This window comes from Hydra vulgaris, chromosome 06, assembly GCF_038396675.1.
Source record: "Hydra vulgaris chromosome 06, alternate assembly HydraT2T_AEP".
Classification (NCBI taxonomy): domain Eukaryota; kingdom Metazoa; phylum Cnidaria; class Hydrozoa; order Anthoathecata; family Hydridae; genus Hydra; species Hydra vulgaris.
Window position 1 is genome coordinate 18,502,752 of NC_088925.1, and position 72,089 is coordinate 18,574,840.

Below are 72,089 nucleotides of genomic sequence, written 5' to 3' on the forward strand. Positions count from 1 at the left end.
CCTGAAATTTAATATATTTGATTATAAGTTATATTGTGTTAGCGTAAGTGTCTGGTAATGACATATGCCATTTGCCTAGAGTGTACTGATTTATTGTAACTAAACACTAACATCTCTCAATCCATGCAAGCAAAAGTTTGTCTGTCTGGGTAGAAACAATGTATAGCCATCATTATGATTAACATTAATTGTCATTAGCCAGGCAGTTTGCTTATGTCAAATAGTAAATGAACTTTGGTTTCCCATAGCTCGTTGCAACCAGGCCAACCCTGGTTGTTGGATATCGGTAACTAACCGACAACCTAAAATTACATTTCTATATACATATATGTATACATAAAAACAAATTAAATAATTATAAATCTTTTCATTATCTTAAAAAAAGGGGAGGGTAGAGAATATGATATACATTAGGCACTGTTAAATTTATTATAAAAAATAAAAATTATCCTACTATCTGTAAATAATATTTATTAATGCATGTTTATAAGACATACTATTATTTAAAATAACATATTCCTTATTACACATTTCTATTATGTTATCACCATATCACAACTTATTATTTATGCAGAAAGTTGATATTTGCTCACTTCATACTCAACGCCATCATCATCTTCATTCTTTTTTGGTTTCCAATAAGAAACTATATATACATTACTTTTCTTCTTTTTAATGCCAACAATTCTGCCGTAATATATATCCTGGGTGTTAGTGGCATTATCAAACCACATGTGGCAAATACTTCTTCCAATAGAAGCTCCAATAAGAATTTCATCAATATCTGAGGCTTCATTATTTTCTAAGTCAGGAAACATTTCTTTTACCTGATCAGGAATGCAAGTTTATATTATTTTTTCTACATTTCTGCGTTCTTTGTTTTTATTTTCCTGAATTTTATCTGCCATTTGTTTTATCAATTCTAACTTCAGGTCATTATAACATTGCATATTTGTAAACCGCTTTTTTCTGGTATTAGAGATAGCCCATAATATCAACTTATTTTTAATATCATTTGGCTTTTTGCATAGCAGAGCAGTGGTTTTATTTTTGCAAGCACAACGTTTTAAAGAAAGAAAACAAAGAGTGGCATTTGGAGCTTTGTGCTTTGCAGCGCTAAACATACCCATAAGTTTCTCTGAATCAATGTTGTGAAGCCTAGCTGACTTAGTCTGGTCTTTAAGGTGATCATTAGAACTCATTTCAAATTGCCGTTTGTACTGCCTGTCAATGACACTAACAACAGCTTTCAGACATTGAGCTAATGTTTTACTCATTTCATCGGTTACTGAGCAAAAGCTAATTATTGAATCAAAAATAGGATCTTTAATAACATTTCCGAAAAAATCATCTTTTTCTTTAATTAGATTTAGAGGATCCTTGCTGCTTTCATTAAGAGTGTTCCGAACATTTTTGACTACCTGAATGCCAGATATTTAGCCAAGTCCCGTACCTGGTGCAATATAAAATTTTGTCATCCAAGGACCAGAAAGTAGCTTTCCAATTAAAGCTTAAACACACAACTCACGGATACCTAAGGTAAAAAAGTTTATTAGTAACAAAGAATAATCTTTGTTTATAATAGTCTTTACTCCCCGTTAATCTTGCAAGTGTCATTACTATTTGTATTTGTAACTATATTTGTAACTAATTCTATAGCCTATAATATTGGGTAGCACTTTATCAAATGAACTGAACAGGTATAAAAAAGCAAAAAGATACCTGTTTTAGATGTAAAGTCTTGAAATAAACTATTTCGCAGACCTCCGCATAATGCCAAACCAGAACATAGAAATATCCCCCAAATGGCATATTGATGGATCAAAATACCACATGTGTAAAAAAGCATATGGTAGCAATTCTCTGGACAACTCGTGTTGGTCCAAAAAGGTTACAAAACCTTTTGGATCACCTATGAATATCATAAAAAAGCTCATTTTGGCAATTGCAAGAAGAATGTGAAATAAAAACATGCACTAATTATAATAGTTCATTTTAACTCGAAATTTTATTTAGAAAACTAAATATATTCAAATAAAAGAATGGTTTAGATTAGTTAGAGTACCTTTTGCATCCTTGTAGCGAAGTTTGTTCAGCTGTACAACAATGTTTGCTGCAATGCAGTCTCTTCGAAAAAGTTTCCCTTTTGAAGTCTCTAATGTTTTAAGTGAAGACTTACAAGAGCTGGTCATTGTGTCTAATTTTTTTACCGCTTTTTTTCTTTTTTCAAATTAATTTTTCAAATTAATAACTTTTTTCAAATTAATAAACATTTTTTTCTTTTTTCAAATTAATTTTTCTAGAGAGTAAGTTAAAATTTATTTTTTTCAAATCTTTTGGCTTCAGTTTTTATATCGGTTTATTTTAGAAATTGTTTTTCTTAAACATGATTTTCACGGCTGATTCTTTGAGACCCACAGCTACCATATGGTGTAAAAATGTCTGCGTGGCTATGTTGGTTTCAATTGTTACGGCTTCTTAAAGCTCCTATTTTTTTACAGTTATTGAACTTTTAGACTATGATTTCTAGACAGTGAATAACTTTTTATTTTTTGTTTTTCAAGTAAAAGTTGTAGCTGGCTGTTATAAATAAGTTGACAAAGCATTTTAAAATAAAAAATGCTCAGCAAACATATCAGTGTTGAATCAACGTTTAAAACCGGTCGCAGCGTAGAATTCAACGTTAAATCAATTTCTGTTTTTGTATACTAAATTGCGGTAAATTGAAACGTTGAATAAACGTTGAAATTTACGATAAAAACCACTTTAAAAACGTTTCGAAATTTATGCTTTAGCGACGTTAAAAAGAAACCGCTTTTTAAACGTTACATTTTCAACATTAAATAAGCGTTTAAATTTAAATGTATCTTATCTTCTAAAAAAATTGCGTTTATTCCACGCATGGCCTACTTTAAGTATACAGCCTTACATTCCGCCTATTTGGCGAAAAAATAAAAGGCCATTAAAAAAGAATTACTGTGCTATGAAAAGCAAAGCAAATAAACGAACAAAATGCAACTATTCTTCAAAATACTTTCTATTCAACAACAACAAAATTTCATTTTAAGAGTTTTTTTTAATTTCTTACATTTTTCTAGAAGAAAAAAAAAAGAAATGTCGTTGATAAAAAACTTGTTAATTTTATTTATTTATGTTTAATTTTGCTTTTTTCGTTGCCTTTTTTAAAAGTAACTATGTTGTCCATAATATTTCCATCAGTAATTATTTTTCTTTTATTATTGAAGAATATATTACTGATTGTTTTGTTTATGAAATTTATCCCAAGTTTTTTGTCATCAGAACAAGCGATATTTTCTCTGAATAAAAATGTTTTTAAAATAAACTGAGTAGTTGTTTTTAATGGCAAATCGGTGTTGTTCATCGCATCAAAAGTAAAGTCTAAAATTGCAAAAGCATCACAAGTATAATTACCCAGACTGGTAGATGGTATAGTCAATCCTTCCCTTGATAAAATTTTAATATATTGTTTATCTGGAGAATCATATTCATCTACTCCAATCATTACTTCATTACATCATTTACCAATTCTTTTTAAAATTTTCTTTGCAATATAACCTGCAATAAGAAAGGCAACTTCTTGGCTAACTTTTGACAAAGACAATTTGTTTAAAGAAGTGCACTGAAGTTTTTCCAAAAAATTGTTTAAATAATTTTTTGATCGTTAGTCTTTTTGAAATCACTATTGCGGATGTCAATGCCTTCTTTAACTGAATTTTTAAATTTTATAATTCGCTCCGAACACAAAACATCTTTTAAGCTCACTAAAAACCTGCCACCACTCATTTGTCTGTACTGTCCAATCCTTCTCTCTATTGGATCACTGTGAAATCTTGCAGTCATGACAAATTTATAACCATCGTTTAAAAAATCTTCAATTAAAGAAGCATGCCAATTAAGTGTTTGTTTAAATGCTGAATTAGTTTGAGTAGACATAACAAATTTCTCACAGTTCAAGATTTTCTAATTTACCCAATTATCAATCCATGATGCCAATTCTCGTAAAAATTCTGGTTTTTTATCATGCAAGATAGCAGCATTTCCTAAATAGTTATTGAAACAAAACTGGTTTTTACTATTAGCAATAATTCATCATTTATTAAACATTCGTAAAAAGCCAACAGCATCCTCACGTAAAGGAAAGTATGATTTCAAACCAGCTATTGTACTTTCATTAAACAACTCAAGAGCTACTTGAACATTTTGTTTATATTTTCCTGGATGTAGCATTTTATTTGTTAGTTTTGGAGCTTTACATAAATCTGCATCTAAAACAATATCTTTTTCCTGGACGTCGTTAAACAGTTTCCAAGATACTTCTCCACCTTTAACTGTAATATCATCTTTAAACCCAATAAACTCAAAAGGGGGAAACAAAAACCTCTTTCGATATAACAAGTTTTTTCTTGCATTTTTAATTAAATGTACTGTACCATATAATAAATGAACTTTTTTGCAGTTATATAAAATTGAGAAGCTATCAAAGCCATTTTTGCATTCTGATAACAATTTATTAAATGCAGAAACATTGCTTGCATGATTATCGTACTCATAATCTTAATTTTAATCAATCGCTATAAATTTCTACATCTGGAATAGCTTTTATAATGTATAGGATGTTTTCCTTAAAATTGTTTATCATAAAACAAACAACACTTTTGTGGAGTTCGCCAACATTGTTTACGCCTGTTATAGTTCCACTAGAGTATTCGGCACATTTTTGTAAATACATTCCATCAAATATTTTAAAGACATCTTATGACATTTTGCCATCTTCAAGTAATAATTTTGCAGCTTTTAGTGCATCGATGTTACCAGAACAAATTTTATTTAATAAAGAAAGCGATGGTAATCGGAATTCTTCCAAAAGTACTTTGTAGGATTGCATAGATGTATAGTGCAATAATAATCCATATCGAATTAGGTTACCAGAGTGCATTGGTTTTTTTAGATATTTTATTTTTTCAAGTTCTTCGAAAACTGAGAAATTTTTTTCTGCTTGACTTTTAAAGAGGCAGGAAAGTTTTCAAACATACTTTTACGAGTTAATGTTCAATTATGACCATTACGAAACCACTTTGGTAATGGTACTAAACTCTTATGAAATAGTTATACGTGTAAACTCTCGTCAACTTGTATACCCTCAATAACTTCTGGAATAGAAAGCTCGTTAAACATTATTTTGTAAAATACAATATATTCATTATATTTTAGCATTTAGTAGCCACTTGGGCATGGAATATCAGCAATCCAATTTAAATTTTTTACTAAATCATTTTTAAAAAATTCGCTGCTTTGATCATTCTGGTAAATACGTTTTGTTGGAGATTTTCTTTCTAAATTTATTGTCGGTATAGATGATTTTGTTATAACATTTGGATGTATAGTTGGTGTTGGTTTTAACTTCTTTATTAAACGAAATCTTTTTTCTTGTTTTCCATGTTTTAAATATATTTTCTGAAAATGTTTTGAACAAATAACTGATGACTTAGTTGGTATCCAGTTTAGTCTATTTACAAATTTTATCCATTTCGTTTACAATTTTTTTTAATTTCGTTTAAATTTTATCTATATTCATTTACAGGAAATGAAAATACTGGCACCACATCATGTCTGAAATAATTAGAAAAACAGCCAACAACACAACATTTGCTAACCATTCTTTATTTTCAATATTTCAATTTTAAATTTATGTAGATTCGCTACACTTTTATTCAGAACCACGTACTAAACTGGCCTTCTATTTTTCCGGCAATTATGCGGAATATTAGGCCGTATACTTTAAGTAGGCCATGTTAAACGTTAACTAAAAGAACGCAAACAATCACTGTAAAAACATCGCAAAGTTAAAAGTTTATCAACGTTAGGCATTAGCTGCTTTTTCAACGTATTTATGCTATTTATAAAATAACGTTTATTCAACGTTACATATACCAACCTTGAAAACATATACCAACCTTGAAAATGTGGCAATTAAAAAACGTTAAGAAAGTGTTACTTTGCCAACTTTAAATAAAATGTTGTTTTGAAAACGTTGAGAAAGTAGTACATTGTCTCATTAACTATTCATTACAAAAATAGTTTGCCGTAATGGAAAGGCAATGAAAACTTAATAAAATGCATTTTTTTGCGGCTAATTTAAAACTTTTAGATTTTATATCAAATTGTGTATAATTTTGTATAATAATAATTGTGTACATAAATCTCAGGGTAAATTCGATTTATTCAGGTTATTTTTGTCGATTTTTATTTATTTTTTAAGTTGACCATTGTAATAAAATCCTCAAGTTTTTTCAATTTGTTATTTCTTATTTAGAAATAATACTTAAATTTAATAAGGTTCAGATGCTTAAAGTAATATGAAAATTAATAAAATATAACAAGTCAGACTAAATTCAATCTGTTAACAGACTAAATTTTTTAATTGCTTTGAAAAACTTTGAAAACCTTACCCTATTTATCAAAAAAGTAAAGGGTGTTTTTTTAAGCCCGATACTTTAAATAGTAAATTTTAATATAAAAAATTAAATTTCTATAAATATTTTTACTTTATTTATTTCAGTATATCTAGCAAATTATCGTGATTAGACTCATGCTTAAACTACGCTACTAAATTATTGAAATTTACTTTGAAAATAAGTCGTCAACTCGGGCAACTTATGGACAGCTTCGTGATTTTTATGAAGCATAATATCATCCATCTAAGCAAGCAATCCGTCGAACTGTAGATAGATTTTGTACTGCGTTCTCTCTAGAGAATTCAATAATATCAACTCATTGAAGGAATCCCAGCAAACATTGAATCAACGTTAAGCGGAATTGAATCAACGTTAAAAACCAGTCGCAGCATAGAAAAAGCGTTACAGTCACATAAACAACGTGCTTTCAACGTTGAATCAATGTCTGTTTTTGAATACTAAATCGTGGTAAATAGAACGTTGCATAAGCGTTGAAATTGTAACGTAATTAACCTTCTCAAAATAAAAAGTTTATTCAACATGGAATCAACTTACGCAAAAAGCCACTTTAACACATTATAAAACTTATGCTTTTTCAATGTTAAAAATAAACCGCTTTTTAAACGTTGCATTTTCAACGTTGAATATTCGTAATAATTAAACGCATCTTATCTTCTCAAAAAATTGCGTTTATTTAACGTTGAATAAGAGTACCCAAATAATCACTGTAAAAACATCGCTAAGTTTAAGTTTTATCAACGTTAGACATAAGCCGACTAAAAAAAATGAACAGTTGCTTTTACTCAGTAATTAGTTAGCAATACGTAAACAAAATCTTCAGCAGTTTTGCTCAAACTTTTCTTCAAGTAAAGTTAAGCAATTCACTCAGTAATTACTCAGCTTTACGTGAATAAAAATTTAAGCTAAATTAGCTGCTTTTTCAAAGTATTTAAGCTATTTATAAAACAACGTTTATTCAATGTTACATATACCAACGTTGAAAATGTGGTAATTAAAAAATGTTACTATGCCAACGTTAATAAAACGTTGCTTTAACAAGGTTGAGGAAGTGGCACATTGACAATTATTGTCTCATTAACTAGCCATTACAAAAATAATTTGCCGTAATGGAATGGCTAGGAAAACGTATTAGAATGCATGCAGATGGTATAAAAAATATTTTGTATATATAATAGGGTGTCCCACTTTTAAACTGACCAAATTATTTTCATTAGCACTCATTCTTAATCATCACATTAGGCCCCAGGACCCACCAAAAAAATTTTCAGACTCCTAAGTACATGGGTTCAGGTAGAAGCAGGTTTCATATGAGAGGTTGCGTGATTATTGAAAAAAAAATCGCAAACATCTTCATTTTTCAATCATTTTTGATCTAAAAAAAATATTTTCTTAATTTTTAGCTTTTTAAAAAATCACAAATGAGTATTTATCACAAAATAGCAACAATAAAAAGGTCAAAATCTTTAAAAAATCACATAAAATCAGTTTTTTTCATATCTTTTCCAACTTCTTTTCTGTTTTTAGTTACAACTTGCATTGTGTCTTGTAGTAATCCTTCATCATGGGTTTGAGCCACAAAATCTTGAACAAGTCGAATGTGGCGCTCAGCCCTATCATTGACCACTGCCAGGTTTGCTACTTGATTTTGAAAATTTGTATATGAAACATTTGAAACATTAAAGTTATCATCTATCCATGTTTTTATCATTTCTCTAGAAATACCTAAGTAAGTAAATATTAGCCAGGACTCCTCTGTAACAAAATCAGACAAAACTGACATGGGAAGTATATGTGTTGGTGTTGGTTGTTCTGTACTGAACTCATCAAGTGATGGAGGATCAAAGCTTATCAGCTTTAGAGCTATTTCAGCTCTTTCCTTTGAATCTAGATCACCATTTGCTATTGAAAGAATAACCAACTGAGAGGTCAGGTACCAACTATGACGAACCAGGCTTGAATGGAGCTTTTTTGCTAGGGGACCATACTTGGATTTATATAGCTCACTTGACATCATTTCTAAAGACAGTTTGAAAGCATCCTAATCATTTGATGGTGCCTGGGCTGCAATAGGAGACTTCAGGAAGTATGATCCATAAAATGTGACAATAAAGTCAGTTGACATTTGCAACATATCTTTCTCACTTTTATTCAATTTTGAATTTATCTTCGAAGTCAGCTGCATAGTCAGCAAGTATAGGCAGTCAGCAATAAATCTGGCATGATGATGTGCACCTGGTTGCTTGAATTGGAAACCAGGTACATGGTCCCCAAGGTAAATGACCAGTAGTTCACATGAGCTTTATAGTCTCCTCTTTGAAAACAATCTCTTTTCAAGGCTGTTTCACAAAAATTCTTAGTATCTATTACTCTTGTATGAAAAGTAGTACCTACTTTAAACTCATCTCTGTCATTAAAAAAAAGCAATTGATCCATATTTTTAGCTCATTCTTGTATTTCTCGCCAGTTATTTTGGAAATCTTTATATATTGCTCTTGATGGCGATTTTGTTGATCCTTGAATATAATCCATTGCATGTGATATGTGCCTTTTAGATATGTGGTGCCTGAAAAAATTTAAATATGAAAAACTGTACACTACACAATGTAAATGTATGTGACCAAATAAATGATTTTTATAAAAATTTTAGTACCTACAGAGGAGCCAAGGCACTGGTCGTTGAAGCACATGATCCACCAGGAACTTTATAGCCCCATTGTACTTTCCAGTATTAGAGGCAGTTGTATCTGCAGTACAATCAATGATTTAGTCAGTGAGCTCATAGTATTCTAAAATGTTCTGAATAGCAATAGCTTGATCCTGTCCTTTAGATGACTCAATTTCTAAAACTCCGAGCAAGAAATCTAGGGGTTCATTGACCTGGGGTGATGAAAGACTGAGAGCTAGCCTTTCTGCAGTTTCAGACATTTTTTTTCAGTTCTATAATGCTTGACAAGTTTTGTATCAAAGTGAAGGACAACCTTTAAATCTCGTACTTTGTCTAGACTTTCTTCTCTGACCATTTCTGCTTCATTTTCAATAACAATCTTTCTGTTTCTATGCAGACCACTCTTTTATACAGGAACTGTATTGAGATCAACACCAGCGATACTGAAAAGTGAGGCCAGGAGTGAGGTTTCTGCTCTAACGCTTACCTTATACCTGGTCAAGAATGGAACCCATTTGTCAAGAATGTCATTCATTGAAAGCTGCAGGCAAACTCTATCTTCACTAATCTTCTGTTTTTTTGGTGAAGGCTCAAAATCACTATCATTATCAGTTGCACTTGTTCCACTTGATGAAAATGATACTTCCATCTCAAAATTTATCGTTCTTTCCTTTTCCTCTATTGTTTTCTTCTTTGACCTTTCATATCTCTCTTTTTCCCGTTCATCTTTTCTATGCATTCTCTCTATCATATCAAACATTCTTTTTTCTCCATCTTTAATTCTGTCATGATAAGATTTGTCTTTACTGTTGTCAAACTTTACCATTTCACCTCTAAATGCTTTCTTCAGGAACTCAATGTCCTCTCTTTTTGCATCTTGGTCTCTATTTTCATCATTTTTGATCAGATTTAAGATATCTGTTTTATAAACTTGAAATGTACAGTTTGCTTCATATACAAAATCCTGTTTTCTTTTATTTAATTGCTCCTGTTTCTCTCTATTTTCATAAGGGGTTCTAACTTTGCATAGTTTCTGGTAGCGATCATAGGATTGTACAAGCTTTTCCTTGACTACTTGCTCTGTTAACCGAAATTTTGAATCAAAACCACCCCTGTCTCAAAGATTTAACAGTTCTCTGAGTATACATACACTAATGAATTCCCCTCTGTTTTTAATTTCACACTCCCCTTCACTGCAAACCATAAATCTTGACCTTGACATTTGTGTACAGGATAAGTTTTGTTTATTGTTCTTTGATCTTAGCGAATATATTCGGAACAAACTTCTCCCATTGTGGGTAGTCTAAAAAAATTGAAAGTAGGTTTACATTGTTTTTCTACATACAACTATTTTTGATAAACAATTTTACTCAGCTTTTTCTAATACTTTTTAAAAGTAAATAAAAAATATAACCTGTTTGGTGCAAACATATAAAGGGAATGCTGAAGCAAGTAGAGTGTTCTTCTACTCCTGTTGGTTCGCTGAGGAGCTGGACTTCTGCTTTGGGATGTACATGAGGATCCTGGCTGATGGTCCTTGCTAGTTCTAGGAGAGGTATTTCTCAAAGAAGAATGACTTTGGCATAAGGAAGGCTCTTTGGAACTCTCCTCAGTTCTCTCTCTTGCTGCACTCTGACTTTTTTTGGTCCTAGAGGATCTGCGGAGGGTTCCATCATCATAACTATCCGTTATATATTTTTTTAATTTAGATATTTCTGAAAAATCAAATGTAATAGAAATCAATCAAGTCACATCAAATAAAAAAGAAAATAAAAAATAGCGTATGAATTAGTAAAATTGCAGATGTTTTAATATTTAATATGATAGGATACAATTTTATAATGAGTATTGGTATTTTTTTGTTTTCAGCAGGCCTAAAAATTAAAATTTTATTAAAAAAAAACATGTTTAAAGTCATTTAAATGCATTAAAATTACATTATAGTTTAGAACATAATATTATTTTCTCCATTTGATGTTTTGAAATATTTTTTTAGACCAAAAATGTCTAAAAATCTAAAAAATTCTATAAAATTTATGAATAATCACGCAACCTCTCATATGAAACCTGCTTCTACCTGCCAGAACTAATGTATTTAGAAGTCTAAAAATTTTTTTGGTGGGTCCTGGGAGACCTAATGATGATGATTAAGAATGACTGCTAACAAAAATATTTTGGTCAGTTTAAAAGTGGGACACTCTAATATATAAAAGAGACATATTTTGTGTGTATAATATATTCATACTTTTTCAAAAATTTCAAAGTATCGTCCTGTCTAGTCATTTTTACTTAAAAATATAAAAATTAGCATGATGGTTTGGAAATTTCATTTGGGAATTATTATCGAGATTTATTAAGAGTTTAATATGTATTAAGAAACTTAATATTTATATAGCTTAACATTTATCTAACGTTTTTAAGGAGAATAATAACTGTACACAAATCTGTCAAGTCTCTCCTATTTGGCGGAAACTTTCTGAATTTTGAAGAGAAGTTTATCTCCAACCCATATTCAAAAAATATTTGAAAAACTTTCTCTTCCTCATTATTGCAGCATGCTTTTAGTTTTTTCGATTGTTTTTATTTTATAAGTTATGAAAAATGGTTAAAGATTGTTAGAAATTGTTCAATGGCCAACGCCTTAAGTTACTCTCAACAAAATACTCTAGAAATCTTAGTTGATTTTTTTAATAGCGATGATTTTGAAGAAGAAATTAAAATAGAAATAGAAGACACAGGTTCAGAGGTAAAAATCATATAACAAAAATAAATTTAAATCTTGTTTTTTTACAGTTTTAAACTAATCAAGTGTGTTAAAATTACATATGTTAAATTACTTTCTTATGTAATGAGTATTATGTTACTTTTCTTTATAATCTTTAATTTCTTTTCTGATTTAATTTCTGCCCAATTAAATCAGCTTTGTCTTCAATGTTCAAAGTCATATAAAACTAAAGGAGGTCTCAAAAGACACATACGATCAAAACATATGACCAATGAAGATGAAATTTCTTGTATCAGTATTGAAGATATTGATTCATTAATTGCACATGCCAAAAAAAAGATATTAAATATATCCTATCATCTTAATGATTTAACGGAACCTATTAAAAAAATTTAATTTTGTTGTAACTGATCAGAAACTAAAAATATTTTAAAGAACTTTGTAAGTCTGGTGATGTAGAAAGATATTTTTCTAAAATATATGCAGACTTTGTTCTTAATGCAGAATCCTACTTTTCTGGATTGCAAAAGCCTTATTGCATTCTTTTTGCAACCAAATATGTGGATAAACTAATATCACATTCAAAAAAAGTAAAAGAATACTTTAAAAACTATCAATCTCTTATCTTGTTACTAGAAAGTATTGTTAAAAGAAAAGTTAGTTGATGTACAAAACAGAGGAGGATTATCAGCTGTTAACCATAACATGCAGTATTTATTTATTAAAGTCGAGGAATGTTTTCGAATAAAAACTGGTTTTTATAGCATTAAAAAAATTGACATTCCGAAAATTACAAATGAATTATTAAGGAGTGAAGAAATATTATGCTATTATAATAGTCATTGCGATGCTTCAGGAATAGTTATGGAGAAAGAATTAAATAAGAATTTATCAGAAAATATGATACAATTATATTATAGAGTGCGCTCCTTTTCATTAGCAAAGGACATAACAGAAAAGCATAAAAAGTATTTAATAGTTGAAAAGTCTAAGGGACTTAGAAAAAGTATAAAAAAGGCGACAGAAACTTATAATATATATTAAATTAAGGTATTTTAATAAGAAATGTAGAATAAAAAATATACCAGATAAATAAATATGTAATTAAATATTTTATGACATACAACTCATTAAATAATTTTTCTTCCAAAATGTATGGTTATTTTTAATTTTGGGTAAATATATATATATATATATATATATATATATATATATATATATATATATATATATATATATATATATATATATATATATATATATATATATATATATAAAACGCTTGCTCCCTGCCCAAACATGAAGGCACTTTTATAATTTTCAACTTTTTATCTTAAACTAAATTTAAATTTATTGGTAGATTTTAAATTTCTAAAAATTGAAAATTATAAAAGTTATGACCATGCATATTTTCAGACCCCCTTAAAACAAAGGGGGGTGTAAACTTTGCATGGCCATCACTTTTGTAATTTCAGGATGTCCACTCTGCTGGAAAAACTGGAAAAATTGTATAGGGCTACTTTTGAGAAACATGATGGAAAAACTAGAAAGTCTATTTTGCACGTTGAATCATTAATGCACAAAAATAAATTTTCCAATTTCTTTAGCATGTTTTTTAAAAACAGTCCTTTCTAGATTTTTTAGTTTTTCGAGCAGAGTGGACCCTGAATTTTTAATTTTTTTTTAAGAAAGACCAACCGAAAACAATGCATGAATAATCTAAACTTGTGTCAACAAACATTTCAAACTTTGATATTAATGATAATAAACTTTGATAAATAACTTTAATAATAAACTTTGATAATAATTTGATAATTCTTTTTATTATACTTTAATGCATATTCAATATTTCTATTTCCTTATAAAATACTATGCTTAAAAAATTCTGGTACATAACAAAACTCTCCTAGGACTTCTCCTTCTTTGACTTTTATAGATAAATATATAGTAAAATATATATCTATATATAGTAAAATATATATATAGATTATACTTTTTTATATTACTGTATTTAATATTATTATTACTATTTATTACTATTATTTTTATTATTACTTATTATTATTATCATTATTATTATTATGCTATAACTTATACCATCATAGGTCTTTACACGTCATCAGTCTATAACTGTTTGTAAATGTACGCACGATTGTATATATATGCAGTTATTATTAAAGTGAAAATATATTGATTTGATTTGATTTGATTAATAAAAACTGATTTTCCATGTGCTTAAACAGAATTGTTTCATCAAAAATACTAATTTCCCTTTCATTCAACTTTAACTTTCGAATATGCATTTTAAATTCTTCAAAAGTATTGTATACAGGCTTGTTGGCATTTTTATTTATTGTTGTTATGTCTTTAACTATATTTAAGTACCTTCTTTCAGTTGGTTTAGTAGTTGGACGTGATTTAACAAGTAAATTTAAGGTAGGAACCACACCAAGTCCTAATGTTTTTCTTTCAGTCTCTAAAAAGAGACAACAGTACAGTTAAGTTTTTTTACACAAGTAATTTTAACTCAATGGTGTAAATGACTATTTGTCATTAACACAATTGAGTTAAAAATAATTATATATATATTATATATATATAATTATTTTTAACTCAATGGTGTAAAAACATATATATATATATATATATATATATATATATATATATATATATATATATATATATATATATATATATATATATATATATATATATATATATATTTATATATATATGTATATATATATATATATATATATATACACATATACATATATACATATATATATATGTAGTTGTACTAACTAGTTGCAAGTTGTTTCATGTATCTATTTAATACCAAAATGAATACAAAAGGTTGCCTTGGCTATTTGGTTTATAAATTAGACATAAGACTTGTCTAAATTATTTAACGAAGTGCACCAACGAGAAGGTAAGACATAGGACTTTGCACTCCATTTCTAAAATGATATACATTTTAACTATAATGATCATTATAATTACAATGCAATACATCATATTACTCATGCATATACATCATATTACTCATCATATTACTCATGCATAATAATATAAAATAGTCCAATATCCTTGCGTTTATTTGTATCTGAGACTGTGCAGTGTGGATGACAGCAATTTCTACCTGGCATTGCTTTTTTTTTTTTACAAGTACGATTTAGTTCAAATGTAGTTCTAAAAAGGACTGTTTAATTAAATTTTAAGTGAAAATCCCTTGATATGTCTTTTAACATTCACTAACTGGTTATATGTAGTTCTAAAAAGGACTGTTTAAATAAAATATAATTGAAAATTCTTTGATATATCTTTTAAAATTCACTTCGACGGCTGATTTGTTTTGCTACTACATTGATCACGTGACCGAAAAAAATAAAACAATAGCTTCCAGACCAGGGTATATTTCGATAGACTATGCTGAAAGCTACTAAACTTGCGGTACTAATTTTGCAAGCCGTAAAACTTGCTGTACCATATTTGCAAGCTACAAAACTTGCGGTACCCATTTTGCAAGCCATAAAACTTGCTGTACATTTTTATGTAATGCGTATAAGTTAATTTCATTTAAGTTAAGAAAATATTAATTCTCCGGCTGTAATATCAGCGACAAGCTGGATTTTTTTCATCTTATAATCAACAGCTTCAATATCAGTTTCATCTTGCTTCCAGTAAGAAATAGTGTAAATTATATCCTGTTGTCTCTTGTTTACTTTTTCTACTCTTCCATCGTAAATACACGCAGCTCATGCTCCAACTTTCTTTTTTGTTTTTCATCCATTTTTTGTCGTTTAGATCCAGCAATCTTTGCTCGAATTTAACTGTGTAATAGTCGAGTTCTAATTCTATTTTTACGCGCCATGTAAATAGAATACTTACTTTTTCTCTAGATAACTTATCAAGATAATCTAAAGTTCTATTCTTTTTGGATCTTAATTTGCTAGATATGTAACAAATTGTTGCATTACGGCATCGTCCTTTGAAATCGCTAAACATACCAATTAACTCTTCACTATAAACATTGTGAAGCCTTGCACTAGCTGTCTCCTTCTTAAGTTCCTCTGTAATAGTAAGGGAGAAATATCTCTTATATTGACGTGTCAAAACATCCTTCACTGCATTAAGACAAGCAGAAATCATTTCAAGAAGTTGGTCATCAATGGGGAATAAGGTTGAAATAGGTTTTAAAACATGTGGGTCGAGCATTGTCCCAAAAAATCCATCTTTCTACAAAATGACGCACCTGGATCTGATATGCAACAAAAAATTTCTTTCAAAACATTTTCTACCACCTGGATTTCAGTGACATGATCAAAACTTGCTTTACCAGTTGATACATAAAACTTAGTCATCCATGGTTCACTGAGAAGTTTACTAAACAGCGCAAGCACTCCCATTTGTTTTATAGCAGTTGCGTTAAAAAATGCTTCTCGCAGAATCGGTTGTAAACTGAAACATGTTACTGTTCCAGTGGTCAGATAATGTAGAAAATCAGCATAGTGTTTCATAAAAATGAAGCAAATATGAAAAAGAATGTGCAAACGGTTTCCACGATGCCAATGAATAATACCTCGAGGTAGTTTTTTATTGTCTAAAAAATTTACAAAACCTTGTGGATCACCTTTTCCATCCCAAAACCTCATTTTGTTCATTGCTAACACAATTTTGACAGCTATACAATCATATCCAAACATTTTGCAATGTTCAAGTTCTAGAGATTTCAAAACTTCGCGACATGGAATGACAATTGTGTCTAGAGGGTGCAAATGGCAGTTGAGCTCATTTAAATTCTTCCCCCATGTATTACAAATTTTGGTAATAATAAGATGGTTAACTGAGACTCTGTCAGACATTGTGTTGGAAACATTTGGTATAATTGAACTACGACATTCATTAAAGGGAAGCGAGTGAAAATCTGAAAAAATAAAAGCTAAATGACCAACTGCTCTACGTATATGGCTTTCATAATCAACAGCTTTTCCACCGGGTAACTGATCCAGAGCAATGACCTGACAGTAGTTTTCAGATGTGAGATAAGCAGTGTTAATATGAACAAACTCTTGTGTTGTTGCATCAAATCCAAGTGTAAGATGAAAATTACTCATAGCCCATTCTACTGCTTGCAGTTCTGCTAAACTGCCAAGCTCACAAGCGATTTGCTCAATAGTTGAACGATGAGGAATATCAGTAAAGTTAATTCCCAAATATTGCCCAACTTTTGCAATTAGAAATAGAATATTACCTGTTGAAACATTTGCTAATAACATGCCATAAATTATTATTCTCATTTGTAATGGGTAACTTTTATCATCTGATATAATAACATTTTGAATTTGGCCCTCTTTTATTTGGAACATATTGTTTTCTAATTAAGCGATAAACTTTTTGCTTGCCTTACTATCAGTAATATGTTTTAGTTTTATCAGCATTAAGTTTTGTTTTTCTTTTACTTTTGATGCCTTTGATTTTGCTTTAAGATTGCGAATTAACCTACTGTAATGATATGTTTTAATTTGTTTTTTTAGTTCTCTAACTTCCATCCTCAAAGCTTTATTAATATCTTCTTTTCTTTTGATGCTTTGCCTGAATAATATTAACTTAAATGGCATGCTATTATATTTTGATTTAATTTTTGTTATTTTTTTCCTGTGTTCTCTGGTCGAGCTCGCTAACTGAGAAGATAAATATGATAACCTTTTAAGGAGTTTTTCTTTCTTAGGGGTTACTTCTTCCCTAGATGTATGCTTTCTTGTTTTATTTTCTAAGGATTTTACAGGCAAGAAGGGTTCACTGTTGACTAGAGGTAAAATTGCAATATCTTCATGAAGTGACATAACAGATGACCCTGAAACTAAAGTTGTCGATGAAGTACTCTGATTAGGATGTATTTCCTGGCTAATTGGCACGCTCTGTGAATGGTATGTAATAGTTTGATGACAGAAATCATCAAACTTTGAACAATCCCTTGCATATATGCTAGTAAATTTTTTGGCAACGTTAAGAACATTATAGAGTTGACGTTTACTAAAATTTAAGCTAAATATTCACTTGTTTAAGAGTTTTACCAACTGACTTACCATTATTCGTAAATGACAAGATTACATGTTCATTTTTACAGTGTGTAAATATTTCATTGCGCAAATTGAAATTTCCAGCTAAATAGTGTTTTACTGCATCCGCAAACACACATCCACTATTTTTTGGACCCATAATTCCTTCTCAAGAGTACAATTGAAGAGTTGATATATTTTAATTTTGATTAAATTTCTTGAAAAGTAATGCACTAATATATTATAAATTGTTAACCATTGATAATACAACATGAAAATAAAATTTTTTAAAAGAATATACTTACAAAATATCATACATACCTAATACAAACGAGTACTTGTTCAACTATGGTCCAACTAATATTTAAATCTGAATAATGCAAATCAATTTTTAGGAACTGTAAATATAAGCCCAACTATTTTAAGATAAATTAATTTTTACTAAAGTCAAATAAACACTTTAAATCAACTAAAATAAAAAAACTAAAAAAGTACGCAAAAGAACCTACTCATTTAATAACATTTAAAGTGGTACTCATAAATTAAAATTTGCATTTAATATAGGCTATAAAATTCTTATGACACTTTATTTGCATTTGAAAGTGGTAATTATCTATGGGTACCACTTTTAAATTTGTTTTATCACAAACAACATTAAAAACATGCAGAATATTTATTGCAACTACTACACTTGTTAATTACTAAAATTCTTTTTTATAATTATTTTGGCAAAAAACTTAGGTAAAAGTAAAAAATATAACAAGAATAATTTAATGTAAAAATTGGAACATAAGTAAAAAAATTAACTAATATTGTATATTATTGAAGAAAAATAAAGAAATGGTGGCACCATGTTAACTTTTTAATTGTTTATATTGAAGTTAACATAATGGCTGCCACCATTCCGCTTATGTCGACCTCTTCTGCCGCGACCACTTGCAGTACCTCTGCTGCTGTCCCCAGCACTCCTGTTTGGGATATAATAGGGCCATCTAAAAAGAGGATCATCTTTGCCTCCAAACCGGATCCAACACAAATATGACCTGTTGCTGGTGGGTCCAGGATGCTGGGTCCTGTAAACCCTGTAGGCTTCATATGTAAGCTCTAAAAGCAAGTAAATAATAATTATATTAGTAACAAATGGCATTATGTAACACTTAATACAACTTTTTTACTTGTTAAAGTTTATCTAAATATATAAAATTATTGACTAATAAATCACTGATAGATAAACAAATTTTTAATAAGAGTAAATATTTAAATACTGCTAGTGATTTTCCTTTTATGAGAATTCAATTGAGAACACAATATAAATGTATTAAACAGTGTATATTAATAGGAATAATAAAAATTTGATAGCCATTCAGATACATTTTTAATACATAAATTTACCAGCAGAAGGTTGAGCAGGTGGAACTAAAGGTAGAAAAAGTTTTAATTTAAAGATATTGCAATTGCTGAGAAATGCGCTTATGTATTAAAAAGTAACAGTTTTTAGACATACCAGTTGCTGCAGATGAACATGAAACTAAAGTTAAAAAGTTGTAATAAGAAAAATTGCAATTGATGAAAAATGCATACACAATTAGAAGGTAAAATTTTTAAAACTTACCAATCGTAGAAGATGTACACGGTCCTAAGGTTAAAAAGTTGTAATAAAAAATTAATATAGCAAATGATGAATAATGGATACGCATATTAACAAGTAATATTATTTAGACATACCACTTGATGCAGAGGACGATGAAACTAAGGTAAAAAAGTTTTAAAAAAGAAAAAAAAAGCAATTAATAAAAAAAGGCATACACAAATAGAAAGTAAAAATTTTAAAACTTACCAATCGTACCAGATGAAGATGGTCCTAAGGTTAAAAAGTTGTAATAAAAAATTAATATAGCAAATAATGAAAATAGATACACATATGAAAAAGTAATATTATTTAGGCATACCACTTGATGCAGACGACAATAAAACTAAAGTAAAAAAGTTGTAATAAAAAACAAATATTGCAATTGATGAAAAATGCATACACATATTAGAAAGTAAAGTATTTAAAATATACCAATTGTAGCAGATGAGGATGTTCCTGAGGTTAAAAAGTTTTAATAGAAAATAAATATTACAATTGTTGAGAAATGCATACACATATTAAAAAGTAATAGTTTTTAAACTTACCACTTGTTGCAGTTAAAGTTGGAACTAAAGTTAAAAGATTGTTACAAAAAATAAATGTTGCATTTGATAAGGAATGCATAACAGGTTTTTAGAATTTACCAACTGTACCAGATGAAGATGGTTCTAAAGTTAAAAAAGGAGTAAGACACTGCAAAAAAAAAATAAGTTTAGCATTAAATATAATCACAGAATAAAAATTACTGGTTTTCAAAATTACTAACTATAGCAAGTGATGAAAGGAGAGTTAAACAAAATATGAGTTAAACCTAGACACACATGTTTAAACTTTTGTTACAATGATTCATAACAAAAGTTATAATATACAAACTTACCAATGGTAGACCTTGTCGATTCAAATAATGGTAACAAAAAAATTGTACAATAAAAAATAACACCTTGTAGTTGCCAAAAGTAAGTTCAAAAAATAACAACTAAAAAATTAAAATATAAAGATTATATGTATATAAACAAGAAGCTAACATTAAGAATGGGTATATACTTATGTAAACAATAAACATATATAAGTTAGTATACATCAAGAAAAAGGTATAGACAATAATAAATTTATCTTATATTTAAAAAAACTTTAGAAACATTAAGTTAATGCAAAAATGTTATGGGAACTATATTTACGAAATCTCAAGAAATCTATAATGATAGTGCTAGGATCTAAACAAGAAGCAAATATTAGACATGTTTGTATAATTATTGAAATAATATTTAAAGGATGAAGTAGTATACAACAGGAAAATAATAAAAGAAGATGAGTGTAATTTTTATATCATTTTTAAAATAAACACTAAAAATTATGTTTGTTAAAAATAAATCAATATAAATTCGATTTGTAGACTTCTATAGAAATTAAAAGAAAAGAAGCAAATTATATAAATCATAAAATAATTTATTTTTAACAAAGTAGGTTATTAATATATTTGTTAATAGACAAATAAGTATTATTAATACTTATTTGTGTATTTACAAATTTTTATACTTATATGATGTTTTAATGAATCTGTGAAATGATACTTTTATCTATCAATAATTTCAAAACAGTTTTAATCTAATAGTATTAGATTAAAACTGTATTATTAAAACTGTATTATTAAAAATATATTATTAAAAATGTATTAGTAATACATTAATCTTTTTATACTTAAGATTATCTTACCAAGATAAACAAAAACAGTAAGGTTCTTACATTTATGCTATTGTTTTAAAAATAATTAACAATAATATAATTATGAAAAATATGCTTTTCTAAGATCTGGCCCCCCTATTCGCCCCCGTATTTTTATAGTTCGCTGTTACCGAAGAAAAATTCATAAAAACAGAAATTAGGTACCAAAAGTGCTGCACTTAGTTATATCTCTGCTCCCATTTTTTTTTGGCTGAAATTTGGCAGGTAAAAAGAAAATGCATGTAGAAAGTATAATAAATAATAAAAAAAGTGGGCTCAACATTTCTTTGATACGAAATTAATGTGAGAACATCGGACAAAATTTTCATGGAAAATTGTCAGCAAAAAAGTTCATAATAAAGTTAGGCAACCATACTTAAAAATAGTATAAGAATCAAGCTTGACCTTTCTTCTTTCAAAAATTATACTATGTTTATATGTGTTTCTAAAAAGAAATACCTCAAAAAAACGTTTGCCTAAGGCTACCTAAAAAAAGTGGTATTTATTGAATAACACATAGTAAACTATCTGCTCCCATTTTTTTTCCGTTGAAAATTGGCATGTGCTTAGAAAATACATGTAGAAAGTTAAATCAATAATAAAAAAAGTGGGCTCAACATTTCTTCTACTATAAATTAATGTTAGAACATATACTATATTTTCAGGACCATAACAAACCATAAAAAGTTAGTAACCATACATTAAAAGCCACATAAAAATCAAGATTAACCCTTCTTCTTTCAGAAAAATATCTAGATTTATATATGTTTGTAAAAAAGAAACACCACAAAAAAACGTTTGTCTGACGCTACCTAAAAAAAAGTGAAAAAAACGTGGAACAAATTTTAGCACAAAAATCAGCTCCGTAAAACGCGATTTCCGCGTACCTTTATAATTAATATATGAGCTTAAGCTCTTATCAACGTTGTAATATAATTTAAAGTTACAATTAAAAAAGGCAAGGCATTTTTGTTTCAAAAATATTTATTCAATAATTTAATTTCATTTCCAGATAACAAAAAAAATGAATAAGTCAGACGTTTGGAATAGTTTTAAAAGGTCAGGGATAGAAAAAGCAATCTGCAAATATTGTAATAAAATGTTGAGTTGCAAAGGTTCGTCAACAAGTAATCTACGTAATCACTTAAAATCAGTTCATAAAATTGATATTGAAAATAAATCAGAAACGTTTAGCAAAAAAGATACTGGTCCTTCATATTTTTTTAAAGAAAAAACTAGTATTTTAAATTTTATGCAAGTAAAAAGGAGTACCTTACAAAAAATCTTATCAAAACTTGCTGCAATGGATGGGTTTTCTATAAATAGCATTACGAAAAGCTTATTCATACGAGAGTCTCTTCAACAACGAGGATATTCATTACCCAAAAAAAACTCTAGAGTAATCTCATTCATGCATTTTATGACGAAGTAAAACTTGAAACTATTACAGAATTAGATTCATTAAAAATGTGTGGAAAAAATTTTTCTATAACTTTAAACGAGCGAAGAAGTAAAAGAAATTTTACTTTAAACATTGTGTTCATGAATCTTTCTGCATAAGTAGCTCTGTCATCAACAATGTTTTAAAATTTTTTTCTTTTTGGAATATTGTGAACACTTTTTAAAGTATAATTAAAACTATCGATGCATCTTGCTGTAGTAGAAAGACTAACTGAAATGGACTTTTGTATAAAAAGTCTTCGTCTAATTTTCTTAAGAGTTGATCCACAATCATCATCAATCCAATTTTTCAATAGTACCTTGGATTCTTTCTTTAATTTTTTGTTTCTAGAACCACCTTTTAATTGCTGTTTAATCGGCAAACCATTTGTATGATTTTTAATAATTGAGTAGATTGTAGCTTGTTTAAATCCAAGAATATTTACAGTTTCTGATGGTGAATTTCCATTTAAACAAGACTCAATTATCCTTGAACGGTTTTATTGTTGATTGTTTGATTTGGCATTGCTGTTTATTATTTTTAAGAAATTTCCAAAACGTGGATACTTTCTTTTTGCCAATTAAAATTAATTATTATGTTAACTTGAAATAATTAATATCCACATATTTTATTTTACATATATATCTTACGTGTATCCAAAGAAGGATTTTTGAAACCACATTCATGATTTTAGTATCCACTTTAAATATTTTAGAATTGAAAAAATACCCACATTAATTATTTTATTGTTCCGATTAAATACAACCATTATTATTTAACAAACATTTTCATAATAAATATGAAAATTTTTATACAAAGTATAGCGTATTTGAATTGTCAAAATTTGATGCAACAGTGTCAAAATTGAATGCAATAATGTCGAATGTAAAGATTACAAAGAGTTTCTGCAATTTGGGGATTCCTATACGTAATAAAATATACTAAAAAAAAAAACATATTGTATATAATTATATACATAATAACTGTTTTTAATATATGCACATTAGCAATTTTTCATTTAATAATATTTATTGTTAAAAAGAAAAAATCAAAGACTTTTTCTAATATCTAACGTGGTAAAGTAACCCTGGAATAATAAAAATGTCTGCACAAAATAAAACAGTTAACCGTTAAGTTTTATTGTTAATGATAATAGTAATAATAGTAGAGTTAAAAAAGACAGAAGAAAATAAAATAAAATAAAAGTAATATTAGTTTTATAAATACAGCAATATAGAAATAGCAATTAGGGATTGGACAAAAACCAACTTTTTTAAAAACCGGTTTTCGAATTCCAAATTCCCCAAAAAACCGGTTTTAACCGGTTTTCGAACTTTTCAAAAAAAAATTGAATAAAGAGAGATACTTAATTTATGTATTATACTTCGTTCACTTATCGTAATTTTTTCTAAGAAAATAAGATTTTAAAACGGTGGCTAACACTTGTTCTGATTTTGGACACAAAATTGCCTGCAATTGAAAATACGCGTTCACTAGGCACTGAGCTCGATTTTATAGTTTTAAGTGCATCAAATAATAAATCTAAGTTTTTGGTTCTTTTATGTGTTCCTCAAATATTTTTTTGCTGGACCAGAAATGTTTTCCGGATTTCGCAAAAAAAGTAAAAGAGATGCTAAATCAATTTGTCTTCTTTCTTGAATTCTTTCTTCTAAAGCCTTTAATAGATTCAAACTTATTTTAGACTTAATATTTTTCATTTCATTTAATAAAATTTAAAACCTTCACTAGTTAATAAAGTGGCATCTTGTTGCTCTAAGCCTTCTACTGCTAGACGAATGGGTTCCAAGACTTTATGAAGATTCAAAAGTGTAGGATATTGAGCTTCATTCCACATACAAGATGAACCAAGATCATTTAATGCTAAAACTACACATTCTTTTACTGCTAAAAATCTTCCAACCATTTCCTCTATACTATCCCACCTTGCTTTGCAGTCGAGAATTAAATTCAACTCTTTTCCTTTTTTTAATTTTATATAATTTTGAAGAATGGTATTTCTTACTGGAGATTTGCGAAAAAATTTACAAATTTTTCTGATTTGTGAAACGGAATATTTGCAATTGTCAGACAAAATAGGAATAGGATGCTCTTGGTTACAAACATAAGAATAAGGTTCTTCATATTCGTCATATTTGTCTTCATCTTCATCATCCGATTCCTCACTTGAACCATTTACTTCGGATTCAGCTTCAACCATTTCTCCATGCTTATATAATACATCAGTAACTGCTAGGTGGATTGCATGTGAAAAGCATAGTTGATTAATTATACATGATAATTTGCCAAATTTTATCATAACAGCAGCACCATCATTTGTTGCAGCAACAATGTCAGTTTCTAGATCCAAATTGAATATTTTAAGTCTTCCAGATATTAATTCTAATGTTCTCTGAGCATCACAAGAACCAGCTATTGGAACTAATCCTAAATTAAAATCTTCCGCTAAGTGATGTACATTAATGTTTAAATATTAATGTACATCACTTAGCATTGTGTGGCCCTCTTTCTAGACGGCCACACAAACTAAATCCTACTTCATAAGTACAAGAGTTAATCCTACTGCATCAATAAAGAATATTTTATTGTCATACATAGAAGACAAAATGTTTATGAATCTTTCTGCATAAGTAGCTCTTTCAAAAATAACGTCTACAGAATTTCTTCTCTCTGGAATACGTTAGGAATACGTTTTAGCAAAAACTATGCATCTTCCTATAGTAGAATGACTAATTTAAAATTTTACTATGAACTCTTATTAGGGTAGGGTACATGACAAAATTTTATTGAAACGTGTGAATCCTGAGGCTATTTGATGCGCTGAACACAATTATTGGGAAACTTTTGGCCTATTAACACTCCTTATGTCGGATCGCAGCCATTTTCATAACGGCCACCAAAATCGCCATTTTTTAAAGCGGATTATTTTTTTCCTCAGAAACAGGCCTTATAGTATTGCATTTGTAATGTTTTTCGGGCTGGGGAGTTCAAAAAATACACTTAGATTATCATATTTGTCAAGGTGTTTAAGTAATTTAAAAAAAAACATGTTATTTTTTTTGTTTTTCGCGCTATTGCACCGCTTTCTTCTAAATGTATCTTGTCACAAAGTTAGCCGTGCGGCAAGTCACGTAGACACATACGGTACACATGACAGTCGTCACAACCACACTATTATAAAACAAAAGCTTCTGCTTCAGAAGCCATCATATCGAAAACATACGCTACAATGGATTCAACAAACTCAGCAAATAAAAGAAGCGATTGTGTTGTGAAATGCATCTTCGATCAAGTTTACAGCGAACAGGAAAAATTCATTGCTCGGTCTAAACTCAAGACTAGAGCACACATATTGGGTCGAATGCTTCATCTGCACACCGCGAAACCAGGACAGAAGACTCTGTCTTAAGAGGCTGCCAGTAAAACCGTAGCAGCCAAATTCATTGAAGATTGGATTGCGAAGAAGGTTTATCCTTTACATGTCAATAATGTTGCAAGAAAATTTCGCACTAGCTATTAGAGATTTATCAAATTCCGCAAACAAGAATGAAATAAAAGTCATAAAAAATGGGACGAATGGGACGTAGAAATAAATGACTTCAACGACAGCATGACCAAACACACGTAAGACATACGTACTAAAGACAAGAAACTAAAGCAACAATTTGGAGTGACAATGACAGAAGAAGATGACCTATTCTATCAAAATAATTGTTTCAAGTCTTACACTTTTACGAGTCTTAGTACCGTGTCTAGGAAGTGAAACAAGTGAAGCAGAAGAAACGAGCACACCGAAGACTTTCATCAGCTGAGACAAAAACAATTGCTTGATGACCACCCAACTGCAAGAAAACTGACGTATCTTGCATCACCAGAATATGTTGACAGCAGCCCTTCCAGTGACTCTGATCCTGAATTCAAACTAATTACCATGAATCTGTATGAATTCAATCTATCATCTGCAGTGACAAGGCAAAAATCAGATTTTTAATTGCCGTCTACCTCAACGGCGGTAGACGGCATTGTTCATTTCCAAAAATGAAGGTTAAAATAGTCTTTGCACTGTTGATGAAATATTGATTGATATATGATTCAAAGTTCAGTGCATAATACGATTATAATAGGATAATACAATTTACAGTTCAGCGCATTGTGGACTATTAGATGACCAGAAATGATCTCATTGGAATCATTGTGACTGCAGTGAACGTAGTATTTGGACATAACTGGTATATTGCCAGTGAGCTAGAAGAATCGGATAATACCTCGAGGTCGGATAATGACACATCTGGTCCTGATGTACTGAAGCGAAGGCGTACATGCAACAATTTCACGATACATTGATATGTATTTTCAAGACACAAATTTTCTGAACTTGAGCATGCCAACATGGCTGCCGATGTCATACTCAATAAAAGTGATTCAGTGATCACAGTAAGTCTATTAGACACAACCAAAGCAACAAGCCATCGTATGAATGACATTAAAACCAATCATATAACTATAATCAATACAAATAAACAAAGGAGAACAATCAGTACCGGCTACACAGAAAGTGCTAGTTACTCTGCATCAAATGGAGTAGAGTCGTATTGTTTCAGATTTAAATGCTTAGCAACTCTAGCTGATGTTGCGGCAGATAATATGCTCAATTCCATAGAATTCTTCATGATTGATCAAGCTGGAGACTACGCAACGTCATTAGAAAGCTTAGATGTGAGCAGTCAAAAAATCATCAAATGTTCCGCACATGTAGTTTTGGGTGTGGGCCATGCTATAGAAAAAGTATTCAGAAATGCGAAACAAAAACCCGGTGTTCATACGTTGCTGCATCTTTCGGCAGGCAAAAAAGCATTTTGTTCTCCCAGCACCAGCATTCACACTCTTGAGCAAATCGCTATTTCTAAGCTTTTGTAGCCAACCCTGCGGCTAGTTCTGTCTCTCTCTACAACGAGTACAAGCAATAGCTGAATGCTAAGAATGAGCTCTGCGGGTTCTGTAGATTTTCTTCGGAAGAACCGCAAATAATTCGAAGCATTTCTTAAAACAGAGAGAGCTAATAATGCAGTTTTTCAGCGATGTGGTTGACATAAATTTTAATAAGTTAGTGCTGGCAATATCTACGTACATTCAAAATGATTGGTTTCAGTTGCGTGCCGAAATCTATGCTGAACTTGGCGATATCTTGATATTTCCAATAATGGATCTTCGGTGGTGGATAACGTAAAAACTCCACGGATGATAAACGATCTTAAGATAGTGTTCAAATACTTTTTGAAACCAAAATTCCTGAACTCAGAAACCTGAAAGCCGAGAAAAGTCAATCAACCGCTGGTAAAGACCATTTTATTGGTGCTTTTCTGGAAGAAGTATTTAAAACGCTCAATAGACAGTTATCTGAAATGGACTTCTTCAAAAATCCGGATATCGCATGCAAAAAGTTGAAACTAGTACCTCTCACCAACCTTGAGTGTGATTCAGAATTCCCAAAATTTGACAACCGAGTCTAAGTATATAGTGGTTCCACAACCATTACTACGTTATCAAGAAAAAATGCAGTGATGACAAATGGTCTACTCAGATATTCATCCTTTACAAGCTTGCATGCAGGGACAAGAGAGAGAAATAGAAATGGGCGTGGTCGTCTGATGAGGTGAAGCAGGCCAAAAAACTAGAAAATGACTTTATAGCAACCGTTCAGGCCCCCCGAAGAATATCTATTGTGAAAAAGGAAGAATTGAAAAAGCAGAAAAATTCAAAAACTCTCAAAGTGCTGAAAGATTGTAAAAAGTATGAAGGACATCTGACACAGCCTGATATTTAAATACTAGACTCATTATCTGAAAGTCAGCTCCCGAGCAAAATATGTTATTTGCGTCTTACTGTAGCTCCTGATATCAGGTAGAAAAGACGTGTAAAATTGGACAACGGACAAATTAAAATGCTGAAATTCACTCTTGACGAACTGAGAATTTTTTATAAAAAATGTTCTCAAGCCTGTGAATGATCTTGTCGACAATATTGATCGACTACTGAAAAGTATTTTAACTGCTGAATAAATACTTAGTAATATATTGACTTTGTGATAAATATACAAGAACAAACTGTGGCTTATTCATCTTGCCTCTAAATTACTGCGACTTGAGCTACAGATCAATCTTTTAACTTTTGGAATATCTTATAATTGTAATCGCAGCGTTTTATTTGCACGTAAAATAAACCATTGTAAATATTTAAATTTTATTTTTAAATTTTTTTTTTTTTTTTTTTTTTTTTTGTTCTTTATTACAATATTTAACACAATATTTACAAACATATCAATAAGAAAAATTACATGCAAAGAAATCGTTAAAAATAAATAAATAAAAATAAAGAATAAAGATAAAGAACGCGGGAACTCAAAGAAGACCATACAGGTCTTGTCACCGAGAACCGCTGTTGAAGAACTTTGAACTTAGTAAATATAGATAAAATAAATAAATACAAATTTTAAACTTTTCCGTTCGTGATACAAATTATTTACAAATATTACGAATTAAAATAAAAATTAAAGTAAACAAGTAAATAATAAATGACTACTGTAGAAATAATGTCAGTGCAACTTTTAACAAAATTCAAATAATGGTGTTTAAATATAGTTTCTCACATAAACTTTAAATCAATATTGTATAAAAGTAAAATATAAATGAGTGATGACAAAACTGGGTACAATTAAAAGTATATAAAAATATTTTCAATTGAGAAAATTACTTTTTTTAGTTTTCTTTTGAACATATAATAATTCCATTCATGAGAAAAATCAAAATTTTTTAAAATTATTTGGTTCCATAAAAAAGCTCCACGAAAAGAAATGCAAAATTTACCAAAGTTTGTTTGAAATTTTGGTTGTTTAATAAAATTATTATTACTTAAAGATTATTTTTTTTTTCTTTTAAAGAATATAAGTCAAAAAAGGAAGCTGGAGATGAGTTGGTTTTACATTTAAACATAAAACAAAGAACATTATAAACATTTACTTGATATATATTAAAAACATTCATGTTAAATAAAAGTGGCCTTGAGTGAGTAAAACGATTTTTGAAATTTATAAGACGTGCAATATGCTTCTGCTGACAATAAAGTGGCCTTACTTTTATGGGTACTACCCCATGCAATATTGGCATAATTAATATGACAGTGTATAAAAGAGTAATATAGTTGAGTTAATGAATGTTTGTTTAAAACACATTCTTGCTTTATATAAAACTCCAATGCTTTTTGCAATTTTGTTGCATAAATGTCCGATGTGATTCTTCCATGATAGATTTTCATCTACAATGATACCTAAGAAATTTGTGAGAATTACTCTTTTTATTTGAATATTATCAATATCAAGAAAAGGCATATTACTTGGAAGTAAATGTTTTTTATATTGTGGATGAAAGAAAATCCATTTAGTTTTATCAATGTTGAGTGAAACTTTATTTGACTTGAACCAGTCTGATATTTTTGATAGTTCAATGTTCATATCATAAAAAAGTTTATTGATGTTATTATTAGATAGGAATAGATTTGTATCATCAGCAAACATTATAGTTGTTAATTTTGAGACTTCATGGAGATCGTTAACATAAATCAGAAATAATAAGGGCCCTAATATAGATCCCTGTGGAACACCACAGGTTATATTTAGATAATTTTGTGAAGAAGATCCGTCGACATAGACAAATTGTTTGCGATGTTTTAATTTTTGGCTAAATTAGGGCCAACAGACACGAAATATTTATTTAATTCTCTTGCTATTTGTTTGGGTTCATATAAAAATACGCCATCAACTTTTATAGTGTTAGGCACAGAGCATAATTTTAATTTATTATTTCCAGTAATTTGACTTATAATTTGCCATGTGCATTTTGAATTATGTTTATATTTTTTTAGTAAATCATAGTAATATCGTTTTTTAAATTTTTTTCTTTGACTTTCAAACATTTTAGCGTAATTTTTATAAATAACTTTATTTTCTGGTGTTGGTTTTTTTAAGTACTTCATATATATTAGGATTTCCTAAGATTTTTATTGACCCATGGTGACTTTAAACTTTTATTGGTCATAATAAATTCACGTTTTGGAAAATTTGCACCATATATTTCATAGAAAGTTTGAAAGAATGTATCGTTCCAATTTATTAAAGATAATTGATCCTTAAACGATGCTAGATTTGCATCGGTGAAAAAACGTTTGATAATGACTTTTTTATGTTGTTGTATTAATTTGTTGTCAATATTAATAGAGAAAAAAATAGGGAAGTGGTCAGAAACGTCACTTTTTATTATACCTTTTTTAAGAGTTTCATTAAAGATATCGGTTGTTATAATGTTGTCAATTAAGGTAGCTGAAGTTGAGGTTACTCTAGTAGGTTTGTTAATTAGTGGAATTGCTCCATGTTCGAATAAGTCATCGTAAAATTTTTTAATGTTGTTATTAACGTGATATTCAAAACAATTTAAATGTACGTCACCAATTATATAATTTAGTTTCTTTTCCTTAAAATTATTTTTTTAAATATCATTACACAAAAATGCATTAAAACTTTCAATATGGCCAGATGGTGGGCGATAACAGCAGCTTATAAGTATGTTTTTAGAACTATTGGTTAAAAGTTCAATTGTTAAAATTTCTTTATTGTCATCAGAAATACTCATCTCAGGCCTAATAAAAAACCTCAAATTTTCCGTTATATAAAAAAGTACACCACCTCCGCGTTTATTTGCTTTATGCGTTAGTGGGATCATATTAAAACCTCGAATATGGAGATTTAAATTAGATTTAGCGTCATCAAATTCACATCACGCACAGAGGGCCGGATAATAGACTTATGGTGGACAAAATTATTTTGATAATTTTTTTTTTACTAAAGTCCTTTAAATGTCTAAATAAACACATTATAATAAAAAATATTCGCTTTTACTATAAATTTTAGTTAAATTATTGAATATACTGAAAATAATAGAAAAAACTTTAAAAAACGCGGGTTTGTAATTTTTTATATTTGAGTTCTCATAAAATGCTTATGAGGTTTTAATTATATTTTATGATGAAATACAAATTCTATAGATTAATTATGGTAGTAATTAGTAAAATTCTAGTCTTAAGAATTACATTTTTTAATTTTTAAATCTATTACCCCCAAATTCTGAATAACATTATTTTAAGTTTTTTTATACTATATAGAAAAAAGGCTACTTGTAGGAAAAAGAAAACAAAGCTTGTACTAATTTATATATTACAAATCATTCAATTACGGAGCTGATTCTTTCAACAACTCTAGAACTTCACTGGGAAATTTATGCAAACTTTGATTGTTATTTAACTTTAGTTTTCTAAGAGATGTTATAACGGGATCACTGGATACAAGAAGCCTATTAATCAAATCTTGGTTTGTATCTTTCCTTGAAGCCTTTCTGCTAAAATGTTCCCGAAAGTTCTTGAAGTCTTTATTTCGCGCCTCAAGGGCATCTTCAGACATTATTCTGATTGGTAGAAATTGTCTTTCAATTATAGCATGACCATGAACTAAAATTTTGTGGACAGATTGTGACATATAGTACCATGAGTAATTGGATATATAAAGTTTTAGAGCGGTTATGCAAAAAACTTTAAACTCTATAGTATCTATTTCATATCCTGATGACAAAGTGACTAAAATAATATAAAAATAATATATAAGAGTTTCATCAACTTTTAATATCTCGGCGGTTAATTTATAGTTGGCAAAAGCTCTGCGGGAAGTATTTCCGTCGTTACTAGTACCTTAAAAATTAGAAAATTATATCTTATATTTAATATATTATATGGATATATAATATATATTTTATATAATACAAAATTTGACTTACCCGAACCTCCACTTTTCGGAAAATCCACAACCAATCCTAATTGGTTCATAAAATCAATCTGAATTCGGCACTTTACTTGCTCTACCGTTAATTTATCAGCTACGGCTCTAGCCTGCCATTTTCCGGTTTCCTTTTTATATCCAACATGAAGTATTAGTTCAAAAAAGTGTATCCAAGCGTGTAAACTAGATAAACCATATTTAAACTCTAAATTATTGGTGTCTAAATTCATAACTTTCTCCAAGTTATTCATGTTTTTTGGAGATAAACCACAAACTGGACAACACTGTGTCGAGTTTGTCATATTTGATAAAATTGTTTGAATTTTACCATCTACCATGGTCAGCTCAATAAAACATTTTACAGCTAATTCTTTCCCAGCAAAAGTAATGTTAATAACATCACAGTTCTCAATTTCGGAATCAATAGATTTTTTTTTCTTCTTCCACAACATTCTTAGTTTCCTTTTGAAAAGAAAATCTAACGGGTCGACAATATGCAGTTGATGACGGCTTTTCGTTTCTCCACACTACTACGTTTTTATTATTATAAAATCCGCTGAGTTCTAATGGTACTATGCAAGTCATAAATAAGCACTCTTCATTTTTTAGATTTCGTTCAATGTTTTCATTATGGCTAACCTGCTTGTAAACGCTTTGCCTTGTAGCACCATCAAACCGAGCTTTGCATCTAAATTTCAGTTTAGTTAGTTCTTCTAACATTGTTATTAGCACAGGAGCTTGTACGTCACACAGTCTTTCAAGGGTGTGCATAAGAAGGTCTTTTAGCGGTATGTTTACGGCATACTCATCTACATAAACGTTTTTGGGATAACATTTAGATTTTGAAAACCGTATATCATTATATAAAGGATTAATGTGGCAGCCTTTTTCTTCTGCGCCATTTCGTAAAAGCTGGTATGTTGATTTCGATAAACCACCATCAAAATTGTTTTGTTGCATGAGTTTTTAAAAGAGCAACAAGGTCTTCCAACGTCATTAACTGTAGAATTTAGCGTAATGTACGTAAACTGAAAATCTTGAGCTAACCATTTTTCATTGCTTTTTTCAAAGTAATTTGCATCATTATTTGCAGCTATCCACTTTTTACGATTTACTTTTATAAAGTTTTTACACTCACAATCGTTTAGTGTAATATCTACTGAAGATAGGTGAGTTAATACTGATGAAAAAAATGATTTATCATTAGGAAGTAGTTTGTTTTATCTTATAAGTGTGTGAATCTCACCAATTTTCATATTATAACTAAAGTAAAAAACAAAAAAAGTATTATTCAAACAGCACAATGTGCATTGAATTGTATTGGAGAAAAATAACATCTGTTATTGTTTGGTTGAATAAAAAACATGACGTTTCAAATAAGTATTTCGATTTCAAGCGAATAATACGATTTGAAACTCGTATTTTTAAAGTATCAAATAAACTCAAAATGGGAAATAATGGGCGACGTATACAGTTCTAATAGGTTATAGACATGTAGCATTTACTAGCTCAAGCACTCGATATAGGTTCTCGTAGGTTCCCTAACTTATCTGACACTTTTTGTACGAAATAAAAGTATTAAATGTTATAAACTTACCTGGTTATAATAAAGCCAGTTTACAAATGTTTTATAAACAATGATTTTTTCTATTTATGTTTTTCATAAAGCTATACAATTTAATAGTTAAAATAAATAAACTAATTGCGCATACACGTATTTTTTTTAAACTTACTGTTAACAAAAGATATACACAAATATAAAAAAACTCGCGCTTTTTTAAAAAAATAAATAAAATTATTATACATGGAACCGCAATTGATTTTTGCGGTTTTGAAAGATACTATTAAACTCAAACAAATGTTTTAAATAATCAGTAGAGTATTGCGATTATGTTTTATAATATGATTTTTGAAATAACAAACTTTCATTTTTGAGGTTTTGTCCACCACCTGGCCCACTGTGCCACGTTTCAGTTAAGCAAATTATACTAAATGTATTTGAAGTTTCCTCAATTAAATTACACAAATTTTCAAAGTTTTTTTTAAGACTTCTAATGTTAAAATAAATAACATTTAAATGATGCCGAGAAAGAAATTCTTTTATTTCATTGTTATAGATGTAGGAACAATACACGAGTTTGAGCGAACTTCTGCCATTATTAATATCGCGCATGAAAAAGTCCTGGAACGAATTTAGAAGGGTAAATATTTATTTTCTCAGTTGCGAATTAGTAATAAAATATATAAGATGAAAGTTAACTGTGCTGTTATAGGATGTACCAATAGTTCCTATAAGCTAGAAAAGTTGAAAGATAAAACGTTTTTTCAACACAAAGGGAAGATACTCTCCGAGTGTGGATGTGAGGACCCATTTCGAATGTATTGTTTCCCTAGTTTTAAAAGAAATAGCATAAAAAGAGAACAATGGATTAGTCAGCTTAGACGAGAAGGAAAAAAAAAGGAAGTACATGCAAACCAGGAACTGCAGATAGAGTATGCTCTGATCATTTTGTTGATAAAATTCCAACTGTTATGAACCCTAATCCAACAATAAATATGGGTTTTTATCAACCTGAACAAAAAAAACCTAGAAGAACTTTAATGAAGCACCCAATCACTTCTTTACCATGTTCTAGTAAAAGGCAACCTGTAGAACCTTTGTTGACTGAAAAAAGTATTGTCACAGAGTTTTCAAGTCTTAGTTTTAATGCTGATGTTTTATCACCTATATTATCAGACCATACGTATTCATTGAGCTTACCACAACTTAACTATTGTACTTCATGTGAATACAAATCTTCACTTATCACCTCTTATGTTAGTAAGGTAAATAGCCTTACTAATCAATTAAAAAAATCAAAAATAAAACAAACAGTCAAGCTTAAACAAAAATTCTCTTGGAGATTAGTTAACAATGATAAAAGAATGAACTTTTTTACTGGTATATCTTCGATTGCTATTTTTAATGTTATTTTTGGTTTGTTAAAACCATTTTTACCCTCCATTCGTTATTGGAGAGGCCCAAAACATTCACGTAGCAAAGTTAAACAACTAAAATCTATATCTAAATGTAAACTGTTATCACACAAAGAAGAATTTTTAATGACACTTATGAGGTTGCGCTTAGGTTTATTAAATGAAGATATTGCTGATCGTTTTGACATTTCAAAAGCTTTGTGTTCTAATATATTTACCACTTTTATTAGAATTATTGCTTATATCTCGGAAATGCTATTATTGTTTGGCTCCCAAGTTAAGTCAGTTAAGGACTCTGGTAAGTTAAAAAAAACTTACCAGAGTCCTTTGTGAAAGCAAAGCATCACAAGTGTAGAGTGATTCTTGATTGTTTTGAAATATTTATTGAACGTCCAAAGTCCCTTTACAACCAAGCAGTGACTTGGTTTGATTACAAGCATCACAACACTGTCAAGGTATTAATTGGTATATCACCAAATGGGTACATAACGTTTCAATCTAAATGTTACGGTGGAAGAGCATCAGATAAATTTATTACAAGTGACAGTGGTTTTTACAATCTGTTGGAAAGAGGCGACGAGGTGATGGCAGACAGAGGATTTCAAATAAGAGGAGAACTATTATTCCGTTATTGCAGTTTATCAGTTCCACCAGGTGCAAGAGTAAAGAGTCAAATGACTGCAACTGAATGCAAGAAGACTACTGATGTTGCGAACTTAAGAATTCACATTGAAAAGGCCATAAACCGAATAAAAACTTTTCGAATCTTAAAAAATGTATTACCCATTTCTATGCTTCATCATATGGATGATATTATTTTATCGTATGCAGCTTTATGCAATTTAAAGCCTGCTTTAATAAAAAAATAATTCAAGCTTAAAAGTTTAAAACATAATTATTAATTTAGTATTAGTCACGCGTGCTTAATACAAGGGGGTGGGGAAATTTTAGTCCAGATCTAATAAACAGGGGGATCTTAATTAAAGGTCAGATGGCAATTTTTTTGTTTTACACAACACACATGATTTTTTTATAGATTGACAATTTTTTAAATCTGATTATACCCAGTTCACACTAAATTCTGTTTTAAATAAACATGTTTTAATGTAAACATAGTTTTATAATAAACATGTTTTCAGTTTTCTTGCGTTCAGATTGAACGTTCTTTAGTATTTATATTAACGTTCGAAAATGGCGCTCTCAAAGAAAAACTTGATCTCGAAGACTGCAATTGCAGCACATACTGATAAACTGTATTACTGCTTATAATTTTGCGGTTTACAGAAAAATTTGGACTAAACCTCGCAGTCAAAGCTTTTGGTACGAAACAATGGTAAACTGTTGGAACGAAGATGATTGGATAAAAAACATAAGAATGTCTAAAGCAGCCTTTAATTATCTGTGCAAGGAAGTTTCACCTTTTATGCCTATACAAGGCACTAACTTTCGTAAATCTTTGCCTTTAGAAATGAAGTTAGCTGTGACACTTTACTTTTTAAGTGGATCTGCAGATTACCGAACAATAGCCAATTTATTTGGCTTAGGAAAATCAACTGTTTGTACAATAGTTCACAGAATTTGTAAACATTTTGTTGATAACTTAATGAAGAAATACATTTCCTTACCCTCAAGGGAAGAAACAATGGAGATTATAGTAAGTTTTGAAAAATTATATGGTTTTCCACAAGTAGTTGGAGCAGTTGATGGATGTCACATAAGAATAAAGGCTCCTCATAAAAATTCAGAGGACTATATAAACAGAAAAGAATATCACTCCATTATTTTACAGGGATTGGTAGACAGCAAGTATTTATTTAGAGATATTTTTGTAGGGTGGACTGGCAAATCACACGATTCAAGGGTTTTTAAAAATTCTCCCTTATATAAAGAGTGTCTGGCTAGAACCTTTTTACCTACAAACTTATCTAAAATAATTGATAATATTGAAATTGGTCCTCTTATCCTTGGTGATTCAGCATATCCCCTTAAAAATTGGCTTATGAAACCTTACTCAGATCGTGGAAATCTTAGTATAGAAGAAGCAAAGTTTAACGTTTCTCTTAGTAAATGTCGTGTGGTGGTGGAGAATGGATTTGGAAGATTAAAAGGTCGATTTCAATGTCTTTTAAAGAGATTAGATACAACAGTTGAACACACAGTCAATATTGTTACAACATGTTGTATACTACATAACTTCTGTACTTTGACAAAGCAAAAGTATTTAAATGAATGGATTGAACAAACAGAAATTGACTTAGTAAACCCTATATTAAACCACAGTTGCATTGAACTTGACAATAAAGCTGAGTTTATTAGAAATTCCATAAAAAAACATTATTTTACAACTGTTTAGTTGTAAATGATTTTTTTCAAACAATGTTGTAAAAGGCATGGTTTATTTTATTTTGAGAAAAAAATAACAAAACAAAGAAATTGCTTCACATTTTTTTAATCATAATTAAAAACTCTATCTCAGTCCCACTTTTAAGACGTTTAACATCCTTATCATTTCGGATAAGTACATTTGGTAACTTGGTAATCAATAAAGATGCATTATCTTGAACTGAAAATTCCTCTTTTATTGTGCAAGTAACTTTTTCTAGTGTCAAATCTGCCAATGAAAGTTCTATTTCAATAAAATATAAATCTTCAACTTGACGAACTTTTAATATAACACATGATTCTTCTTGTTTGTGGTTTTCTAAAATACTTTCTAAAATTTTATGATCAATATCAGCCTGAGAGGTCATAAATTTATTAACAGTGGCATTTAATTGTTCAAACATTACCTCACTTCTTGATTTTTTCTTTTTGGATTTTTTAAAGTAAAAACTATTATCTTTTTTTACCCACTCTTCAGATTTAGAACTTGACGGAGTAGTTTCAATGTCTATATGTTCACAGTTTACTAACTCATTAACACAATTATTAAAATTATTCACTTCTGCAGTTTTTTCAATAATAACATTCATGCCTGAGGAACTTTTCAAAAAAGTTGGTAATGTGGTTGGTTTGTCACTAAGAACCTTATCAATTTCATCAAAGCAGGATGGTTTTTTGGAAGGACCAGTCCCACTTGTATTTCGTTTATTATCAATATAATTGCGATATGCACTTGTCAATGTGTGAATTCTTGTTTTACACATCTCTTTATCTCTGTCTTCATATTCAGAAGCTTGCAAGAATAGCAAAATTTCCTCCCAAATTTTTCCTTTTCTAAAATCCAAAAAATATGAAGTTATATATATATATATATATATATATATATATATATATATATATATATATATATATATATATATATATATATATATATATTGTGCTAACTATCAAAGAGAAATAAATATCTTGTTGTAAAAAGTACAATTTATAAACATTCATTTCCTTGTTTATTCAATATTAATGTAATTCGTAATCACTTCTTGTCTATTTGTGATTTATTTAAACTATTTAGTAACGAGTGGTTTGATTTTATTTAACAAGTTATTTCAATTTGATCCAACTTAACTGAAAAAAACAAAACAAAACCTTGTGCATGACTTCAACTTTTCTTGGATATTATCTTCTGACCATTTACTAATTAGTATTTTTGTTTCCTCATCATCCCAATGTCTAGCTCTCTTTCTAGATTTAACTTTTTCTTCAGCAACAGCTTTTTCCTCCGCCATTTAAAAACAGTTCAGGGTAATAAAACGCAATTAAAACAACCTCGCGACGTTGTTTTATTAAAACAACTTTTAACGTTGCGTGTTTTAATTAAAACCAATTTTAAATTTGATGAGAATAGTAAAATGTAAAACGCGTTTAAAATACGACAATTAAAACGTGTTTTATCGTCAGTATGAACGGGGTATAACACTGAAAGTTTTATTTTTTATCTGTGAATGATATTATATTTTCTATTTTTTAAGGCCGGTTTACACGGAATATTTTTCTTATTTTTGACATTTCAACATTTTTGACATTTCAACAAGTAAAAATTAATAAGATTTGTGGGTAGGAAAATTTTCTGAAAATTATTAAAAGCCCCTCTACAATTACTCTTGAGTCTTGATTGAGATTTTTGTTAAATTTTCCCATCCACTTTTTAATAAAACCCTCTAGTTTGTTAGATCTGGACTAAAATTCCCACCCACACTTTAATTCCCTCCCCTTGTATTAAGGACTCAATAGTACACGAGAGTATTAAAATTGTAAATTTTTTTAATTACTTGTAAGGGATGCTGGACACCACCGTGCACTTTTAATGAATATATATGTTTCACACTACTACTGCTTTTTACTATTATAAATAGCTTGAATAATCATTTTGATTTTCAGTATTTTCTTTACCTAAATATTTGTACACCAATATTTGGATCTTATAATAAGACAATAAGTTAATGTTTCTTTTTCTAAACTCAATAAAAATACCAATTTAAATATAAGAAGGATTTTATAATTAAAAAAAAAGATTTTACAATTTTGTTCCAATCAGTTAATAGAAAAATCTACAAAGTTTTTAAGTAATGATCGTTGTAGTATTTAAAAAAATCAACTTTCATACTCAACCAACTAGCTTCATCAAATGCAACTTTATCAATTATATACCCATGAGCTGTCCATACCATAAAATAAAAATTGTTCATCTTAGCAGTTCCCATTTGAACCTGACATTGAGTATAATATCTATGTTTTTTATTAATGACAAACTTGTTATTTAAATTTTTTTTAACAAAAGGAAGAGATAGATTTGGATCTTGTGGTGTTGTATGGTTAATTGAAAATGGGCATTTTATTTCTAAACAAGCTGGTGGGCAACACGAGCATCTGATTACTCTATCAGAGCTTCCACCTATATAGGGCATTTCAACATCTAAAAATAATCCGCATTCATTTACAGTTAAATTTTGATGAAGAGATTTCATCACTTCAAAAAACTGCTTTGCTGCTTCAATTTCCATTGCTCTCCCATACTTTAATGCAGGTATATCTGGGTTCACAAATGTTAGCCCTGAAATACTTTGGTGTAATGACCACATATCAACTTTAATGCCCATGTTAATTTTTTCAATTTTTTTCAGAACATCATGAGCTTTTGAAGCAGTTATAACTTGCTTTCAAAAATTAAACCAAAGCTCATTTGTGCTTTGACCTACAGTCATATGCTCTATATCAGTAACAATTATTTGAGTCATATTTGTTTTCATGTTTTCACTGAAGGAAAATTTATTGTCTGACATAACAATAATATCATCCATGGTCAAAATTGTAGGTTTGATAACATTTGAAGACACAATTAATTCTTCCATATAATAAATGTCAGGTTTAGGTACAACAGAAGTTATGATACTATGAGGAGCAACGGTTTCAATTGCTTTTGCTATGTCTGTTAAATTTAAATTTTCAGGCCACAGTTAACTAATGGGTTGTAATTATGCTTTTCATTTGATACTAGGGAACGCTTTTTTCTTCCACGCCTACCAAATTCATCACGATCAAATTATAAGTCACATATTTTTGATAGTGCTACTATGCTGCGGTTGGGAAGCCACTCTGATTTTGAACTAGTACAAGCTACGTTCGTCAATTTCTAACAGCAGCCTCAATTCGAAAGAGGGTTGCAGCAACATGATTACATGTCTGCGATAAACCAGCTAGACAAGTACAATGTGCAGAAACTATTTTAGCAGTTTTTTTATTAAAAATAATCCATAGCTTGTGAAAGGGATCATTAATTTTTTCAGATTTCCTACAGTTCCCTTTTAAATAACAGTATTCACTTTCTATTCCAACTTGATGGTAAAATAAAGGTTCAAGCCAGCCACATTTAAAGTAACTATAGGTTTTACACGTTTTGTAGTTACTTAAGTCTTTACTGGCTATTTCAGCAGAGTTAAATAATAAATAATTGTGTATATCAGGATATAATAATATTGGCCAACAAGTTAGGCCTTCGTCTTCTGATAACCAGCCATTACTGAGCTTAAAAGGATCAGGTAATTCAACACCGTTAATAAAAAGTTTTTTTTTGTACTCAGTATTTATATCATGTTCCACCTCTTCAGCTGTTTTAATAGGCATAACATTATTTTCCATTGCACAATATACTCGAGCTGCAAGAGTTTCTTTCTTTCCAGATATCTTCAAGCCACGAAGACGTAAATAAGACTTCAATTCTTCAACTTTCATACTACATACTATATCATAATCCATTTTGATCTATATATGTTTTATATTTGTTTAAAAGATTATTGGCTTAGTTTATGTTGTTTGTTTATACTTCGTTTACTCAAGAATTAAAAGCTGACTTGATTTATTTCCCTCATAAACTCGATCCAGTTTTTTTTTTTAAATTCTCCGTAACGCGGCTTGAATTGGTGTATTGTTTCGCAAAGCTTCTACATCACTAAAATAGTTTAGATCCGGATCTGAATTAGTGTCAAGCACTAAGTCGTTAAATTGAAAAAAGTTAAATGATAGCGATTCAAAATTGTTTTGATAATTAGAATCCATTTTTAAAATTAAATAACTAGAAATAAAAGAATTCATTTAAAAATCCCGCGTAATAAGTTTGTTGTAAATAACTTTAGCAAATTTACCTTTTGCTCTTAATTCCTTTGCTTCTTTAAACAACTTTTTCCTAATTTCCGTTGTTCTTTTGCTAAAATCTTCATTAACATATAGTTTTTCATTCCAAAGTTTTAGTTTGATAAATTTTTCAAAAACTGCGTTTCTTTCTTTGTAATTAAGAAACTTGACTATTATTGTTCTGTTTTTTTTTAACTCCTTTTTCATTTCTTCCTATTCGATGCGCCCTTTCAATTTCTAAATCATTAGTAAAACCAAACTTAGATTTTAAAACTTCTTGAATTTTTCTCTCGCTATATTCCCATGATTCGTTCTCGTTTTCTTCGACTCCATTAAACCTAAGATTATTCCTACGACTTCGATCTTCAAGTTCGGCAAGCTTGTCTTTCACATCATTGATTTTGTCATTAAACTTTATGTTATCTGTTAGTTCGACATTTGGAATTGCGTTTTTTTTCAGTTCTTTCAATTCAGCTAGAGTAGTTTCATACTTCTCACTTACAAAGTCGACTGCCTTTCTTAATTCCCTCATTTCATTTTTAAGATTTTTATTTTCTTCTTGTATATTATTAAATTTAATTTCCATTTTATCAAATTTATCATTAAAAAGTTTTATTAATGTGTTTTTATGTATCTCCAGTAAATCCTTTATATTGGTTGCTGAAAATTTCGCCATTATTTATTTTTTTTTTTTTTTTTCTTTTGATAAAAAAATACGTCCCTTCACGATCGCGGTTCGTTTAATTGTTTTTTGATTCGAATTCCTTGACCCAGAAAACCATAGAAAGGACATATTATAAGGTCAAATTTGGATAAAGATGTAAGGGCCTAAGAATAAATTGCCATTAGAGCGGCTATTTTAAAAAATGGCCGGGATCATCACGGTGATTTTTTACAATACTTTTTAATGCATGATTTTGCTGTACTTCATCAAACGATGTAGTCCAGCAAAATGCTTGGTAGATTCGTGTTCAGCATTGAATTTGGCCTCCGAAAATGCTCGTTCAATGTGACTAACTCGAAAAAAGTCCTCATGCACCCTTCCCTGCTCTTCCTGTATTGAAGAGACAAATATTATGAATAATAAAAATGTTGTGGATATTAAAGTATTTCAAATCACCTTAATATTTATTTTTAATTGCCATATTCATTATTTATATTAACCGGCTTAATTATTTTTAATTGCCAAAAAAGAAAAATTCGCTTTTAGAAAATATCCTAACTATAATAAATTATCATCAAACTATAAATTAATGTCATAAGTTTTTGATCTGGAAAATAAAAATATGTTTCTTATCCAAAATAATTTTCTCTTCAATACAATATGAGTTCATAGTAAAAGTTTAAATATCATTTTCAATATTCAAAAACAGTAATGCCGAATCAAAAAATAATATAAAAAAACAACCGTTCAAGCATAATTGAATCTTACTTAAAACAAAAATTCACCATCAGAAATTGAAAATATACTTGGATTTAAATTAGCTTGGATTTAATATATCTATTCAAAAATGTAAAAATGGTTGTCGATAGAACGGAAATTAAAAGGTGGTTCTAGAAACAAAAAATTAAAAGAAGAATCCAAGGTACTAATCAAACTTTGGATTGATGATGATTGTGAAATAACTCTTAAGGAAATTAGACAAAAACTTTTTGAACAAATATTTGTTTCAGTTAGCCATTCTACTATAGCAAGATGCATTGGTAGTTTTAACTATAATTTGAAGCCTATTCACAATATCCCACAGAGAAAAAATGCTGAAGACGTTATAAATGAAAGTGTTACTTACACAGAAAGGTTTATGAACATTTTTTCTTCTATGAATGACAATAAAATATTCTTTAATGATGAAGTGGGATTAGTCTTTCAATGCGAATTAAAAGAGGACGTTCTTTAGCTAGAAAGAGTGCTACTCGAACTGTGACCAACATACGTCAAGAAATATTTCCGTCTGTTGTGCAATGAACAAAAGTGGAATTTTAAAATATGAATCGCAAATAACAGCATTTAATACAGAAAGCTTTTTATATTTTTATATTTTATTTGTCATTAGCACTTTTATTGTCATTTGTCATTAATTTTATCCTTAATTTTATCCTTAATTTTATCCTTAATTTTATCCTTAATTTTATCCTTAATTTTATCCTTAATTTTATCCTTAATTTTATCCTTAATTTTATCCTTAATTTTATCCTTAATTTTATCCTTAATTTTATCCTTAATTTTATCCTTAATTTTATCCTTAATTTTATCCTTAATTTTATCCTTAATTTTATCCTTAATTGTTGGAGCAAATAAAATAATTTAAATCCTTAACTTTAGATAATTTTCGTTTTCACGAGGTTGCTGTTGTACAAGACGAAACAGTACGTGCTGGGCATTCTTTGATGTTTTTACCTCCATATTCTCTCCATATTTTAAATCCTATTAAAAATTTTTCTCCATATTTTAAATCCTATTGAAAATATGTTTTCAATAGGATTTATTATTATTTATATAAAAAAACAGTATATCAGAAGATTTTTGTCTGGAACTGAAGAGGAACTATTTGAAAATATACAAAACAGCGCATTGAATAATACTAGCACAAACTATAATAATTATTTTGGGCACGTGCTTAGGTATTCTCTGTTCCAGAAGAGAACTAATTATTGAAGAATAAAATTACTTTTGTAATTTTTATTTATATTAAGCCAGTATTTGCAATTACAAATCAAATGCAACGGTGTCGAAACTCAATGAAACTTTATGAAATGAAACTGTCGAAATTGTATGATACGTTGTCGAAATGAAGTGAAAAACCCTGTAAAAATGCATATTTTCACACCAGGTCTAAGGATAAAGACATTAATGAAATTTTAGTTAAATATACTTTGATTATCTTTAAAGAAGCATAAATGTGTGATATGTTAAATGTATGTATAGTGTTGTTGAGGATATTAAAAAAATCAGTTTAATACTAATTGCATCATTTTGTTCATTTATCTTAAATATTGTAAGTAGCTAATATCGTTGCTGTTAGTACTTTTACGCTCATCTGAATGGCTTGGTTTTAGTATCTGTGACTTTGCAGGTGTTAATGCCCACAACTTTTGCTCAATCTCTAATACATAGTCAACTTTCCAACTCGCTTTCAAGACAATCTAATTCATTTACTTTGTCTTCTTGATTCATATCTTGTTTCTAATCCTAGTCAGTGCCAAGTTTCTCCACATTTATCTTTAGGTGCTTCTGATCATGGTTTGATTTCTCTGAAACTATTATCTCATTCTTCTTCATCATCAGAATCTATCATCGTACCTCTTACTAATATATTAAAGCTGACTGGGACTATTTTGGTGATTTTCTTTGTGATGGCCCTTGGGTAGAAATTTTTTGTGTTTCTGTTCACAAATAAGCTTCTTATGAAACTTCTTAGATTCAGGCTGGCATGGAATCTTTTATTACTTCTTGGCAATTCCAAATCAAGCCTCACTTTTCTCAATGGTTTTCCTCTTACTGTGCTGCTTCAATTTCCAATCGTAACTATTACTTCCGTATCTATTGCCAAAATAATTCTCCATAAAACAGACATTTTTTCATTATTGCTAGAAACCATTGTAAAATGATTTTGTCTACCGCCAAAGCCCTATTTTCTCAGGTGTCAAAAGCCGTACGGCAAATTTGTTATTCCTCCTAACTTGCATGGTTCAAATTTTGTTGCCTCACCTAAAGATCAAGGTGAATTATTTGCTAAGAACTTTTCATTAACCTTACTTCTTGATTTTACTAATCACATCCTACCAACAAAGAGGCTGATCAATTGTTTGACATTCGTACGACTCCAGCTTCTGTATCTAAAGTGATTTCCTGCTAAGTCTCTTCAACAGCTTGTAATTCAGACAACATCAAAACTATTTTACAAATGCTTATGAAAGTCTTGTTTTCCAGCATGCTGGAAAGCAGCATCTGTTACCCCTATTTTTAAAAATTCTGGAGAGGAATCTGACTAGTCTAACTACCGTCTCGTTAGTCTTCTTCCTATTAAAATACAGTTGAGTAAAGGCTAGAGATACTGTTTCGATAAAAAATACTGATGAGTTTATTTAATGAGACATTAGCTGATGCAGATAAAGTTGAAGCTTTAATCAGATAATCAGCTATGTGACTCGTTTTTCAGACAAGCCTAATCACTTACCTTCATTCCTTAATTTATTTATTGTCTCTGACCCTAGCTTGTGTTTAGTTTTTAATTGTTCTCACTTAGGTAGTTCCAATCATGCAATGATGTTAATGCATTTTTCATTTCTTACTTTTTCCTTGGACTCACTCCATCACCACACTACTAACAACTATCCTAAAGCTGACAAGAACTCTTTTTGTGGTTTTCTTCGTGAGGGTCCTTAGGCAGATCTTTTTTCTCTTAGATAATAAATGCGTTTCCTACGTAACCTCCTTGATTCAGGAAGGTATTGAAGCTTTTAATATAATTAATGATTACAGTGTTACAGTGCCAGAATTTATTGTATTAAAAGCCCTCTTATGTAAGAACCAGAAAAAATATTGAAGAAAATGTTTTTTTATTTTTTACATATTTACTTTGGCATAACAGACAAAATGACAAATGCAAAAAAATTTTAGCTAAATTTTTTTTGTTTAACCATGATTCCTCGAAAATACTATCTGCTTCAAAATGTTTTTTTCTTTTGTTTATGATAGTCAGCCCCAATTTTTCCTGAATAATCAAAAATTAAGCCAGTTAGGAAAACATTGTCTAAATGTATAAAAATTATAAAAAAAAACTATTTTATTATAAAAATTTATATCATTTATGTTAACTATTATAAAAAATTATAAACAAAGAGCGCCGTTAATACTACAGTGTAAGTGCTTTAATGTTAATTGACATTGTAACACTAACACTGTAGTCCTAACGGCGCTCTTTACTTAAAAAATATTTATTGCGCTATGATAGTAATGATATCTAAAATAAATAATGGAGTAAAGTAAACATTAATTATTCCATTTTTTGCGTAGTATTTTATACAAACATGGGAATGAAGCAACCAAGGTAATGGAGTAAATAAAGTAAATATTAATATTTCTTATTTTTATCGGCAAAACATTTACTGTTTGAACGATGCGCTATTTAATTCTCATTGACTTTTATTAAAATCTACCCTACGATGAGGCGTTATTTTAAAAATTAAATTAACTTTAAAAGAGTATTATTAAACCAAATCCAATAAAAAACATAACGCATACAAATACTAACATAATACTTGATAAGGTCACGAATCTAATTTAAAAAACAAAATAAATATATTATAATATATATATATATATATATATATATATATATATATATATATATATATATATATATATATATATTTACTATTTATATATGTGTATATTTGCTACATATATATATATATATATATATATATATATATATATATATATATATATATATATATATATATATATATATTATATATTTATATATGTATATATATACATGTACACACATATATATATATATATATATATATAGATATATATATATATACATATATATATATATAGAGAGAGAGAGAGAGAGAGAGAGAGAGAGGTCCGGACAGAGTGACGTTTTTCCGTTCGCCCGTGTTCGTACGGTCCGAACTATACATATACATGTACATATATAATATATATATATATATATATATATATATATATATATATATATATATATATATATATATATTACATATTTATATATGTATATATATACATGTACACACATATATATATATATATATATATATATATATATATATAGAGAGAGAGAGAGAGAGAGAGAGAGAGAGAGAGAGAGAGAGAGAGAGAGAGAGAGAGAGAGAGAGAGAGAGAGAGAGAGAGGTCCGGACAAAGTGACGTTTTTCCGTTCGCCCGTGTTCGTACGGTCCGAACTACCGAACCGGTCGTACACGAGCAACAATAATTTTGTCAAACAACCCGGACAACTCGGACACCCCAAACACCGGATAGAAAAACTAATGTCGAACCGAACACCGATCGATCACCGAACAGTCATTGAACTAAAAATCTCAAACGCGGTCGGACGTCGAACATGCAAAAAAATGAAAAATAAAAAATGACACAAGAATCGGACAATTTTTTGTTGTTGTTGCAATTCTTCATATTTATTGGTATTTCATATTTACAGGTTCGTAGTAATTTCTAGTACAGATTTAAGTGAAGTATATACCGGTAGTAAATTTAAAAAAAAAGTTGAGTAAGCTTTCAATAAGTTTTCTTAGTGTTTGTCCTTGACATTGAAATGGGAATTTTGCAGTTCCTTGTCTATTCGAAGTAGCATCAAGGCTTCAATTGTTTCTGGTGCAAGATTGGCTCTCCTGTCATTAGTAATCAGCTTTGCAATGGAATTCATTCGTTCACTTGGGGCTGAGGTAGCAGGAATGGCAAGAACAAAGCTAGATACAATGAACAATACTGGAAATGTCTCTTTATTTTTTTCCCACCACTTTAGTGCTTCATTCCCCAAATTTTTTAAATCTTGAACATTTGGTGCCACAACTTCAGTTCTACTATATTGTTCAATTTCATTATTCTCAACAGGGGCTGTTGAGTCAATAAAGGAAGAAAGTGAAGGCAAAATTTGGTTTGAAAAAGGCTTGGTAGAGGAGTGCTGCTTTTTCTGAGGTGGAGAATTGGTCAGTGATGAGTTTGTCTTTTCAAAATTACAATATTGTATAAGACGTCGCAGGTTTTCCTTTGTTTCTATAAGCTTGGCAAAAGCATTTTGTCCGAAGACTTTGAATGACTTGCAAAAAGGAACAAGAAACAAACCCATGCAATAAATATGAGTTATTTTGAATTTATCAGACAAAATGTCAGTTGCAAAACTTGACAAGTACGTAATAATATCTCTTTGGTTTTCATAGTCCTCTGTGAAGACCTGAGAATCATATTCAGTTTCAAAGTCAGAATCATTAACCCAACGCAAGAAGTTTTCAACTGGAAGAGTGTTTGCCAAGTCAGTGTCATCATCAATTACATAAGACTCAGGATTGTCTGATTCAGGAGTAATGTTTAAAGGAATCTGTGCAAAAGATGAGGAGAAAGACTTGAAGTAATTTTGCATACTAAAATTTAACAAAATTGGTATATAAATTGTTGGATAAGTTTACCCTTCCAAATCATCACTTGCAGCTTTGAAAACTTTTAAAAATTTAACCAAAACCTCCAACTGGTTTTTGTCGATTGCTTCAATTGCTACCATTTTATTAGTTCCTCGTAAATGAAACAACAATTCATCATACATTAGAAGGACTCCTTTAAAGAGTGCCAGATGTGAATTCCAACGTGTAGCTACATATTTTTTTAGAGTCCGGCTTAATTTTGCATTCACATTTCCACTCTTCACGAATGTAACAACTTGATAACAATTGTGAAGAAGATCATGCAAAGAAAAGCAGTGAATTTTCAGTTCAGATGGTTTAAAAAGTTTTGTCAAAACATTGCTCAAGATGTGGCTGCTACATGAAATTCTTGTCGATTGCAAGATTTCTGGACGAATGTCTATATCTTCTATTGCTACTACAAAGCCACTATCTTTGAAAGCACTCAAAATATTAGAACCTTGATCAGTAGTGAAAATTATTCGTCTCAGTCCGCCAGCAGTATAGGCATCTACCTTTTTAAAATTGTCAATGAGATATCGAGAGACGACAGTGGCAGTTTTTGAAATAGGAGGTAACACAGAAAAAGCCATTGCCGCCTCCTCCACTTGATTATTTTTAATCCAATGCAGCGTCATCGATAGATATAAGTTTCTATGAAAATCATCAGTCCAAATGTCAGTAGTTATGCCTACACCACTTCTTTCTAGTTTCACTTTGAGTATTCGGCTGATTGTGATTCTAGACTTTGAAACACTAGTTTTCATGGCTTCAGCAACTTTGTGTTTGGAAGGAAAAATGTCTTTAGCAGTAATATGTCCCCGATAAGTAGCACCAAGATGAATAGCAGTGTTTATGACAGATTCAAATCCTTCCCCATAAATTGTTACAAATGGACGAAGATCAGTACTAAATAACGCAAGACAACTATTCAACATCGCATTCTTGTGGTTTTTATGAACTTGCACAGATGTTTTGAAGGTAGAATTTTCCTTTTCTATTACTGGCAAAATAGACTGTGAAGGATCTTGAGCTGTTGGGGCATGTGTTTTTAAATGTCTGATCAAAGTAGTAGTGCTACTTAGCTTTTGGTGAACAGCTTTTTTATAAATGTTACAAACTGCATTATTTTTGACAAGTTCGGTGGCATGTAATTTGAAGAGAAAAGAAAAATTCATCCAAACTTCTGACTAGCCTACACCAGAAGATTTCGCTTTCAAAAGAACAGAACCACTGGAAATTTGTTCATTTAAAATTGCATTAAGTTCAATGACTTCATCTGAAGTCTCATAGATATCTTTTATAACATGCGCCATTTTGTATTTTTGTGTAATAAGTTCTCGAAAATGTGTAACTAATATTCACCAATATCCTGTAGTCCAAGGAGAATGAAACTTTTAAAAGTCTTGAAATAATTTAAAGCTGTGGTAAATAATCGAAAATAAAACCACAAACAAAAAATAATTCCCATGAAAAAAAGCATGAAAAACACACCTGGAAAATTACTCAACTTTTCTGCGGTCACATACAAAGCTATGATGCGTATATAGAACAATTGACCATTAAAAGTTTACAACAAGATAACAATAGAATCGAAATAAACAAAATATTTAACGTTTATATGTGCGCACGTTTCATGCTCTTCAGATATCTGTTCACAAGCAACAAGAGTACAACCGTAGCATAGTTTTGCATACATCGTGAGTTTTAATAAAAAAACCTAAACTAGGATAAAACAAAGGTTTAAACGATATCAACTATAAACTATAAACTAAAATATACAGTAACCATAACTTCGAATCTCCAGAAAAAATAAATATTTCCACTATTACAATTAACTATTAATTGTAACGCATTTATTTTCCAGTAAAAGTCAACTAAATAATCACCCCAGAAACGTCAAAACACAATAATCAAAACAACGTACAGAACACTAAAAGGACACTTACTGTACATAGAAATGGATACTGAATCATATTCCCCTCTGAAATTCACTTCTCAATACTGGACACCTGTCCGAATATGGTAATTTACCTACCATTCTCTAGCACTTATGTAAAATATCTCTTCTCTTCCCTCAGAACTACAACGGCCTGATGTGTTCCAAATAAGTGGTGGAACTTTAATAGCTTCCACTGCGAAACAATAGCAAAAGTCTTGAAATAATTTAAAGCTAAGGTGAATAATTTGGATTAAAATGGAATAAATTTAAGAAAGATAATAATGCTGAACAAGTCGTACAACCGAACAGTCGAACACTTTCGTAAAAGTCAATCAATTTTAATCGACTTGGCCCAGAAATGCCGGCCCTGTCGAACGCCGAACATGGCGGCCGTAAAAAAGTCGGACAATGGTGGACATCGGACAAAACATTCTTCAATCAGAACCGAACATTTCGATCACGGACACCGTTGAAAATTTTCAATTCAAACCGATCAATCATCTTGTAAAATTTTTTTGACTCGGTCGCACATCGGACACAATTTGGCCCATGTCCGACCATCTATATATATATATATATATATATACATATATATATATATATATATATATATATATATATATATATATATATATATATATATATATATATATATATATATATATATATATATATATATATATATATATATATATATATATATATATATATATATATATATATATATATATATATATATATATATATATATATATATATATATATATACAGTGGTGGCCAAAAGTATGGAAACTTTTTTAAAATTACATTTTTTTTTATTTGTATTAAATAAAACCAAAATTATTTGACCTGAGTGTACTTGCAATAGTCTACTATATATATATACTATGAGTTTGAACTTGTCTTTTCTAAGACATTTTATTACATACTAATATTTCTTAATTTCAATTGGACAAAAGTATGGAAACTTGTTTAAACTTGTCACTGAACATAAACAAATCTTATCATTTAGAATTAAAACGTGTTAAAATTGACATCTTTGTTAGTTCATCATGGTTTACTTTTATATTAATCAGTATGGCACCGCGAAAATATTATTCTAGTGATATTAAAAATAAAATAGTTGAGTGTTTTAAAAACGGTAATAAACCAATTGATATTTCTCGAAACTTTCAAGTTCCAAAAGGTACAGTTTCAAAAATTATTAAAAAATTCAAAGAAAGGGGAACTGTGGAAGTGAAAATGAAACTTGGAAGACCAAGAAAAACAACAAAAAGATTGGATAAAGTTATAAAAAATACTTCTACAAAAGATCCTAGAAAGTCATCAAAGGATATAAAACAAGAAATCTTGGAGCAGCATGGAGTTTTATTATTTGACAGGACAGTTCGTTGAAGGTTAAATGATGCGGGCTTATTTGGAAGAGTGGCTGTCACCGTTAATTTCTAAGAAAAATAAGATGGGTAGATTATTGTTTGCAAGGGAACATTTTAAATGGTCAGAAGAAAAATGGGCAAATGTGTTGTGGAGTGATGAAAGTAAATTTCAGTTAATTGGAAGTGATGGAAGAAAATATGTGAGGCGCCCCAAAGGTAAAAGATTTGATCCCAAATACCAAATACCTACAGTCAAGCATGGAGGTGGCAGTGTTATGGTGTGGGGATGTTTTTCTTCAACTGGCCATTAGTGAAAATTGATGGTATTATGGACCGATTTAAGTATAAAGACATATAAGATAATATAATGCTTCAGAAAAAATGGCTACGGGGTCGTTAATCCAACAAGACAACGACCCGAAGCACTCGTCAAAATTAATTTAAGAGTGGTTAAATACTCATAGGGTACCTTTTATGGAATGGCCATCTCAAAGTCCCGACTTAAACCCTATAGAACATCTTTGGGATGTGTTAGACCGCCGAATTCGGAAGCATAATATTTCAAATCACGATAAACTTTTTGAAATTTTACAAGCAGAATGGGAAAAAATACCTACTGACACTTGTGCCAACCTGGTGCCACAAAGATGTTCCATGGTAATAGACTCAAAAAGAATATGCAACTAGATATTAAATTTTTCTGTGTTTTTTTATGTTATTTTAAACATTTTTTGGTCCTGGTCATAAGTTTCCATACTTATGACCACGCCTAATTTAAAAATTTTTTTTTGTATATTTTAATAAAAAAAAATGTTTTATTTTATTAAAAAGTTGTATTACGACTTTAATAAACATATGCATAATATGTAGTAAGTGTTGCATTTTATACATAAATAAAAAGCATTTTTGAAAAGTTTCCATACTTTTGGCGACCACTGTATATATATACATATACATATATATGTATATATATATATATATATATATATATATATATATATATATATATATATATATATATATATTTATACATATATGTATATATATATGTATATATATATATATGTATATACATATATATATATATATATATATATATATATATATATATATATATATATATATATATATATATAAATATATATTTGTATATATATAAATATATATATGTATATATATATGTATATTAGGGCTGTCCAAAAAAAAAAATTTTTTCAGATTTGATTGCATAGTTGCTTATTTTGTGCCATTTGACATAGTAATTAACTGTGCAAAAAATCTTTCCAATCAGATAATGTTTAGGGGGTGCTAAATGACCATAAAGTTTTACGAAAAATGTGAAAAACATGGAAAAAGTAACAAAGTTCCACAAATTTCTAAAACCCGGTTAATTAGATTTTTCAGATTTGATCAGTTTTAATTATCTCTAAATATTAAATTCTGAATACAAATTACAATCCACATCCACTTTAGACTGGTTTATTAGCAGAGAAATTAATGAAATAAAATACTGCAATACGACTAAAGTTCTGCGGTTTTTGTTATATCAGAATTTTTCCAAAATAAAACACTAGGATTTTTGACTCTTTGTCATTGATTAAAATACGAATTATAAACAAAAAAACATATGAGCAATTAACATTTAATTTCGTAATGTTATAGTTCGTGCAATGTTAATGCTAGCGAGGACTATAACTCTTCAGAGTACACTTTCTGGCATCTGGCACTCGCTTTCTGTGATCCTCAACCACCTGAATTAACCTCTGCATTTCAGATTCATTCCTTGTAATCGATTCATTAAACATCGACATTAAAGCCACAGATCGTTCGGCAGCATCATTTACTACTTTCAATGAATATACTAAATTTTTTCCTTCTTGGTATTCTGGGGAATCATTCCAGGTAGCTGGATCGTTGTTGAACAGAAAATCAATATCAACCTTCATTGACCGCAATGCACTTGCTGAAACTGATGTCACCAGCATGTCCAGAGATTTCTTCTCTAGACTTTCAATGTTCTTTAATTTGATCAACCTATCAGACCAGTTCTCACCGTGAAATTTCATGTTGGAAATCATTTTTCGCTTCTCTTCCGTTTGAAGTTTGTTTGAAAACAAAGCTAGTGGGACCAATTCTGGTGAAAGGTACCACAAATGGTTTTGAAAGTTCTTGACTGCTGCTTCGGAAATCGTTTTATTCACAACTGCAAACTGCTTAAGTTGCTGAAACAGAAACAAGTCATTAACTGGAGCATCGCTGGCATTTGTGCATGATATCCAAGATTTTACATAAACCAGACTAGCAAATAAGCAAAATTCACAGAGATTTTTTTCCTCTTTTGTGGTCAACTTGAACTCTTCACGAAATAAATAAATCTTAAAACAATAAATAACCTTGGCCATCCAGCGAGCCATGTGATAAGCACCAGGGATCTTGAAATGATAATTTTTCTCTTCTTGATCAGGCAGTTTTCCAAGTATTAACAGACAGAGATCCATGATTTCTTTGTAGTCATCCCTTGGCATTTTAATATGCAGGTTTTCTTTGAGGAATGCAATCACTTCATTTTGTAGTTCTTGCACCAGGGGTATTTTCATTCGAATGTCATCCAGAGGTTTAAAATTTCCTTGATTAACTTTGGGCCAATATTGCTGAAATCTCTGGAAAAGAGGTATGTTGGGACTAGATGATGGTCCAAATAGTGATCCAAACACTCCTGCTACTATGATCTCATGAACATGGTGTCTGCAAGCGAAATGTAACAAATTTCTACCTATATGTTTCTCTAGAACTACACATGCACCATTTTTGGAGCCAGTGTTAGAGGCTGTAGTATTAAAACTCATTCCAATAACATCACCAATTATGTCCCAGAAATTAAGCAGATGAATAACTGCTTTTGCTTGGGCTTCTCCAGTTCCAGCTGATAGTTTTGCTATTCCAAGTATTTTGTCAACATTGTGACCTGTCACACCTACAGATAGCCGGTCAACATTTGCTTTAGGGGCTGCAGAATTTGTACGATCTATCATCAGTTTGCCATCCCAGTGGACGATTAATGGTGGTTTGTCCAAATCGCAGAATTCAGTTCGAACAGTGGCTTTAATATTTGATCGATGATAGGTTCGTTTTCTACGGACTGTAGAACGTGACAATGATCCATCATCGAGGTTCTGTCCACCAGCCCTTGCAATTGCTGCTGCTAGTATAGTAAATTTTGTGTCAGATAGATTAATTCTGTCTAATGTTGATGAAACATCAGGCGAGTCAAGAATTGTATCTAAGATACATTGTCGTTTTGGAGTACTTGCTAAACTTGATTCAGCTGACCCTGAAGAACTTGCTTTACTGACTTGTTGTCTGTAATAAACAGGGATTTCTATCTCAAAATCTCTATCAACCATTTTGTCATTATCAACGGCATCGTTATCGTTGTCATCACTATAACTTTCGTCATGTAAAGGTTCAATAACAGGAACTATTGCACTCGCACCAGATTGTCTTTGCTCTTCTTTTAGCTTTCGTTCTCTCTCTGCTTGTTTCCTTGCTTCATTTCTTTCTTCTAATTTTGAAAGTTCTTTGTCCTCTCCAAACATCACCATTTTTCTCTGACATCTCTGATCCAATAAAAATTCTTTATCTTCTTCAATTCTGATCATGGTTTCAGCATCCTTGTGGGCAATGTCAAAAAGTAGGCCAATGGTGTCTGTAAATGATTTCTCTCTCGATTTCTGAGAATCTGACAATCTGGACTTTTTTTTTTATTATTAATTTAAATTCCTGGACTAAAGTTTTCAACTTTAAGACTACATTCGGATGAAATGCTGTCGGAATACGGGCTTTATTCCAAATAATAATCAGTTCATCAACAGTTGTTTTAAGACTTTCAGGCACTGACTTTTTGGTTGAATTAAGATGATAAAAAAATGTTTTTAAAACATCAGATGTTAAGGGAAGAACTTTATCTGGAAGATTTGGCTCTGGTTGTCCAATTAAAAAGATTTTGGTTTGAAGTCGTGTAGAGATAGCAACACGAGATGATGCTGCCATTTCAATGATAACTGAAATATTATGAGAAAATCAAAACTCAATACCATATTATACAAACTTATCATTCAGTTGTTGGTTTATGCAGCTGCAGCAATAAATTATAATAATTATTACTAAAGAAATTAAATAAATATTTTCAAATTAGAAATTATTATTATCTGCACTTAATAACAAACAATACACTACCAGACTACCATGCTAGTTTTCTGTAATAGGTTACTAAGGTTAGGTACTATCAAAATATTAATACATTTGTTGTCAAACTGAAATTCCAAATAAAAATAATATTTTTACTTGTAAACCTTTTTATTCTGTTTGAACAAATTCTAAATTGAGTTAAATAATAGTATTAAAATTATGAATACAAATTTTAACAAAATGATATAAACACAGTTGTTTTAAACACTAGCAGACATTTTTTAGTCTGGTGCCCTGATGACAGTTAATCTGCTGCACTTTAATTAATCTATATAGCACGCAATCAGACAATATTTCAGTGGAAAAAATCTAACTAACTAGGTTCTACAAATTTTTGGAACTTTGGAACTTTTTACACGTTTTTGACGTTTTTCGTAAAACTTTATGGTCATTGAGCACCCCCTAAACATTATCTGATTGGAAAGATTTTTTCCACAGTCAAATACTATGTCAAATGGCACAAAATAAACAACTATGCATTCAAATCCGAGAAAAAATTTTTTTTCCTGTGTTCGCATGAACAGCCCTAATGTATATATATACTATATATTTATATATGTATATATATATACATATATATATATATATATATATATATATATATATATATATATATATAATATATATATATATATATATATATTTATATATACTATATATTTATACATGTAAATATATACATATATATATATATATATATATATATATATATATATATATATATATATATATTTGGTTTTCTTGTTTCACCGTTATTAATTTCAACTAAAGTGGGAACAAAGCTCTTGAAATGGAGGAATTCGTTAGGAAAAAATACTTCCGCATCGTTTGGTAAGATTTTTAAAAGTTCTTGGGTGTGGGATGAGATTGCAACAGAGCCCATACCTGGAAGGCGTACAAGAAATCCAAAACGGGAAATAAGTAGAGTAAAGGCTTGCTTTTGTCTCTCAAGCTCAGCTAAAAGTCGATACATGATGATATTTTTCAATCATGTCTTTTTCCAGTAATGTCTGATGCCACAATGGATGTCAATCTGTTATGTTGGCTTTTGTGCGCTCTTTTTTGTTTCTGACCAACAGAGTATTTAACGGTGCCCACCAACACCATAGATTCTTTTTAAAATTTGTTAAAATTTGATCTTACCACTTGAACAAAAACAGAAAGAGTCATTCACCACAGGTCCTTCATCACTGTTAAGTAAATTTTAACGGCTTAGCATTTTGTTCACTTTGTTAAACCTTTCTATAACTATGTTCCAGACAGGGCCGTGCAGAGGTCGAGTCACCCGAGCAAATTGCTAGGGGCCTCAGGCCTCAGTGGGGTCCCTACCAGTGGTGATGTGGTTATAATTAAATGAGCTCATTCAAATGTGTTCTCATGCTTGGACCTTTAATGAATATCTTCACATTGATTGATTGCTACAACCAAGTTATTCACGTAAAAAAGGCAACTATTGATATTGAGGAGAAAAATATTAGAGCATTGATCAGTCACCTCGAATCTGTTTGGGAGGAATGGCCAACAATAACAGAAGAAGTCAAGTTAGCTGCATATACTTCAAAAGTGAGTTCTGAATTTCCAATCTATCAAAATATAAGGTGCATAGGTTTTATTAGGGAGCAAATTAAACCCGATGAACATATCACGGAATCAACAAAAGTAAAATCAGGAGGGGAAGCAATATTTCAGAGAGCGGTTTTTTATGACATTCTTAATTCTGTGATTGGTGGACTCACCACTAGTTAAACAGCCATTCAAAAAATCTTTTTTGTCGGAAAATCAAAAACTGTCTGAACCAGGGATCAAGAGTGCCTGCTCCCATTTTTCGCAGAAATACTCATGAGATGTTACCAGTGCCGAATTTGCTACAGGGTATTTTGGGCTAAAGCCTGGGTTTATTTATATACCCCGCGTATAACAGGGAATTGTTATATACCCCGCATATAAAAAGGTAAAAAGTTTTAAATGTTATATTCATAAATAAATAATATTAAGTTAAAATGAAACAAAGACATAAATTTCTTAATTAATTACTTGTATTTGCGTTAGCAGCTCGACACTGATTATTGAATTTAGATCTATCACCCATAATTTGTGAAAAGTTGGTTCTAATTTTGTACTAAAGGAAATAGTTTCTCGGATCAAACAGTCAAGTAATCTCGGATCAACAAAATTTTAGTTACTTTTGATTCTTTGCTTCTCTTAATAAAAAGTAAAGGTTTAAAGGTGTTTCTTGATGAAAAACAAATGGAAGTAAACATGGAAAGTTTTATGTATTAATTTATACCCAAGAAAGGTGCACAAAATGTGTTTCCTAATGTTGGTGATAACAAACAGCTTGATAGAAAAATCTTTTTCTAAAATTGAATAGAGCAAAAAAAGGCTGCTGGTAACCTCAATGCTTCAAGAACGGCTTCAATAACCTAGTGTGTATGAGTTTTGAAAGGACCATCATAAGAAAAACAAATTTTGGTTCAAAGATAATATTGTCGATGACTTTTTAACCGAAAAGCTATGAAAACTTATTTAAGGTTTACTTTTGATACAATAAATTGACACTATTCAAATCTAACAAACTGACACTATTCCTGGAAAAAGTACAAAACTATTTTTGAATTCACACTGTACCATTTATTTATTTGGTTTTACCGTTAATTAAAATATCATTTATTAAACCATTAGGTCATGTAATGCATTATCAGTTATCCTGAAAGAGATAGGGCTTCATAATAAGTTTTAGCCGCCCAGTGAAAAAAAATTGCTTGCCCTAAATTAAAGGGTGCTCGGGGCCCCCTAATCCTGTGCACAGCCTTGATTCTCCAACATCATTCCATAATTAGTTCAGTTAAACAAACAAGGTTTGAAAGTATAAACATACACTAAAATGAAGAAATGCTTTTCTTTTTTCTTGTTTCAAGCATTTTATCTTTTTTACTATGTAAAATAGGAGAGAAGATTACGCATTAATCTAGTTCATCGCGATCCGCCATTTCATTAACGCAGCTTTACAAGGTTCGCGCTTGTTCAGAAGTAACGTGCATTTGCCACGGAATGGTCACAATTAAATACTGCACTTGGAAAATAAATTAAAAATTCCGTATCGTGTTTTGAAAATAAACCTATTTTAGAAGTAGAAAAATATAGGGTTATACTTAGCTTAGCATATATTCGGACACAATGTTTCTTAGGTTCTTATAAAATAAAAATAAACCACAGAATTTCTTTGTTTTTTTGAAAATTGCGCATACGGCGAAAATAAACTCTACATTTATAAATACTCTGTGAATTATTATTTATGCACAAATATATATTACTATTTTTAAGATGAATAAGTATAGCACATAAATGTTGGCTTTTTCGTTATAAAATTTAATTTTTATTTTTTTTACTAATGCAATAATCTAAAATACCATTTAAAACAGGGTAGAAACTTAGACAGGGGAAAAATGGTATGCAGGTTAAGAATATTGCTAAACGTTTTCCAATGTCGTGTTTTGATTTTTTTAAGTTTAAACCATTTCTTACGATGTCATTTGTCCCTATGTCGTCTTTTGCAATGCAATGATAGCAAAGTGCTTCGAGACAGCAGAAACATGTACAATATGAAATAACACTTTTTGTGTTGTACAAGCAAGTAGTGCATGATGTATTTTTAGTACAATTGTCCAGATTTTTTGTGGATGTTGCAAACGGTTCTTCTGTAATAACCCTAGAAACACCTGAGGACTTTTTACTTTTGAATGTTTCAAAGTTTAAAGAATAATAATTTGAATCCATTTTTTCTAAAATTAATTCAGCCGAGCTTGATGAGCTTGTGTTTTGATAAAAACAGTGTGTATTCTCGCAATGCGAACACGAACATTTAGGCGCCATTTTAACCATAAACTCACTTTGTTTTTTTTTTGCATTTCTGCTGCTTCCAAAACATCCGGCTTCGTTTTCTTGAGATTCTTTTGTCAAACTTGGTAAATGCTTATTATCAAAAATTTTTAATGGATAATTAGCGTTTATAGGAGTTGATTGAGTAGCTCTCAACTTCGATTTTTCTTTCACTTTAATTAAAGTGCCGTTATTATCATCAATAAAAATACTTGTAATTTGTTCTTGTAAAGAGATGCGTGTTCGGTTATTCATTCTTTTATATTAAAAGACTTCTTTCGATATATATAGCTCAATACTTATGTGGTACTTGAAACTAACCTTCTGACTGATGAAAATGACTTTTATTTTAAAATATTTGTTGTTGTTGTTTTTTTTTGTTTTTTTTTCGATGCGTTGCTTAGGTTACAGGTATTAGCTTAAGTTCTAATATTTTATAACTATTTACGAACTTTTAATCAACAGATTATACCTAATATTATTTGCTTCCAAGCAACATATAAAATTTGCAATGCTGTGCAGCTGATGCATCTGGGTTTGCTTAGTAATTTTTTTTTAATATTTAATAGATATTTAAAAAATAATTTATTATTTTTATTTACCATTTATAAACCATTTTGCTTTTGATTTAACAACTGTAATTGTGATTGACTATTAAAATTGTGATCTTTTAAAAAAAAAATTTTTTTAGATGACATCATAAAATAATGACGCAAGAGTGTGTTTTTATTTTTTTTTATTTTTTTATTTATTTCAAAAGCCCAGATGATGTCAATGGTATTGATATCAAATGACATCAAATGCCAAGATATTGATGATAGTAGTGTTACAAAAAAAAAAAAAAAAAATTGATGACTTTATTTTGTTAGAGTTTTTATATTTACTAATACTTTTATTTTAAAAGAGAATTTAAACCCTCAATCATTTTCGCACAATCTAGTATGTTTTAAATTTAAAAAACGTTCAATGTTACCATATCTATTTATCAACAGTTAGCAAATACAATGTATTAATAAAATAAGGTTGAATAAAAATCCCTTTGATTTTAAGTCTAGATTTTTTTACATTTTTAAAGAGTTTTTACATTGAAAACAAAGGTATATATAATATACAATATTAGATTGAGTAATAAATTTTTAATTAAACCATTATTTATCAAAAAGTTTTTTATTTTTTATTTAATGTTATAAACATAAATTATGAACTCGTTAGATTAGCCATGCATTTAATACTAGTAAAATGAAGCATTTGTTTTATATGCTAAATAATTAATTGTTTAGGTTATGCATGTTTAGATAAACTCTCTATGAAAGGTTTCGCACAATAATATTTTCAAGTCTGTTATTATATTACGAAACCGTAGCTTTGTAGCTGCTATATGTTAAAAAACCGTAGCTTTGTAGCTGCTATATGTTAAAATAACGTAGCTTTGTAGCTGCTATATGTTAAAAAACCGTAGCTTTGTAGCTGCTATACGTTAAAAAACCGTAGCTTTGTAGCTGCTATATGTTAAAAAAAATAATATTTATAATAAATTTAAATAATAAAGTGTAAAATAAATCACATAATATATATTGTAATAATGATAATAATAATAAAATATAATAATTTGATAATAATATTTATTGATGGACTTAAACAAATTTTTTTTAAATAAAGGCATTATGCAACATCTATTATGAGGGGGCTCAAAAAAAATTTTTTCTTTATGATGCTTTCGGGGAAGAGCGGAAAAGTTGTCTCTATTCATAAATAACATCTGTGCAAAATTTCAACACCCGAGTACTATGTTTTCTGTTCTGGCAAGGGACTTTCCAGGCAAGGAAATTTCTAAATTTTAATAAAATTTCCATATTTTTATATGTTGTTTGAAATATTTTTTAAGTGTCTCAGTGCTTTGCGGTAGTGTGCAAAAGTTTTATCTATGTATGGTTAATTACTGAGCAAAATTTGACGCCCCATGGTTAATACGTTCTGTTTTGGCAAAGAGTCTGAAGTTACCCCAAAATCGTCAAAGATTTTGGGGTAACTTCAGACTTTTTTATTTTATTACGCTTTTAATTTTTTTAAAATTAACCTTTTAAACCTAATTTCAAAATCAGGTACATATTTCAATTGAAATAAGTACAGCTGTTTCTTTTTTTATTTTTAATTTGTTTTGTTCTATATTTTTCATCTCTTAATACAGTAACTTTTTGACTTATACGCAAGTATATGCAAATCGTTAACGTTATAAAATTAATATAAATTAAATTTGTATTTTTTATGATTCGTGCACAAGTCGAAGTCGCTTTTGGTAAACGCGAGCTTATATGGTATTAACTATTATTTTAGCAGATTATTTTCCAGATTAGCATTATTAATTAGTTAACCAATAATTATTTATAACTAATAAATTATTATAAGTTATTGCTTCAGGTTGTGAGTAAGAAAGAAAACAGCAATATAAAAAACAAAACATGGCAGAACCTTCAAAATTTTCAAAGCGTAGAGCATTACACTGCCCAATTTTCGGATCACCAACAGATTCTGCTCGGATGCTTCCAACAAAAGAAGATATCATTAAATATTTAATTTACAAAAGGTGGCGTCTTGGATCTGAAACAACTGATAATAAGGAATCCGCAGTTTTCTTCCATGTCATATTTCGTTGGTGAAAAGCTGCAACTAATGTATCAGAATACAGCATCCAAAATTTTCAATGAAACGTGTTATTGATATGATTTTTGTGATACGATAAAAGTTATATCAATATCAAGTCTGTTTATAAAAGAATAGAGAAAAACATGGCATCTAAAGCACGAGTGGAGAAGTTTAAAGAAGAATCACGCTTTCTTTTTGATATAGCAGCTTGTAAGTGCTCTACGTTTACAGACTACAGTTGACCAAAGGAATCCAAGTTCCCTCTCCAAGAACAAACATTTCTTGCTTATTAGAGAACAAAGCGCCTAATGCGCACCGGATCGCTCACTTCGCAAAAAACCATAAAGTTTCAAGCACGTGCTGAAAGGAGGACGAAAAAGTTCCTTTATATTTTAAAATCTACTGCGTTTTGCTCATCGCAACCTGGTGGTGATAAGACTTCATCAATATCAAGACTTTAAAAAATTACGAGAGATGGGTGAGGTTGAGGCACCTGAACCTAGTGGCTACAACTACATTCCCAGTTCGTCATCTTTATCCTCTTTACAAAAGCCTATGAAACTTACTAATACTGCTTTAATAAGTCAAAGATTAGGGGTATTGCTTCAAGCCACAGCTGCTATAGCTTCTAGCGTTTTACACGACGTGGACCTAGTCACTAAATTGGATGCATCTTTAGTCATTGATAAGAAAAAAATTGCTAAAAAGAGGTATCGAACCATGGAAGAGCTTAAAACTGAAATTTTGAAAATCGATAATGATCATTAATTAGGTCTTTACGACGTGATAAAACATTGTTAACAGAAACAGAGGTGAATAAGTACTACCAAAGAGAAACTGCAGAGGAACTCTATTCCTTGGTGAAAGGACCGGGATCGAGCTATGTTGGCCATGTTACACTAGCTTCAGAAATTAGTCAAGCGATTGCTGAAAGAAATTACAACTATATCACAGCAGAAGTGCCCGAAGGTTTATTTCATGTTCTTACTTTAGGGTGTGATGCAACAGTTGTAAATACTGGAGTTCATGTTAAGGTATTGCGTTGTCTTGAACTGAGGATCGGAAGATCGGTGCAATTGGCAATTTGTCAAATGCATTTCGACGAATTGCCTTTTCGTAACTTCTTCAATACCATTGAGGTCCTACCTCCTGACCTACTTCACACACTTGTCCTACTAGTCATACCTTCCTAACCTACTTCCTACAATGGTCCTACTTCCTGACTAACTTCTTATACTGGTTGCATCGGAAAATCTTTAAAAACCTGTGAGCTGCTTCCAGTAGTAACATTTAAGCCAGTTAACTCCGCTTTGCCATCAGTCGATGTACCAAATTTTAGTAAGGACCAGAGGTATTTGAAGGATATTGCTCTCGCCATTAGCTCAGGCATATATCCTCTAGGTCTTGCCAGCGCGAACCAGGTCCCTTAGACAAATCCCGCTGGTTGACAACAGTCAACAGAACATTAAGATTATATGTTTTTGTCACAAAACCATCAGATAACTTACGTACCATAGAGTTTGTTCTTATGGTGTATGTATCATCTTGGCTTTGCTTCAAAACCCATCATTCAATGAAGGATGGAGCGCGGAAACTTTACAATTTTATTTAATTATCCAGATACGGCTAATTGGATTAATCAAATTAACCTCAACATCATTGACCCAGTAATTTCTCGGAATGCTTACTTTTCATCTTCAGAAAACATTCTGCTTGCAATGCTAATTGATAAAAGAACACATAACAATGCCCTCGGAGTTCAAAGAGTCATAAAAGCACTAGAATCCATGAAGACGTTTGGAAACGTTGGGACTAGAAAATTCTATATTCCGAAAATAAACTTTGAAGCGAACGACTAATTTGATCTAATCAACTGGTCGTCCAACAAAGTTATTCCACCACCAGTACTAAATAATGTGACTACAGAAGATTTGAAAAAAATGCTGAACGAACCAATACCGATTGACTAGACTTTTACAAAGTTTCTATGCTACACACAAGTTAGGGAAAGAACAGTAAAATTGGTTACGGAGGCTTCAAAGAAAGTTTGTGGATATAAAAAATAAAACGGGTTTATTTGCTGCACTCTGAAATAGAGAAAGGCTATGCCTGAATTTAAATGCAAGAGACAGTACAAAACCTAAAAACCTTACGAAACGACTAATTTGGTGCTCTTGATTTTATATGCTTATTTTTTAATTCTTATGATAATAAACAAGTGTATAACAATTTTAAGCTCAGAAAAAATTGTAGAATAAAAAATAGATATAAGTAGTTAAGCACACGTAGATGCAACTTTTGAACACATCCGCAAAGTGTTGTAACGCTTAAAAAGTATTTCAAAAAATAAATAAAATATTTTACTAAACTTTGAAAATTTCAAGCTCCTTGCCAGAACAGATGATATTGTACTTTGGTGTTAAGATTTTGCACAGAAGCTACTTTTGCATATAGACAACTATTCCGCATTACCGCAAAAACATAAAAAAAAAGTTTCATATTTTGAGGCCCCCTAATTTAACCTAATTGAAATAAAATGCTAAAGCCGAATCAGTTAAAATATGTTTCCAAAACAAAAGTGAATACAATAATGAAGTAATAAAAAATATTTATACAGTAGCGGGCTGACTCATTAGCCACTTTACCGGTGGGCCAATACTGTGTGTGTATATATATATATATATATATATATATATATATATATATATATATATATATATATATATATATATATATATATATATATATATATATATATATATATATATATATATATATATATATATATATATATATATATATATATATATATATATATATATATATATATATACACACAGTATTGGACAAAACATTTGCAACCAACATCGAACAATGCTAAAAAGTGTTCCTAATTTTACATGTCTTAAAAACGAAACGAACTATACTACCACAGCAAACAGTTCAGGAGTCTGAAGTCATAGCATGCCAAGACATGAGCAATCAGCTGACAGGTGACAGCACACAGGCAGAATTTCGTTGACAAGTGCCATTTTGCAGCGAACAAAACAAGTGCAACTTTTTTGGTTTGTTTCATTTTCTTAAGTCTGGTCCGTGTCAACGTCTCGGAAGTTTTTTAATAATTAAAGGAAGTATCCAGAAGTTTCCAGAAGCATGCAGAAGCTTCCAGAAGTTTCCAGAAGAAGCATCTGGAAGCATCCAGTAGCATCCAGAAATATCCAGAAACATTCAGCTTTATAAAATGTTATTAAGTTAAAAATGTTGGATAAAGTTTATGTTGAAGGCGTTATTTAAATCAACATTAAAGATACTGACATTAATATGACGAATGTTAGCGAATAATATAGCATTCTTTGAGATAATTGTTTTGTCTATAAATTGTTGTACCTGAAAGATCAGAGACTCTTACAGTCTTAGTCCGATAATCCGCTGATTATCACTGTCAAAATGAGTTTATAAACTTAACTAAATTACAAGATTTTAATTTATTAAATAAAAAAGTTAATCACTTCTACAAACTTTTTGTGAATATCATACAGTACAAAATTTTTTTAAAAATTACGTTTAAACTTAACATTTTAAAATCAATACGTGAACAGCTTTATGTATCTTTCTTTTTTCTTCTCACTGTTTGCTTTTAAATGTTGATTGATACTGTATAGACAATAAATACTGACATCACATAGACGCAAATCCAAATCAACTAAAGATGAGTTATCCATTAATGCCTCTTGAAGAGATATTCCAGCTTTCTTAAGAAATAAAAGTATTAAAATTATTGCTATAAAATTACAGTAGCGTGCAAAAGTAACCGGACAAGAGCATAACTTGAGATAACTTTTGAATGAAAAGTCCAATTTCTTTCAAATTTTTACTAAAATGTCAAAAAATTGATTACAAATCTAAAAACAAATGAATTTTTACTAAACCTAAGCAATCTTATCTTAAAAGTTCATTTAATTAAAATATGCGCGTGTAAAAGTATCCGGGCAGAAAAAAAAAACTTGAATTAGATTTTTTTTTAAACATTTTAAAAATTGAAAATGTTTTATTTTAAAGTAAATTGCTTAAGTACTTCGTCGGGAAGCCCTTAGCATTGGTTACTGCTTGAGAGTGAAAAGGCATTGAGTCCACCAGCTTCATAATCATAATAATTTTGATTTTTCCTCATTCTTGTTTCAGAGTATTCAATAAATCGCGTTTACTTGTTGGTTTTCGACCTGAAATTAATCGATCAATGAGCTTGCATAGACATTCAATAGAATTAAGGTCAGGACTTTGCTAAGGCTATTCGATTAATCGAATTTCTTTATTTTTGAAAAAAGTTTTTCACAAGGGTTGAAGAGTGCTTTGGGTCATTGTCCTGCTGAAATATCCATCCTCGAGCCCTGAAAAATGTTCCACGCAAAATGCTGTCTCGGTAAATGCTGAAATTAAAGAACTTTATAGTGTAAAATGTAGTGTTGACACAATCAAACGACTTTTGAGGTCTGCAAATCTATTTGGAAGACGTCCTACAAAGAAACTTTTTATTTATATAAAGAATTGAAAAGCACGTTTAAGATTTGCTAATGAACATTTGAATTGGGCAAGAAAACAGTGAGTAAAAGTACTTTTTAGTAACGAATTTAAGTTTATGTTATTTGGATCTGATAATATCAGATAAGTCCGTCGACACAAAGGCCATAAAAACGATCCTAAATACCAGCAGTAACCAACAGTAAAGCACAAAGGTCGAAACGTTATGAACAGGGCTAACTTGAATAGAGATTGTATCGGACCTATCCATTTGATTGATGGCAAAATGGACAAAAATATGTACAAAGTACATACTTTTGTATACTTAAGAATGTTATGCTACCACATGTTAAAGACAAATGCCTCAAGGAAGGATGTTTTAGCAGGACAATGACCCGAAGCACACTTCAACCCTTGTGAAAAACTTTTTTCAAAACTAAAGAAATTCGATTAATCGAATAGCCTTAGCAAAGTCCTGACCTCAATTCTATTGAATGTCTATGCAAGCTCATTGATCGATAAATTTCAGGTCAAAAACCAACAAGTAAACGTAATTTTTTGAATACTCTGAAACAAGAATGAGGAAAAATCAAAATTATTGTGATTATGAAGCTGGTGGACTCAATGCCTTGTCACTCTCAAGCAGTAATCAATGCTAAGGGCTTCCCAACGAAGTACTAAACCAATTTACTTTAAAATAAAGCATTTTCAATTTTTAAAATGTTTAAAAAAAAAATCTAATTCAAGTTTTTTTTTTCTGTCCGGATACTTTTGCACGCGATTGCTTAGATTTAGTAAAAATTCATTTGTTTTTAGATTTGTAACCAATTTTTTGACATTTAAGTAAAAATTTGAAAGAAATTGGATTTTTCATTCAAAAGTTATCTCAAGTTATGCTCTTGTCCGGTTACATTTGCACGCTACTGTATTACATAAAGTTCTTTAACGTTATTTAAAAGTTATTGCTAACTTTTCTTTTTATTAATATTTCTTTCTTTTCTTTACCTCATCATTGATAGTATTTCCAACAACACGATTCTATATATTCCTAAAAATATTATTAGCTAATCTATCCTATAATAGCATATGAGAAAAGTTCAAGTAATAATTAACTAGACTTTATATATTTCACTATTATAAATAGTATGTTCAGGAACAGCCTCCTATTTAGTTTATACGCAATTTAGTGCAAGCTCTTATATGTTTAGCTGTCTAGTTTAATTTGCTATTTTAGCACAGGTAAAAAAGAAAGATTTTGGTTAGCTTTAGGTAAAAGAATATTCGCAAGAGAATTTCGCACTTATAAAGAAATGAGTTAGTCGAAAAGAATTAATTGCCATCAATGATAAAGAGTTAGAGAGTTAACAACAAATAGTATTTAAACAATGTTTGAAGATACTGGATTATAGGGGGGACACAGAAAAATTATAGGGTGGACACGGAAAAATTATAAGGTGGACACGGAAAAATTTGGTCAACCGGTAATCCGGTAAATTGAGGTTTCTCTAAAACCATAAATGCTTTTATTTCAATTTTTTTTTTAATTAAATGTGTTAACTTCAATTAGGGTTTCAACTTAATTTTAAGGGGCTTCATAGGCTGTTTGGCAAGAGATCGAATTTTATAGCGGGATGCCATCATTTCGCAGATTCTTTTTTTTTTAACCTTACTGGTGGCATTAATTTCTTTTTTATGGAACTCCTTTTTATTTTTCATTACTACACTAGCACTGTTCAGGACGATTCGAAGGATTTGCATCTATAGGAACAATTTTCACATTATTATCTTTGCACCACTGTAGAACTTTTTCAGAATAGTGAGAAGTTGCGTGATCGGGTCAAAAGACATTAACGTTCTTATATAAAAAAAAATTCTTAAAAAAGCTGGAAATAAAACATTTCATAAGAAAAATACACTTCTTATGAAATGCTTTATTTCCAGCATTTTTAAGTACTTTTTTTTATATAAGAATGTTAAGTCTTGAATTTTCTTGCAAGAGCTCGCTGTGACTGGTTCGGATTTCTTGCTTATTGAACTGAGAATCGACTTTACCTTTTTGGATTTCTGGAAAGTTTTCTTTCCTCTACTTCCAGGTTTTCCTTCTAAGCTTTGAGTAGTCTAAAACTTTATATCTATGACTATAGATTTTGAGAAATTTGTACGTTTAGTAACCAAGCGATGTGAAGTCGATGAATTTTTGCAAAAATAAAATCACAACTTTATTAAGTTTTTGAAATTTTGAAAATCATCGTTTTTTAAACAAAATTTTTTCAAAACAACTAATGATAAGGAAGTAACGTTTAATTTTAAAAAAATAAAAGAAATAAAAAGCATTTACGGTTTTATTAAAATATCAATTTAAAGTTGACCGGATTTTTTCGTGTCCACCCGATAAAAAAAAGGCTTCTTGTTTCAACTTTTTTTCTTTAGCCTTGTTTTTACTTTGCAAGTTTCTTGTATGCTGCTATTGTTAGCTTTTGACTTTTTATTTTTATTAGCAGTTATTATTAATGCAGTTATTACTACCGGCTCGGTTTTTTTTCGGTTTATTTTCGGGTATTTTTTTTAGTTTACATCATTTTAAGGATGATGTAAACTGTATCCTAGATACTGCTGTTTAGTAGCAAGTTGCTTAAGTACAATATTAGGAAAGAAGCAGATACTACATTATACTTTTATATGCTTTAAAATAATAAACGCTGAATCTTCTCATCTTATTTTGTGAAGGCTTCTTTTTTCTTTTTATTGGGCTATGTAACTTTATATTTACTGTACTAATTTATTGAATTCAAAATGGCTTGTAGTATGATGTGGCAGCTTTCAGTGAAGTACATTCCAACAACAACTGTAACATACCAGAGTATTAACAGTGACTATTTGTACATGGGCAGTATTTTTGTTGTCTCTTAGATTCAGGTAGACACAGAGAATCCTAATCGCATATTCCATGTCAAGCCAAATTTGAACCTATTTCTTATTATCATATCTCACTCAACACATCTAGAACATCTAACTCGACAACTGGTTTAACTTTTATTACTTGTTTTAAGGATATAAACCTAATTTTATGCACTCTTTTATGTACTTTTATATTCAATGGAGAAATCATTTATTTAATGGACTCTTATGTACTTACACTTATGTACTTACACACTTTTATGTACTTTTATACTTAATGACAAAAAATCATTTGAGAAAACTTTCTTATACATTCAATGCTCAATCCCACCAGAGTTGCAAAAACAATTTTGTTTTGTACCTACCTACCTACTTATCATACCTACTTAAAGTTAATGTTTTTAGAAATTTAACGTAAATTAGAAATTAAATTAGAAATGAACGAAAAAAAATTTTCAAAAAATAAGTACTTTTACCACAAGTACTTTTAGTATCAACAATATATTGTGAAATTTACCTCTTTGATAGAGTTACATGATAAATTAAGACTCAATAGTGTTTTGTTATGTAATACAACCTAAAAAGAAATTTGTTTAATGAAACCAAAACAAGAAAAGAGGTATATTACATACTTTACCAAATTAAAAGTTTATTCTTAGATATTTTACATAAATTACAAAGATAAATGTTAATTAAAAAAAAATACTATAAAAACCAGATTAATTTGAGGTAAATTAGGATTTTAATCTACCAATAGTACAATGTATTTTAATAGTTTTCTATATAAGTTTAGTCATAATTCTGTTAAAAAAAAATTTAAAAATTAAAGAGTTTTTAAAATACTTGACAGAGCAGATCAATAGATACTTCACTAATGTCATTACTACCAAGATGCAAATGAGTAAGAGTTTTGTTGATTAATAATGCTTTGCAGATTGATTGACAACCACCGTCTTGCAACCTTTAATTAGAGTTGTAATGTTAAAAATCCTAAACATATATATATACATACATACGCAATAATAATTTTAAATGCATTCTTCAAAATAGAGCACTCAATGTTTTCAAAAAAAGAAGGCCAATAATAAAATAGTGGAAAATCATTTATAAAATTATTCTTATTATAAACAGTGTCTCATCAATAAAAAGTCATCAGAAATGAATGATCAAATTAATAAATTTCAATTTATACCAAAAATTAGATTAACTACTGTAATATTTTACACATTTGT

General features: G+C 29.7%; 7 protein-coding genes and 1 long non-coding RNA gene across 10 annotated transcripts in view; 2 read left to right on the forward strand and 6 right to left on the reverse strand.

Moving 5' to 3' along the window:
* Positions 1–19,748: 19,748 nt before the first annotated feature.
* Positions 19,749–20,482, reverse strand: LOC136080977 (uncharacterized). Of its 3 annotated transcripts, XR_010638778.1 has the most exons (6): positions 20,457–20,481; positions 20,224–20,247; positions 20,125–20,148; positions 20,012–20,035; positions 19,899–19,922; positions 19,749–19,810 (listed from the first exon to the last, which is right to left on the reverse strand). It is a non-coding gene; the product is annotated as an uncharacterized LOC136080977 (long non-coding RNA). The 3 variants fall into 3 exon arrangements; XR_010638779.1 differs by lacking the exon at positions 20,012–20,035 and having other exon boundaries at positions 19,750–19,810; positions 20,457–20,482; XR_010638777.1 differs by lacking the exons at positions 19,749–19,810; positions 19,899–19,922 and having other exon boundaries at positions 19,951–20,148.
* An 11,500-nt stretch (positions 20,483–31,982) lies between these two features.
* On the reverse strand, positions 31,983–33,872 carry LOC136080978 (uncharacterized). Its single transcript, XM_065798325.1, has 2 exons — positions 32,636–33,872; positions 31,983–32,549 (listed from the first exon to the last, which is right to left on the reverse strand). Exons 1-2 carry the CDS (start codon positions 33,087–33,089, stop codon positions 32,038–32,040), a joined length of 966 nt encoding a protein of 321 aa, XP_065654397.1. The 5' UTR covers positions 33,090–33,872; the 3' UTR covers positions 31,983–32,037.
* A 1,321-nt stretch (positions 33,873–35,193) lies between these two features.
* Positions 35,194–36,482, forward strand: LOC136081249 (uncharacterized). The gene is made up of 2 exons (XM_065798550.1): positions 35,194–35,911; positions 36,031–36,482. The coding sequence occupies exons 1-2, from the start codon at positions 35,194–35,196 to the stop codon at positions 36,480–36,482; spliced, it is 1,170 nt and encodes a 389-aa protein (XP_065654622.1).
* Positions 36,483–36,943: 461 nt separating this feature from the next.
* LOC136081250 (uncharacterized) lies at positions 36,944–37,966 on the forward strand. The gene has a single exon (XM_065798551.1). It carries the CDS (start codon positions 36,944–36,946, stop codon positions 37,964–37,966), a length of 1,023 nt encoding a protein of 340 aa, XP_065654623.1.
* On the reverse strand, positions 37,796–39,459 carry LOC136081702 (uncharacterized). Its single transcript, XM_065799445.1, has 2 exons — positions 39,142–39,459; positions 37,796–38,829 (listed from the first exon to the last, which is right to left on the reverse strand). The coding sequence occupies exons 1-2, from the start codon at positions 39,279–39,281 to the stop codon at positions 38,052–38,054; spliced, it is 918 nt and encodes a 305-aa protein (XP_065655517.1). The 5' UTR covers positions 39,282–39,459; the 3' UTR covers positions 37,796–38,051.
* Positions 39,460–41,178: 1,719 nt separating this feature from the next.
* LOC136081251 (uncharacterized) lies at positions 41,179–41,808 on the reverse strand. The gene has a single exon (XM_065798552.1). It carries the CDS (start codon positions 41,806–41,808, stop codon positions 41,179–41,181), a length of 630 nt encoding a protein of 209 aa, XP_065654624.1.
* Positions 41,809–60,288: 18,480 nt separating this feature from the next.
* On the reverse strand, positions 60,289–61,053 carry LOC136081252 (uncharacterized). Its single transcript, XM_065798553.1, has one exon. It carries the CDS (start codon positions 61,051–61,053, stop codon positions 60,289–60,291), a length of 765 nt encoding a protein of 254 aa, XP_065654625.1.
* Positions 61,054–66,911: 5,858 nt separating this feature from the next.
* The window catches only part of LOC100211805 (dynein regulatory complex subunit 5), a 47,622-nt gene continuing 42,444 nt past the window's right edge, over positions 66,912–72,089 (reverse strand). The window contains exons 13-15 of the mRNA XM_065799446.1: positions 71,701–71,818; positions 71,375–71,434; positions 66,912–67,193 (exon numbers count right to left, since the gene is read on the reverse strand). Coding sequence (XP_065655518.1) covers positions 67,026–67,193; positions 71,375–71,434; positions 71,701–71,818 — 346 coding nt within the window. The 3' untranslated portion in view covers positions 66,912–67,025. The remainder of the gene's footprint in view (positions 67,194–71,374; positions 71,435–71,700; positions 71,819–72,089) is intronic.

Excerpts from the sequence above, each read along its gene's own strand:
- LOC136081702 (XM_065799445.1), bottom strand. The coding sequence starts at position 39,281 with ATGGCGGAGGAAAAAGCTGTTGCTGAAGAAAAAGTTAAATCTAGAAAG. Across the intron at positions 38,830-39,141 it reads AAGTTGAAGTCATGCACAAG|AAAAGGAAAAATTTGGGAGG; the intron begins GTTTTGTTTTGT and ends TTTGGATTTTAG.
- LOC136081250 (XM_065798551.1), top strand. The coding sequence starts at position 36,944 with ATGGTAAACTGTTGGAACGAAGATGATTGGATAAAAAACATAAGAATG.
- LOC136080978 (XM_065798325.1), bottom strand. The coding sequence starts at position 33,089 with ATGTTGTGGAAGAAGAAAAAAAAATCTATTGATTCCGAAATTGAGAAC. Across the intron at positions 32,550-32,635 it reads TCCGAAAAGTGGAGGTTCGG|GTACTAGTAACGACGGAAAT; the intron begins GTAAGTCAAATT and ends CTAATTTTTAAG.
- LOC136081251 (XM_065798552.1), bottom strand. The coding sequence starts at position 41,808 with ATGGATTATGATATAGTATGTAGTATGAAAGTTGAAGAATTGAAGTCT.
- LOC136081249 (XM_065798550.1), top strand. The coding sequence starts at position 35,194 with ATGGGTTTTTATCAACCTGAACAAAAAAAACCTAGAAGAACTTTAATG. Across the intron at positions 35,912-36,030 it reads TAAGTCAGTTAAGGACTCTG|TGACTTGGTTTGATTACAAG; the intron begins GTAAGTTAAAAA and ends ACAACCAAGCAG.
- LOC136081252 (XM_065798553.1), bottom strand. The coding sequence starts at position 61,053 with ATGAATAACCGAACACGCATCTCTTTACAAGAACAAATTACAAGTATT.